At 36.3% G+C, this 72,089-nt stretch overlaps 1 protein-coding gene across 2 annotated transcripts; it reads left to right on the top strand.

The window, feature by feature from the left end:
• The first annotated feature begins 33,113 nt into the window (after positions 1-33,113).
• On the top strand, positions 33,114-69,413 carry RASSF9 (Ras association domain family member 9). Of its 2 annotated transcripts, none has more exons than XM_054442445.2 (2): positions 33,114-33,501; positions 64,124-69,413. In XM_054442445.2, the coding sequence occupies exons 1-2, from the start codon at positions 33,455-33,457 to the stop codon at positions 65,382-65,384; spliced, it is 1,308 nt and encodes a 435-aa protein (XP_054298420.1). In that variant the 5' UTR covers positions 33,114-33,454; the 3' UTR covers positions 65,385-69,413. The 2 variants fall into 2 exon arrangements, with proteins under 2 accessions (XP_054298420.1, XP_063502601.1); XM_063646531.1 differs by lacking the exon at positions 33,114-33,501 and adding an exon at positions 54,662-54,763 and having other exon boundaries at positions 64,124-69,300.
• The last annotated feature ends 2,676 nt before the right edge of the window (positions 69,414-72,089 follow it).

Here is a 72,089-nt window from a genome sequence, read left to right as displayed (position 1 = left end):
CTTTTTAAATTTACAGTGCTTTCCCAGTGAATCTGATAAGTCTTACGGTTTTGAAACCTATCTATTTCCTAATAACCTCCAAGTTTGTATCTCTGACTACTGGAAATTGTATATGCAATCACCTCATTAGCCCCTCTACTTGGAGTTTCATTAGGCAGACTTATTGTCTAAAGTAAAACTTTTGATTCCTCCAAACATCTTTCTAAAAATCTTCTGCCCCTCTAGAGTTTTTCATTTCAATTATTAGAACCATGATATACTGAGTTGCACAGATCTAAAAACTAGAATCCATTTGCATTGTTTCTCTCTCCCCTCCACTTCCAAGCTAGCAAAACCCCCTGGGGTGCAGGCCTGTTCCAAAATATATTTCAAATCTAACTACTTTTCCTTATGTCATTATTGCCACCTAAGTCCAAGCCATCACCACCTTTCTCCTGAGCTGCCATAATAACCATTTGAGTAGTCTCCCTACAACCTTGATCCCTTTCAGCTTTCAAAAACTCCAGAAAAGTTTTTAAAAATGTAAATCTACTCCTGTCATTCTCTGCTTAAAACACTCTAAAGGTTTCCTCTTGTAATGCCTGATGATGGCCTATGCTACCTGAGTGGGTTTTGTCTTCCTCTCTATCATCATGTTCTACCATTCTCCCCTTCTGTTCCTAAGTTTCAAGCACATTGGTCTTCTGGCTTTTCTGCAACATGCTAAGGTTTTTTGTTAAAGATCTGCAATGAACACTGTGATTACTGTTCATCAAATATTCATTCCCTTACTCCTCCCAGAGTGGATGAAATATACTTCCTCACTCTTTGACTTTAACTTAGGAAATGAGACTTGCTTTGGCCAGTGGGATGTTAGTAGACATAAGAAAAAGACAGACTTGATTTGTGCTTGAAACATAGGGCTTTCCCTTTTTCTCTTCTGTCATTGCCATGAGAAACTCTTTTCTTTTCTCAGATGATCCCCAAATGAGGAGAGACATATGGAGCAGAGCTGCCCCAGCTGACTTGTACACCTGCAATGTAAGGGAGAGATTCCTGAGCTTAAAGCAGGGTTACCCTAGCTGATTCAGAGACGTGAACAGAGTTAAATAATTTGCTTTAAAGTAATTGACTTTTGGAGTCACTTGTTATGCAGCAATTTTGTGGCAATAGCTGACTGATACAACCATTTATTTTAAAACCTATTTCACCACTATCCCCATTCAATCTCTGCAAGTCTTTATTTGTTCATTTATTTTTGTCTTTTGTTAATAAAAGCATGGATATTCTTGTCTTGTTTCCCTAAATTATCAGAACATAAATAATTCTCCTCATAGTAATCATTCAGTAAATATTGACAATATGCACTAATGAATTAATTGAATTCCAAGAATCCCTCCCCAATGGTTTTAGAATAAGCTACCACTCCCTCACCTCTCACAAGGACATTTTTATTCTCCAATCTGTGAATAATAAAATCCAGGAAACCTCTTTTGGAGAAATTCCTAGCAAAATGAAATAGTAAGAAAAAATGCCTCCTTTCAAAGATTCTTGAATATTGATTTAATTCCAGTTGGAATTTTGTAAGTTGTCCTTGAGGAAAACTGGGTGTATGGTGTTACAGAAGGCCCCAAATTTGGTGAGCCGATTTGTGCAGAAAGGATAAGTACCAGCAAGCTGTCAGACACAGAAGACTATAGTCAACATTAGAGCATTCTGAGTCTAGAAGAAACAGCCACTGTAACCACTACTACAGACCTAGGAGTAATCTAAAGAATACTTTTGAAATTCATTATTGAAAACCTACTATATGCCAGGTTAATTTTATTTCATGTAACACAGCATACCATGAAGCAGAGTTCACAGGTTAAAAAAAATAAGAGATACAGAGTTTAACTAAGCACAATGGGACTTACTAAGTAGAATATGGGTAGGACTGCAATGCTTTCATTCCAAAGCAACAGCTAATCTTTGTAATGTTAATACCAGACCCAAGTAATAAGTCAAAGAAAATCTTGTATTAACATGCTGTATAAAATATTATGCCAAACAAAGTGTAGGCTAATACTTTTAACTTAAAGGTAAATTTAGTGAAAAAATTAGGTGTGATTTTAATTCCAGTTCATCAGTTTAACCATGTTTTTCTACCTTTTCAGACTTAGGTGTATTACACATATTAAACAAAAACACAGACCCTTGATCTCAGAATCCTTCTTCCAAACACAGAGATCATGAAGAACCTAAATGGGCTCTGGATGCAATGAGTTGTCATGACTGAGTAGAAGATAGAAAGTATGCATAGAAGAATCAGAGAAAAAGTGAGATTTTAGCCTGAGAGGAGTCAAAGCTTGGTGCCCGGGAAGGAGAATATTTCCCACTTTGTACTCTAGGTGGAGACACTAGTATGTACAGAATGGAAATATCAGGCAAAAACTCACAGTACTAGACCATATTTTAATGTCATCATAATTCATTGACCCAGAAAACATTAAAACTGAAAAGAGCTGTATGGAGCTAGTCTCATACTTTCATTTTTCTGAGAAAGAAACAAAAGTCCAGATATTCTAGATGGGTTACAAATTTCCTTCACCTTCCAACTCTTAATCACATAGGCCCTAACAGCTCTGAGTCTGACCTCGCTTCTTTTCTCAGGGGAAGGATTGATTCTCCAACATCCGTCAAGCTACTCTGAGAAATAATTTCTTCTCTGTGAGTTTCTGTATAGCATCCCCAGAAGTTGGAACACACCAAAGGGATTAGTCACTATGAAATCGGCTTTCTTTTTGGACAGCCTATTTTTTGTCTTTATTCAGCAGAATGTCTTGCTTTTGGTACAATCAACTCTGTTGCTATCGTCGAGTAAACACAAATCCTTTAGCTCCTAGATCATGGAACCTCTACTTGGATAAACTTTTGTTTTACTATGTAACATGATCACCTTTTTTCTAAGTCTCTCTAGCCCTGAAGTTGAATGGAGATGGTCATATGTCAGATAACCATACTCAAATACCTACAAGGACCAGGCAGGTAACATATCCTATTTAGGTTCTGTTTAAGGGGATCATCTCCGTGCTCCTGAGCTTCAGATGATTTTTCTCCACAAGAAAGTACAAACTGGGGTGGAGGGGTAGGGCTGAGGCCAAGGTGGCCCACTAGAAACAGCGGCATTGGGAGACTCCCATCTAAAAGAACCGTAATAAGTGTGAGAATCCTTTACCGGCAACCAAGGTATCCAGGTTCTCTCATCAGAACTGACTAGGAGGCTGGCATGATCCACAGAGAGGAAGAACAGTGTGGTGCAGTGGCCCACCTGAGAGCCACATGGGCAGGGGACCCCTACCCCCAGCCAAGGGAGGTGGTGAGTGAGCGTGCTACCCAGCTGGGGAAACTGTGCTATTTCCATGGTACTGTGCAACCCATGGATTGGAAGATCCCACTCATGAACCCACACCACTGGGGCCTAGTGTCCCAACTTGAGCTGCGCAGATTCTCAACAGCCTCTCAGCTGGAATCTGCTTAAGTCTACCAAGCTGCCAGCACCACAGCTGCGGCTGACTGCTGTCTAAGCCATTTGAGCTCCTTGGGGAAACGGCAGCAGCCAGCACTGGGACTCACAACTGCCTAACATGCTAAGCTCCCTGGGTAGAGGAAGGGCAGCATTCATCTCTATAGCTCCAGACTGCATTTTCCCCCTGCTGGAGCCCGGGAGGCTGGACCACTTGGTCCCAAGATGTGTCTCCCACAGCCTGACACTCCGACTGTGGCAGATGGCAGCCAGACTGCCTTTTCAGGCCTGACCCTGACTCATCCTTCCTCATTGGGTGGGGCTTCCCTGCAGGAACTCCAATAACTCCAGCCAGAGGCTCAGGAACAGAACCTGGATTTCCCTGGGCCTGAGCCCCTAGTGGGAGGGGTGGCTGCAGTCTCTATGGACCAGCAGACTTAGCCTTTCCTCCTGGTAGTTCTGAAGAATCTGCACAGCCCAAACAAGTGGGTTTTCCCCCAGCGAAGCACACCCCTTCCACCAAGGGACAAAGTGGTTTACTAAATTGGTAGTGTTCCCCATGCCCCCAAACTGGGTGAGACCCTCCAACAGGGGTTGTCAGACACCCTATACAAGACCAACCCTACTGGCATCAACTTGATGCCTCTCAAGTTCAGAGATCCCAGAAGAAGGAGCAGGCACCCATCTTTGCTCTTCTCCCAACTCCTTCAGTGACATCTCTGGCATGGGGATGAACCAGATGAGTAGGGCCTGAAGTAAACCCCCAGCAAACTGCAGCAGCCCTACAGAAGAGGGACCTGACCATTGAAAGAAAAGCAAACAGAAAGTAAGAACAACAGCATCAACTACAACAAAAAAAGCCCCCACAAAAACCCCATCCAAGTGTCAGCAGCTTCAAAAATTGAAACTAGACAAACTCATAAAGATGAGAAAGAATCAACTAAAAAATGCTGAAAACCCAAAAAGCCAGAGTGCCTCTTCTGTTTCAAATGATCGTGATGTCTCACCAGCAAGGGTGCAAAACTGGACAAAAGATGAGATGGACAAATTGACCAAAGTAGGCTTCATAAGATGGGTAATAAAAAACTACACTAAGCTAAAGGAACATGTTCTAACCCAAGGCAAAGAAGCTAAGAACGTTGATAAAAAGTTAGAGAAAATGCTAACTAGAATAACTAGTTGAGAAAGGAACATAAATGACCTGATGGAGCTGAAAAACACAGCACGAGAACTTCCTGAAGCATACACAAGTATCAATAGCCAAATGGACCCAGCAGAAGAAAGGATATCAGAGTTTGAAGACCACCTTGCTGGAATAAGGCATGCAGACAAAACTAGAGAAAGAAGAATGAAAAGGAATGAACAAAGCCTCCAAGAAATATGGGATTTCATAAAAAGACTGAACCTGTAATTGATTGGAGTACCTGAAGGAGGCAGGGAGCATGGAAACAAGCAGGAAAACACACTTGAGGTTAATACCCAGGAGAACTTCCCCGATCTACCAAGACAGACCAACATGCAAATTCAAGAAATACAGGAAACACCACTAAGATATTTCATGAGAAGATCAACCCCAACTCACTTAATCATCAGATTCTCCAAGGTTGAAATGAAGGAAAAAATGTTAAGAGTAGGCAGAGAGAATGCAGGTCACCTATAAAGGGAAGCCTATCAGACTAACAGTGGATGTCTTGGTAGAAACTCTACAAGCCAGAAGAGATTGGGGGCCAATATTCAATGTTCTCAAAGAAAGAATTTTCAACCAAAATTTCATATTCAGACAAACTAAGCTTCATAGACAAAGGAGAAATAAAATCCTTTTCAGACAAGCAAATGCTGAGAGATTTCACTACCACCAGGCTTGCTTCGCAAGAGCTCCTGAGAGCAGCCTAAATGTGGAAAGGAAAAACCAGTACCAGCCACAGCAAAAACACACCAAAATATACAGTCCAATGGCACTGTGAAGAAACTGCATCAACTAGCGTGCAAAATAACCAAATAGCATCATGATGACAGGATGAATTCACACATAACAATACTAACCATAAATGTAAATGGGCTAAATGCCCCAATTAAAAGACACAGACTGGCAAATTGGATAAAGGGTCAAGACCCATTGGTGTGCTGTATTCAGGAGACCCACCTCACGTGCAAAGACACACAAAGGTTCAAAATAAAGGGATGGAAGAAAATTCACCAAGCAAATGAAAAAAAAAAAAAAGCAGTGGTTGTAAGGTTGCAATCCTAGTCTCTGACAAAACAGACTTTAAACCAACAAAGATCAAAAAAGACAAAGAAGGGGATTACATAATGGTAAAGGGAACAATTCAACGAGGAGAGCTAACTATTCTAAATACATATGCACCCAATACTAGAGCATCCAGATTCATAAAACAAGGTCTTAGAGACCCACAAAGAGACTTAGACTCCCACACATTAATAGTGGGAGACTTTAACACCCAACTTTCAATATTAGATCAACAAGACAGAAAATTATCAAGGATATCTAGGACTTGAACTCAGCGCTGGATCAAGTGGATCTAATAGACATTTACAGAACTCTCCACTCCAAATCAAAAGAACAGACATTCTCCTCAGTGCCACCGTGGCCCTTATTCTAAAATCAACCACATAATTGGAAGTAAAACATTCCTCAGCAAATGCAAATGAACTGAAATCATAACAAACAGTCTCTCAGATCACAGTGCAATCAAATTAGAAATCAGGAATAAGAACCTCACTCAAAACCACACAATTACATGGAAATTGAACAACCTGCTCCTGAACGACTCCTGAGTAAATAATGAAATTCAGGCAGAAACCAAGTTTTTTGAAACCAATCAGAACAAAGAGACAATGTATCAGAATCTCTGGGACATAGCTAAAGCACTGTTAAGAGTGAAATTTATAGCAGTAAATGCCTACATCAGAAAGATCTCAAAACGACACCCTAACATGACAATTAAAAGAGCTAGAGAGACAAGAGCAAACTATTCTAAAAGCTAGCAGAAAAGAAGAAATAATCAAGATCAGAGCAGAATTGAAGGCGATAGACACATGAAGAACCCTCCAAAATATCAATGATTCCAGGAGCCAGTTTTTTGAGAAAATTAACAAAATAGATAGATGGTTAGCTAGACTAATGAAGAAGAAAAGACAGAAGAATCAAACAGACACATTAAAAAATGATAAATAGGATATCACCACTGACCCCACAGAAATACAAACTACCATCAGAGAATACTATAAACATCTCTATGCAAATAAACTGGAAAATCTAAAAGAAGTGGATAAATTCCTGGATGCATACACCCTCTCAAGACTAAAACAGAAAGTCAAATCTCTGAATAGACCAATAACAAGTTCTGAAATTGAGGTAATAATTAGTAGCCTACCAAACAAAAAAAGCCCAGGACTAGTCAGATTCACAGCCAAATTCTACCAGAAGTACAAAGAGGAGCTGTTACCATTCCTTTTGAAACTATTCCAAACAATTGAAAAGGAGAGACTCTTCCCTAACTAATTTTTTGAAGCTGGCAGCATCCTGAATCCACAACTAGGAAGAGACACAGCAAAAAAAAAATAATAAAATTTCAGGCCAATATCCCTGATGAACACTGATGCAAAAATCCTCAATAAAATACTGGCAAACTGAATCCAGCAGCACATCAAAAAACTTACCCCCACAATCAAGTTGGCTTCATCCCTGGGATGCAAGGCTAGTTCAACATATGCAAATCAATAAACATAATCCATCACATAAACAGAAACAAAGACGAAAATCTCACAATTATTTCAATAGATTCAGAAAAGGCCTTTGATAAAATTCAACATACCTTCATGTTAAAAACTCTCAATAAACTGGACATTGATGGAACATATCTCAAAATAATAAGAGCTATTTATGACAAACCCACACCCAATATCATATTAAATGGGAAAAAGCTGAAAGCATTCCCTTTGAAAACTGGTACATGACAAGAATGCCCTCTCACTACTCTATTTATCATAGTTTTGGAAGTTCTGGCCAGGACAATCAGGCAAGAGAAAGAAATAAAATGTATTCAAATAGGAAGAGGAAGTGAAACTGTCTCTGATTGCAGACGACATGATTTCATATTTAGAAAACCCCATCATCTCAGCCCCAAAACTCCTTAAACTGATAAGCAACATCAGCAGAGTCTCAGAGTACAAAAATCAATGTGCAAAAATCACAAGCATTCCTATACACCAACAGTAGACAATCAGAGAGCCAAATCATGAATGAACTCCCATTCACAATCACTACAGAGAATAAAATACCTATGAACACAGCTAAAAAGGGATGTGAAGAACCTCTTCAAGGAGAACTATAAACCACTGCTCAAGGAAATCAGAGAGGACACAAACTAATGGAAAAACATTCCATCCTCATGGATAGGAAGACTCAATATTGTGAAAATGGCCATACTGCCCAAAGTAATTTATAGATTCAATGATATTCTCATCAAATTACCATTGACATTCTTCACAGAATTAGGAAAAAAACTACTTTAAATTTTATATGGAATCAAAGAAGACGCCGTATAACCAAGACAATCCAAAGCAAAAAGAACAAAGCTGGAGGCATCATACCACCAGACTTCACAGTATACCACAAGGCTACGGTAACCAAAACATCATGATACTTGTACCAAAACAGACATATAGAAAAATCGAACAGAACAGAGACCTCAGAAACAACACCACACATCTACAACCATCTGACCTTTGACATACCTGACAAAAAGACCAGTGGAACAGAACAGAGACCTCAGAAAAAATACCACACATCTACAACCATCTGATCTTTGACAAATCTGACAAAAACAAGTGATGAGGAAAGGATCTCCTATTCAATAAATGGTGCTGGGAAAACTGGCTAGCCATATGCAAAAAAGTGAAACTAAACTCCTTCCTTATATCTTGTACAAAATTTAACTCAAGACGAATTAAAAACTGAAATGTAAAACCCCAAATCATAAAAATTCTAGAAGAAAACCTAGGCAATACCTTTCAGGACACAGGCATGGGCAAGACTTCATGATGAAAATGCCTAAAGCAATGGCAAGATCTAATTAAACTAAAAAGCTTTTGCACAGCAAAAGAAACTATCATCAGAGTGAACAGGCAACCTACAGAGTGGGGAAAAGTTTTGCAATCTACCCATCTGACAAAGGTCTAATATCTAGAATTTACAAAGAACTTAAACAAATTTACCCAGGAAGAAAAAAAGCAAACAACCCCGTCAAAAAGTGGGCAAAGTATATAAACAGGCACTTCTCGAAAGACAACATTTACACAGCCGAGAAACGTATGAAAAAAAGCTCAACATCACTTATCATCATCAGAGAAATGCAAATCAAAACTACAATGACAAACCATTTCATGCCAGTCAGAATGGCAATTATTAAAAAATCAAGAAACAGGCCAGGTGCAGTGGCTCACGCCTGTAAATCCCAGCATTTTGGGAGGCCGAGGCAGGCGGATCACCAGGTCAGGAGATCAAGAGCATCCTGGCTAACACAGTGAAACCCCGTCTCTATTAAAAACACAAAAAATTAGCCAGGGATGGTGGCGGGCACTTGTAGTCCCAGCTACTCGGGAGGGGAGGCTGAGGCAGGAGAATGGCGTGAACCTGGGAAGTGGAGCTTGCAGTGAGCAGAGATTAGCCACTGCACTCCAGCCTGGGTGACAGAGCGAGACTCCATCTCAAAAAAAAAAAAAAAAAAAATCAAGAAACAATAGATGCTGATGAGGCTGTGGAGAAATAGGAACGCTTTACACTGTTGGTAGGAATGTAATTTAGTTCAACCATTGTGGAAGACAGTATGGCAATTCCTCAAGGATCTAGAACCAGAAATACCATTTGACTCAGTAATTCCATTACTTGGTATATACCCAAAGGAATATAAATAATTCTACTATAAAGACACATGCATATGTATGTTTATTGCAGCACTATTTACAATAGCAAAGACATGGAACCAACCCAAATACCCATCAGTGATATAGACTGGATAAAGAAAATGTGGTATATATACACCATGGAATACTATGCAACCATGAAAAGGAATGAGATCATGCCCTTTATGGGGACATGGTTGAAGCTGGAAGCCATCATCCTCAGCAAACTAACACAGGAACAGAAAACCAAGTATCACATGTTCTCACTCATAAGTGGGAGTTGAACATTGAGAACACATGGACACAGAAGGGGAACAACACACAGCAGTGCTTGTTGAGGGAGGGAACTTAGAGGATGGGTTGATAGGTGCAGCAAACCATCGTGGCACACATACCTATGTAACAAACCTTCACGTTCTGCACATGTATCTGTTTTTTAAGAAGAAATAAAGAAAAACAAAATTTTTGTTTTGTTTTGTTTTTTTGAGACAGTCTAACTCTGTCTCCCAGGCTGGAGTGCAGTGGCGTAATCTCAGCTCACTGCAACCTCCGCCTCCCGGGTTGAAGGGATTCTCCTGCCTCAGCCTCCCGAGCAGCTGGGACTACAGGCGCGTGCCATCACGCCCGGCTAATTATGTTTATTTTTATTTTTAGTAGAAATGGGTTTTTACAGTGTTAGCCAGGATAGTCTTGATCTCCTGACCTTGTGATCCACCTGCCTCGGCCTCCCAAAGTTCTGGGATTACAGGCGTGAGCCACTGCGCCCGGGCCACAGTTTTTTGTTTTTTGTTTTTTTTCCAGACAGATTCTCGCTGTCACCCAGGCTGCGACCTCTGCCTCCCAGGTTCAAGCAATTCTCCTGCTTCAGTCTCCCAAGTAGCTGGGACTATAGATGCGTCCCAGCACATCCGGCTAATTTTTCATATTTTTAGTAGACACGGGGTTTCACCGTGCTAGTCATGATGGTCGTGATCCACCCACCTCTGCCTCCCAAGGTGCTGGGATTACAGGCGTGAGCCACCGTGCCCAGCCCACAAAGTTTGTTTTTTATAAAAGCAAATAGAAACCAAGAAAGGCAAATCTTCCAATTTTCAGAATTTTGCACAAAATTGTATTTTATGAGAATCTTACAATCTTTAAATGCTAATCTTTAGTTCAATTTATTTACAACACTATGCAGACAAACTGGAATGTGTAGCTACTGGCCATGTGCAGTGGCTCACTCCTGTAATCCCAGCACTTTGGGAGGCCAAGGCAGGCAGATCACAAAGTCAGGAGTTTGAGACCAGCCTAGCCAATATGGTGAAACCCCATCCCTACTAAAAAAATAAATAAATAAATAACTGGGCTTGGTGGCGGGTGCCTGTAGTCCCAGCTACTCGGAAGGCTGAGGCAGGAGAATCACTGGAACCCAGGAGGTGGAGGTTGCAGTGAGCCACAGCACTTCAGCCTGGGCGATAGAGTGAGACTCTGTCTCAAAAAAAAAAAAAAAGTGATGTGTAGCTACTGACTTCGGCCTCAAGGTTCACCATTTTGCTAGTTTCTCATTTAAATCCTATTTCTGTAACTTTCAACCTCTGGCTTTAGATTTTAATTCTCTGGACCTCTCTCATCACCTGTAAAATAAAAATAATAATAGTTCTCTAAAGTAAAGTAATATGGATCATATTTATTCTTATATAGTATGCATATATTACAAAATGTGTTATGTAGCAGTCATTCAATAAAAGTTAGGTTACACATCCAACAGTAAACTAAACTCGCCCCTCTCATTTACTCATTTTTCCTCTTTTACTTTACATTTACATACTTTAATCTCTTTAAATCATTCCAAGATACGTTCACGAAATCTTAAATCAGATTCCATCTCAGAGATTCTATATGAACCTTATTTCTTTTCCTTCTCTCCAAAGCTGAGCATCTTTTTGTCTCTTTGCTTTCCAATATTGAGGTCTTTTAGTGTTAGTTTCATATGTATCATTTGTCCCTCTTTGGGTTATTTCTTAACTGAGGTAAAATTTGCATCCAGTGGAAGGCATAAGTCCTAAGTATAAATGTTGATGAATTTTGACAATTGTATACATTTGTGTAATTCAAAACCCCCCCAAAATTGGGAAAATATTCACACCTGAATATTTTCTCATGCACATTCCCAGAGAATCCTCTGACATCACAGGTAAGCACTTAAATTTGCCTATTTTTAACATTCATATAAATTGAATCAATTTTTGTATACTTTTTAAGCGAGTGTCTACTGATGTTCAATATAATGCTTTCAAGGTTGCTTTATGGTACTACACATATCAGTAGTGCATACCACTTTATTGCTGAGTATTATTCCATTGTATGAATATACCGTAACTTTATTCCTTCTCCTGTGCAATTAACATTTGTGTTGTTTCTAGTTTGGAGCTATTATGAAAAAAGCTCTTATGAAACTTCCCTCACATATAAATATTTTCCTGGACATATATTTTTATTGTTCTTATATAAATACTTAGAATGAAAGTGCTGAGTTTTAGAGTAAGTGTATGCTTAAGTTAGTAAGAAACTACCCAACAGTTCATTATGGTGGGTGTACCATTTTAAAGTCCTTGCTAACATTTGGTGTTACCATTCCTTTACATTTTAGCCATTATAGTTGTTGTAATGTGTTATCTCTTGGTTTTCAATTTCATTTTTTATGACAATGTTGAATTCTTTGTCTCATGCATAGTGGCTATTCTTTGTTGTTGTTGTTGTTGTTGTTGAGACAGGGTCTCACTCTGTAACCCAGGATGGAGTGCAGTGATGAGATCTTGGCTCACTGCAGCCTTGACCTGCTGGCCTCAAGCATGTTTCTCCCTCAGCCTCCAGAGTGGCTGGGACTACAGGGGTGTGCCATCACACCTGGCTAATTTTTGTATTTTTTGCAGAGATGGGGTTTCTCTGTGTTGTCCAGGCTGGTCTTGAACTCCTCAATTCAAGCAATCCACCTGCCTCAGACTCCCAAAGTTCTGAGATTGATGGTGGTGGTGGCCCATCTGGAGCAGCTGCTGTGGGAACATGAGCTGCAGCAAGGAAGGTGCAGTTAGAGCTGTGCACTCCATGGAGCTGGCAGGAGCAGAAAACAGGTGGGAGCACTGCTCCCTACCTAGTTGGGTGGGCAGGAGCCTTGTGCTCCAGGATGCAGCAACAGCCACCCATACATGGATGGCATGTTGATGGCAGGAGACAGACAGGTTCCTGGGTGGAAAGTGGCAGGTCCCCAGTGAAATCCCACTTTCAATCCAGGGATACTCTGAATCCTGGGCCTGGGCTGCCAGTTCTGAGTAGAGTTTACTGCCGAGAGTGAGAACTTACAGTGCTTTCTCTGGGCCCACCCATGGCTGCCCATGAACCAATTAGCACACACTTCCTCCCTTCTGAGCCCATAAAAACCCCAGACTCAACCGGACATTGGGACTACCACCCACATGAAGGAGCTGCCCACTCCCGGTCTCCTCTCCACTGAAGGCTGCACTCATCAGGAATACCTACATGTGGAAAGGAGCTACCCACTATGAGTCTCCTCTCTGCTGAGAGCTGGGCACTTGTTGGGATGCCCTGCCTGTGGAAAGGAGCTATTTTTGTAGCTATTAGTGTAGGAGCACTAATCAGAAAGAACAAAAATGGTCAATTGATTCCATCAAACTTAAATACTGGCTTTTTGAAAGACATTCTTATGAAGATAGATAAGCTGCAAACTGGGAGAAAATATTTGCTGTGCATATATCTGAAAAGAGAAGCCTCATAACAATAAAAAGACAGCCCAGTTAAATAATGGGCAATGATCTGAACAAACACTTTCCAAAGAAAAATATGAGTAGCCATGCCTGGGTGCAGTGTCTCACACCTGTAATGCTGTCACAGGATCCTTAGGGTGCCACTTTTCCAGCTTGAAACCTCTGTGGCCAGTGGCACCTTTGCTCTCTTGGTCTCCTGAGGGCTGTTCCTTTGCTCAATGACGCTCCTCTTCACCTTGCTCACCCTCCAGTTGCCCACATACGTCATTCTTTCTGGATGCAGAACAAGTACTCAGGACCCATCGAATGGCAGAACTGAAAGAGCTGTCACACAAACAGGACTGAAACACCCCCCTGCTCATAACTTTGTGAGTGACAAGAAGGAGAGAAGAGAAAAAGAGAAAAGCTCCAGTTGTCTTAGTTTATTTCCACACTGCTGATAAAGACATACCTGAGACTGGGAAGAAAAAGAGGTTTAATGGACTTACAGTTGCACATCGCTGGGGAGGCCTCACAATCATGGTGGAAGGAAAGGAGGAGCTAGTCACATCTTACATGGATGGCAGTGGGCAAAGACAGAGAGCTTGTGCAGGGAAACTCCCGTTTTTAAAACCATCACATCACATCAGACTTATTCACTCAGAAGAACAGCACAGAAATGACCTGCCCGCATGATTCAATCATCTTCCACTGGGTCCCTCCCACAACACATCAAAATTATAGGAGCTACAAGATAAGATTTGGGTGGGGACACAGAGCCCAACCATATTAGCGGCCCTTAGGGCAACCCAGACCTAGGAGCTCCCCAAGCCAGAGCTGTGACACCCTCTTTGGGGCTCTGCAGTTCCTGGCATCCCCAAGCTTCCCAGTGCCACTGTGTTCCCTGGTCCCTGCAGTGGAAGTCAATTGCAGTGCACCTGCTTCAGCTGCAGCCTCACAGGGAGCTGGTGCCTGTGTGGTGTCTGGAGCTGCCCACCCCATTGAATCCAACATGCCCGACTGTGCGCAGTGGCCAGACTCTGTGCTTGCTCACAAAACCCTTGCCACTCCACACCTGGCTCGCCCTTGGCAGGCATGGGATGTGGGCTGGTAGCATGAGCCAAGCACAGGCTGCCAGGCCGTGCGGGCAGAACAAGCTCAGTGGGCCCAAGAAAAACTCAGGCAAAAGTGCCACCGGCCACAGAAGTTTCAAGCTGGAAAAGCAACACCCTAATGATCCTGTGACAGTATTACAGGTGTGAACCACTGCACCCAGCCATGGCTACTTTTTTATTTTTCTTTAGAAAGTGTTTGTTCCGATCATTACCCATTGTTTAACTGGACTGCCTTTTTATTGTTGAGTTATGAGGTTTTTCTTTTCAGATATATGCACCGCAAATATTTTCTTCCAATTTGCAGCTTACCTATTTTCATAAGAATGTCTTTCAAAGAGCCAGTGTTTAAGTTTGATGGAATCAATTGACCACTTTTATTCTTTCTGATTAGTGCTCCTAATAGCCTAAGAAATGGTTGCATACCTCAATGTCACAAAAATGTTTATGTTTGCTTCTAGAAAGTTTACAATTCTAGCTTTTATAATTTAAATCCATGAAATGATCTCAAATTAATCTTTGTGCATGCTGTTGATGTCAGGTTTTCATTTTTATATTTCATTCCTCCACATTATTTGTTAAATAGATATTGTTTTCCCATTGAGATTTGCTGCCTCCTTTGAAAAACCATTGATCAGATCGTATAAGTTTTGATCTTATATCAAATGGTCTCTTTATGTGACTTTATGTAAATAATACAGTATTTTGATTACTGTAGCTTTGTAGTAACTTTAAAATCAACAAACTTAAGTTCCTCAGCTTTGTTTTCTGCAAAATCATGCTGGTTTCTGTTTATTCTTTACATTTCTACATACATTTTCAAATCAGGTTTTTTGTTTGTATTTTAAAAGCCTGATTTTGATTGGGACTGCATTAAATCAAATTGATTAATTTGAGATAATTGATATGTTCAATGTATTTAGTCTTCTCATCCATTAATATGGTATGTTCTCCATTACTTCAGGTCTTTTTAAACTTAACTTCTGCTGGGCATGGTGAGGCACATCAGTAGTTCCAGCTACTTTGAAAGCTGAGGCGAGAAGATCCCTTGAGCCCAGGAATTCCAGGATGCAGTGAGTAAGTTTTATTTCTAATTGTTAATTGTTAGCATACAGACAGCAAAATGATATTTATAAATTGTCATTCTACCCTGCAATGTTGTTAAATTCATTGATCAGATCTATTAGCTATTTCTTTGTAGATTCCCTTGGATTGTCTACCTAAACAACCATACTGTATGCAGATAAAGACACTTCTTTTTTCTTTCTTTCTAACCAGTAAGTCATTTAGTTATTTTTTGTTGTTTCTTGCTGAATTAGCAAACACTTCCAGTACAAAGGTGTTGATCAAGTGGTGAGAGCAGAAATTCTTGTCTGATTTCTGATTTTATGTGGAAGCAGTTAGTATTTTACAATTAAGCATTATCCTAACTGTACTTTTTCTTTGTATTTCTAGTTTGCTGATAGGTTTTTATTTTTTAATCATAGATGGGTGCTTAATTTTGTCAAATGTTTTTGCCACATGTATTAAGATTATCATATGAATTTTGTCCTTTCTTTTTGTTATTTTGATTATTGTTTTGGCTAATTTTTAAAATGTTAAATCAACATTATATTGTTGGGATAACAGCATAATGTCATGTCTTATTCTATTTATATAATGTAGAATGTATTTTGTACTTTGTTAAGAATTTTTACTTGTCTTTTCATAAGAGATTGTGTTCTATGCTATTTGTTTCTTGAAATATATACAACTAATTTTCATATCATAATTAATCTGGCCTCATAAAATTATATGGGAAGTGATCTCTTTTATAGCTGAAACATTTGTGTAAAACTGGTATCATTGCTTTACCATTAGTTAGAGTCTACCAGTGAAAACATCTTGGCCTGGTGGGAAAGTTTAGACTTGTAAATTTTTTTTTCCAAACAAATCTAGGCCTATTCATGTGTTCTGCTTCTTTTATCTAATCTGTCTTTCATCAAAAACTAATCATGGAGGATGACAGAAGTTTTCCTCTGCTTATTTATAAGCCCTTTAATGTGTGCCTACAAGATGTCATGGCACACCACAACTTACTTAAGACTTGGACAATCAATGGCTTAAGAAAATACAAGTGATAAAATTCACACATCCCAATAATTATCTTTCAACGTGATCACTCTAGGAAGCTCTCTACTAATTCTGACAATATATTCACAATACCAGCTTGAGATGCTGCCTCAGATAAGTATCTTTGGTTTCAAATGCATTAATATGACCTGGGTCAATAATCCTTGTTTTAGAAACTTGTATCCCTTATTGGTTTTCCTATATTATCTAAGTCATCAAACTTATTGACATGTCTTTACTCATAATGTTTAGTTATTATATCATATTTTTTGTAGGATCTACAGTAACATTCTCGTAATCATTTCTGACATTGCATTTTTCTCTGTATTTTCTTGATGAATTTTGCTAGAGATGTATCAATTTTCTTCATCTTTTTAAAAAACTAGCTTTTGGCTTTTGTTGACTTTCTCTATCATTTACTCAACTTTATTAATTTATATTCTTGACATTATTTATTTTCTTCTGTAGTTGATTCTTAAACAATGTGGGTTTGAACATACGGGTCCACTTATGTACAAATATTCTTCTGCCTCTGTCATCTCGAGACAGAAGGACTAACCATTCCCTTTCCTCCTCCTCCTCAGCCTACTCAACATAAAGATGATGAGGATGAAGATGTTTATGATGATCACTTATACTTAATAAAGAGTAACTATATTTTTTATTCTGTGTGATTGTCAACTTTCTCTATCTTACTTTATTGTAAGAATACAGTATACTATATATATATATATACATAGCATACAAAATATGGATTAATGGACTATTTATGTTATTGGTAATACATACTTTGTCATAACTTTAACTGAGTAGGTGAAAGATCTGTACACTGGAAATTACAAAAAATTGATGAAAGAAATTAAACAAGGCACAAATAAATTGAAAGATATCTTGTGTTTCCAGATTTAAATAGTTAATATTGTTAAAATGTCCATAGGGATTCCTTTTTATCCTCTTCACTTCTCATCGCTTGCTGTGCTGGCCCACACCTTCTGTCTGTGTGTCTCATCAAAAGCCATATGTTAATCTCAACAGATGCAGAAAAAGCTTTTGAAAAAATAAAAAATTCCTTCACGTAAAAACTCTCAACACGTTAGGCACAAAGGAACATGCCTCGAAATAATATGAGCTATCTATGACAAACTCACAGCCAACGTCATACTGAATGGGCAAAAGCTGGAAGCGTTCCCCTTAAGAATTAGAATAAGACAAGGATGCCCACTCTTACCACTCCTATTCAACTGGAAGTCCTAGGCAGAGCAATCAGGCAAGAGAAAGAAATAAAAGGCATCCATATAGGAAAAGAAGAAGTTAAATAGTCTCCCTTCACTGTTGTTATAATTATATATCTGGGGAACCCTAAAGATTCTGCCAAAATAATCCTAGAGCTGATAAAACAATTTTAGTAAAGTTTCAGCTTACAAAATCAATGTACAAAAATCAGTAGCATTTCTAAATACCAATAATGTTCAAACTGAGAACCAAATCAAAACACAATTCCATAGCCACACAAAAGCTAAAATACCCAGGAATATATCAAACCTAGGAGGTGAAAGATCTCTCCAAGGAGAGCTGCAAAACACTATTGAAAAAAGTCAGAGATGATACAAACAAATGGAAAAAAATTCCATGCTCACGGATTGGAAGAATTAGTGTTGTAAAATGGCCAAACTACCCAAAGCAACCAACAGATTCAACTCTATTCCTATGAAATTACCAACATCACTTTTCACAGAATTAGGGAAAACTATTCTAAAATTCATATGGAACCAAAAAAGAGCCTGAATAGCCAAGGCAATCCTAAGCATAAAGAACAAAGCTGGAGGCGTCACATTACCCAACTTCAAACTATACTACAAGGCAAAACAGTATAGTACTGGTATGAAGGCAGACACACACATGAATGGAACGTGATAGAGAACCCAGAAATAAAGCCACACACCTACAGCCATCTGATCTTCAACAAAGTTGACAAAAAAATAAGCAATACAGTAAGTACTCCACAGTCAATAAATGGCACTGCAATAGCTGGTTATCCATACGCAGAAGAATGAAACTGGACTCTTGCTTATCACCATATACAAAAATTAGCTCAAGATGGATTAAAGACTTAAATGTAAGATCTAAAACTATAAAAATCCTAGGAGAAAACATAAGAAATATGCTTCTAGACATCACATTGGTCTGGCAAAAAAATTATAACTAAGTCCTCAAAAGCAACTGCAACAAAAATGAAAACTGACAAAAGATATCTAATTAAACTAAACAGCTTCCACATAGCAAAACAAACTATGGACAGAGTAAATAGATAAGCTACATAATGGGAGAAAATATTCACGAACTATGCATCCAACAAAGGTCTAGTATCCAGAACCTTATTATAAGGAACTTAAACAAATCAACAAGTAAAATACAAATAACCCAATTTTAAAAAATGGGCAAAAAGCATGAACAGACATTTCTCAAAATAATACATATAAGCAGCCAACAAACATGAAAAAATATTCCACATCATTAATCCTCAGAGAAATGCAAATCAAAACCACAATGACATAAGTAACACCAGTCAGAATGGCTTTTATTAAAAAGTTAAAATATAACAGATGATGGTGTGGTTACAGAGAAAAGTGAATGCTTATATATTGTTGATGGAAATGTAAATGAGCTCAGACACTGTGGAAAGCAGTTCGGAGATTTCTCAAGGAATCAAAAATAGAACTACTACCTTTCAACCTAAGCAAGTCCATTACTGATTATATACCCAGAGGAAAATCAATTATTCTACCAAAATGACATGTCCAGTCATATGTTTATCATATTGTTACTCACGATAGCAAAGACATGGAATCAGCTCAGGTGCCCATCAATGGTGGACTGGATAAAGAAAATGTGGTACATGTATATACCATGGAATGCTACACAGCCATAAAAATAAACAAAATTGTTTCCGTTGCAGCAACATGGATATAGCTAACGGTCATTATCCTAAGCAAATTATTGAATAAGCAGAAAACCAAATACCATGTGCTCTCACTTATAAGAAAAAGCTAAACATTGGGTACACACAGACATAAAGATGACAACAATAGACACTGGGAACTACCGGGGCCTAAGGGGAGAGAGAGGGGCAAGGGTTGAAAAACTATTTATTGTATACTATACTTACAACCTGGGTGATGGGATCAAATGTGCCTAACCCACAACTTCATGCAATATTTCCAGGTAACAAACATGCGCATATATCTTCTGAATCTAAAATAAATGTTGAAATTAAAAATAAGTGGATTGCAGGCTCAAAATTAAATCCACACATTTATTACAGCCAATTGATTTTCAACAAAGATGCTAAGTATAACAATAGGAAAAAGGCAGGTTTTTCAATAAATGGTAATGGAAAAACTGATATGCACATGCAGAAGAATGAAATTAGATTCTTATATCACACTGTACAAAAAAACAGCTCAAAATGAACAAAAAGCTTAAATATAACACTTCAAACTGTAAAACTGCTAGAAGAAAACATAAGGGAAAAACTTCATCATATTGGTCTGGGCAATGATTTCTTTAATAGGATGCCAAAAAAGAAAGAAAACCAGACAACAAAAGTAGAAATAGACAAATGGGATTACATCAAACTAAAAAGATGCTTCACAGCAAAGAAAACAATCAATATCATTGTATTAGTCCATTCTGATACTACTGTAAAGAGTTGCCTGAGAGGGTAATTTATAAAGGAAAGAGTCTTAATTGACTCAGTGTTCTGCAGGGCTGGAGAGGTCTCAGGAAACATATAATCATGACAAAGGGGAAAGTAAACATGTCCTTCACATGGCGGCAGGAAGGAGAATTGCAGAGCAAAGTGAGGAAAGTGCAGAAATCCTTATAAAACCATGAGAACTCACTCGCTATCATGAGAACAGCATGGGGAAACATCCCTATGATCTAATCACCTCTCCATGGGGTCCCTCTCCCAACATGTGTGGGTTACAATTGGGATTACAATTTAAGATAGGATTTTGGTGTGGACACAGAGCCAGACCATATCAATAGTGAATATGCAATTGATAGAATGGGAGACAATATCTGCAAACTATGCATCTGTAAAGGTGCTAATATCCAAAATATATAAGTAACTCAACTCAATACCAAGTAAATAAGTAAGCCAATTAAAAAATAGGCAAAAGGGCCAGGCGCGCTGGCTCACACCTGTAACCCCAGCACTTTGGAAGGTGGAAGTCGGAAGTGGGCAGATCACCTGAAGTCGGGAGTTTGAGACCAGCCTGACCAACACGGAAAAACCCTGTCTCTACCAAAAGGAAAAAAAAAAAAATTAGCCAGGCATGGTGGTGCATGCCTGTATAGTCCCAGTTACTAGGGAGGCTGAGAGATGAGAATCGCTTGAATCCAGGAGGTGGAGGTTGCGGTGAACCAAGGTCACACCATTGCACTCCTGCAGGGGCAACAAGAGCAAAACTCTGTCCAAAAAAAAATATGCAAAGGACTTGAATAGTTGTTTCTCCCAATAAGACAAAATGCCCAACAAGTTTAAGTGTGTGTGTGTGTCTGTATGTAATGCTCTACAACAAGGGAAATGCAAATTAAAAACACAATGAGATGTTGCCTCGCACCTGTTGGAATGACTATTATAAAAAAAAGATAAGAAGTGTTGACTAGGATGTGGGGAAAAAAGAAGTCCTCACACAGTTAGTGGGAATGTAATTATGGAAAACTGTATGGAGATCTCTCAAAAAATAAAAAAATAAAACTGCCATCTGATCCATCAATTTAACTACTGGGCATATATCCAAAGGAAAAGAAATCTGTATTTCAAAGAGATATCTGCACCTCTATGTTTATTGCAACGTTATTCACAATAGCTAAAATGGAGAATCTACCAAAATGTCTATCAATGGATGAATGAATAAAGAAAATGTGATAAATATACACAATAAAATAGTATTTAGCTATAAAAATAAGGGAATTATATGGTTTTTGACAGCATGAATAAACCTGAAGGATGTTACATTAAGTGAAATAAGCCAGGCACAAAAGGAAAAATACTGCATAATCTGAAAGACTTGAACTCAGGTAAGCAGAAAGTAGAACAATGGTTACCAGGGACTGGAATGGTTTTGAAGGTGGGTGTTTGGAAATGTTGATAACAGGACACAAAGTTTCAACTAGACAGGAGATATATGTTTAAGAGATCTATTGTACAACATATTGGCTATAGTTAACAATATATTGTATTCTTGAAAATACTGAATGGATGTAAAGGGTCCTTATGACAAAAATAACTATGTAAGGTGATACATATATTAATTAACCAAGTTAGTCATTCCACAACGTATGTATACTCCAAAAAATATTTTGTAAATAGTAAGAACATACAATTTTATCTTTTGATTTAAAAAATAAAAGTAAAATATAGGAATTTAAAAAAATATACTAAGATCTTTACTACAGTGTTTGCTTTCACACCTTCAGGCCAAGGCATTCTTTCATTGCACACAAGTGATTATAATCAGGAATTGTTTTGTGAGAACGAAGTCAGCAGAAAGGCTGGTAAATAATAAGAATGTTTTCTGGCACCTGGTTGTGGTAATACAATACTTTATCTCCACATTAATAATAGCTGGTATTTATGGAGTCATTGTTTTCTTACAGCATCTCTATGGGATTCAATTATATCCTGCTTTACAAATACAGACACGGAGGCCCAGAGTTTGAATAAGCAGTTTGTGGTGGGAGTGTGCTTCAAACACATGTAGTCTAGCTCAAGAGTCCACGTTCTCAACCATTCTGCTATAAACATATGCAGGGTCCACAATATGTAAGTACCTGATATATAGATTCTTGGGATGGCAATACTTGTATTGAGATTGCTTGGATGCAGCACTTCTTTCTCTCTCCTTTACTCTGCTTCCAGTGTGTGGCCAATGTCATTTTAACTAAGGCATTATTTATTTAGATGTGATAATGGAGTCAATCATGTTTCAGTGAAGTTTTGTCAGGTGGCTTTGAATAACTGTTCTTAATTTATTATTGTTAATGTACAGGGAGATTGCAATCTGGAACACAGTGGATGGCGTCTGCATTCAGAAATGTCATATTTAATTTTAGATTTTTAAGAATATAATTTATTACCATTCATTTAATATGACAAGATTTCACTTTTAAAAAGTCAGATTTTTAGGGTTTCTCTCTCAAAAAAAAATCAGAAACTGCAGAAATAATGGACCCATGTTCCACATAGGGGCAATCTGCTAGAGCTATCTAGGTAACTATATTCATTAGCATAACATGTTTAACACCCTTTGGAAATTTTGTTAGAGGCCATTGATATGTAGTTTCACTTGAAAGAAAAATATTCGCTGACATCACTTTGTAAAATTGTCTATAGATCTACCTTATTCTTTTAAACATTTGTGTCAAAAGGTCCATAATTGGAGTGTGTTTTTGTATTTAAACATTCACTTATTAAAGTACATTCAATATATTTCTTTATGCAAGAGGCAGCCTATTGTAATTGCCAAAAGCACTGCTTTATATCTCTTCTCTGCCTCTTAGTAGCTTTGTAACCCCAAGCAAGTTATTTCACATCTCTCTTCCGAGTTTCCCTTATCATAAGACGGATTTGAACATGAGCCTATCTCATAGACTTTTGTAAGTGTTAAGGCAAGTGCCTGACACATAATAGATAGTTGTTAGACAATTCATTTTTTACTATTGCATGCAATGATGCCAAAATATACCTTTTGGGGCATTTACAATGTTGAACTCCTTTAGGTTAGATTTTTAGAATTAGAACCATTAAGTAAAAAAGAAAGAAATGTGCACTTTAAAGTTTTACAAATGTAATTTTGGAAAATTATTCCCCAAGCAGGGAGTTTCAGTTAAATACACATCAATAGTGTGTGCCTGGTAGATACTGGGGAGGATTATTCTTTTAAAATTTGGCCAATCTAATGTTTAAAAAGTGGCTTGCTTTTGTTGTTTTATGCTACCTTTCTCTGATACCTACTAAGTCTAATTGTAACAGTTATTTAACTCTGTGTAACAATTTACTCCAAAACTTAGCATCTTGGAACATTTATTAACTAAAGCAGTTTGTAAGAGTCAAGAATCTGGGAGCAGCTTTGCTAGATGCTAAGGCCTCAAGGTGTCTCACGAGACTGGAGGTAAACTTTAGACCAGGGCTGCAATCTCTGAAGGGACTGGAGTATCTAAATTGACTCCTATGGCTATTGGCAGGGGGCTTCAATTCCTCACCATGTGCACCTCTCCATATGGCTGGTCACAAAATGGCTTCCCTCAGAGCAAGACAGAAGCTAGTCTTTTAAAACCTAATACTGAAAATGATACATCATTACTTCTGCCAATATTTGTTAGAAGCTAACCCACTTTTATTCATTACAAGTATTTTAATAAGACCTTCTACACTTGGCCAGGCATGGTGGCTCACACGTGTAATCCCAGCACTTTAGGAGGCTGACAAGGGTGGGTCATTTGAGGTCAGGATTCAAGACCAGTCTGGCCAACATGGTTGAAACCCTGTCTCTACTACAAATACAAAAATTAGCCTGGTGGTAGTGGTGCACGCCTGTAATCCCAGCTACTCGGGAAGCTGAGGCAGGAGAATTGCTTGATCCTGGGAAGTGGAGGTTTCAGTGAGCTGAGATGGACAAATGTGAACAGCTTACCTCCAGTTCTAGCTTTTTAGCTGCCCTGCTTTCTATTGCTCTCAAAGGTTTCAATCTCAAAAACTAGATGAACAAAGTCGCATCTGCGACCACTGCCCTAACAAGCTCAGACTCCTGTAAGTGCAGTGCAAGTGCAGAAGAAGTAACCTTAAGGTCATGTAGTCAAACATTACTTCCTGATGTACTCTCAGAAACTCGCACACTTAGCTAAAATTTGAAGATCCATAGTGGTTGTCTTTTGAGTGGTTTCCAGAAAATATCTTGCTCATAAGCCTGCAGGTTTTTCTGTTGAACTCTAGTGAGAAAGCTGTAACCTGAGAAATTTCTTGTGTCACAGGATTGTTGGGGTGTTGCTTTTCTGGCCAGAAACCTCTGTGAGCAGTGGTATCTTTGCCGAGTTTTCCTTAGGTCCACTGGGCTTGTTCTGCCCACTCAGCCTGGCAGGCTGTGTTCGGCTCATGCTACTTGCCTGGATTCCATTCCTGCCAAGGGCGAGCCAGATGTGGAGTGGTGAGGGGTGTGAGAGCAAGCGAGCATGGGGTCCGACCACTGCACAAAGTCAGGCACGCTGGCTGCTGCAGTGGATGGGCAGCTCCAGGTGCTGGCATGGGCACCAGCTCACTGAGGGGCTGTGGCTGGACCAGGTACGCTGTAAGCAGCTTCCATGGCTGACACTGGGGAATGTCGTGGTGCCGAGAAGCTTGGAGACTCCAGGACCTGCAGGGCCCCAAAGAGGGAGTAACAGCCCTGGCTCAGGGAGCTTCCCAGGTCTGGGGTCCCCGAAGGGCCACAGTTCTTCTCTCCCCTTCACCTGCAATGTGGTGAGCAAGGAGAGTGTTTCAGCCCTGTTACAGCTCTTTCAACCCTGCCATTTGGCAGGTCCTGAGTTCTTGTCCTGTCTCCAGGAAGAATGAGGTATGCGGACAAGTAGAGGGTGAGCAAGGTGAAGAGGAGCTTTACTGAGTGTCAGAATAGCTCACAGGAGACCCTGGAGTGGATAACTCCTCTCTGCAGGCAGGTTGTCCCATCCAGTGTTCAACTGTCAGCTGAGAGGAGGCATTGGAGTAGGTAGCTCCTCTCTGCAGGCAAGTCATCCCATTGTCTCCCCGAATCTGCCTGAGTCTGGGATTTCTATGGGCCTCAGAGGGGAGGAAGTACCTGCTGATTGGACCATGGGCAGCCATGGGCGGGCACAGGACAAAACACCACAAGTTCCCTCTCTGGTCCAGGAGACTGGCGCCTGGCCCCCAGGCTTTAGGCTTTCCCTAGCCTGAAGGTGGGGCTTCACAAGGGACCCATCCCTTTCTTCCTTGGAGCCTGTCTGCCTTCTACTGCTTTCTATGGTGCCCAGGCTGTTCATGAAGAAGGTCCAGGCAGGCCAGTGCCGAGCTTCCCTCAGTCTCCACTTGGCCTCCCTCTTGTGCTTATCAGACCCCAAAGTCCAGAGGGGGCGGAGACAGCAGAGGTCTGGCATGTCAGTGCTTCCCCAAGTGTGCACACACCCGACTGGGCTGTGACAGCACCGGGGCTCAGCCCCAATCTTGCTCCGAGATCAGAGCGGTGCCGAGAGTGGGGAGAGTCCAGGCAGTTGGAGCTGACACCTTCAAGCCTGCTGAGGCATGAAAGGGGGTATTTCTGGATCCCCAAGACTTAGAGATGCCCAGGTCCTCAGTCACGGCTGAGATGACTGCATCTGGGCCCGGGAGGGCGGGGCTCCCGCCTCTTTCCGGCCCCCAGGAGCACAGGGAGGCCCAGGTCTGCAGCTGTGACTTGGGTGGCTTCAGCTGTGCCCAGGAGGGCAGGCAGGAGGCCTGCTCCTAGCCTCCAAGAGCACAGGGAGGCCTGGGTCCGCAGCCATGGCTTGGACAGCTGCAGTTGCACCCGGGGAGCTCCTGCCCTGCCACCTCGGTAGGGCGGGGTTCCCACTTGTCCCTGGCTCCCGCTGGCTCTGTGGAGCATGCAACCCCAGCTGTGCCTCCCCATTGCAGCCTGAGCCTTGGCAGCGGCTGCTTCAGATGGTCTGCCACTGCTATTACTTACATTTGGATTTGGATCACTTTTAGCATCACTGGTATCTTTTCAGTTCAATAGGAAACCTTAATTCATTGAAAAATTTTGTAACATTGCTGCTCAAAGGGCAAGTGTGGATTCAGAACCCTGCACTTCCCAGGAGGCTCCTAGGTGCAGGTGTAAATCATCCATCTCTTCTTCCAGAACACAAAAGCATAGTAAGAGGAGGCAGTTTTTACTCAAAGGGCAAATGGTACCATGGTGTCCTTCTCCAAGGAAAGTCAGTCCAAGTTCATCTGCTTCATATTATTGGTGTATTGGTCTGCTGTCATGAGCAAATGACACAGACTGGGTGGCTTCAACAACATAAATTCATATTCTCACAGTTCTAGAGGCTAAAAGTCCATAATCAAAGTGTCCGAAAATAGTTTCTGGTGACGGTTCTCCTCCCGGCTTGTAGATGGCCACCTTCTCTGGCTGCATCCTCACATGACTTTTTATCTGTTTATGAGTAATGACAGACAGAACTCTGTTGTCTCTTCCTCCTTTTGTAAGAACACCAACCCTATCAGTTTAGAGACCCACCCGTATGCCCTCATTTAACTTTAATTATTTCCATAAAGTCTCTCTCTTCAAATACAGTCACTTTGGGTTTAGGGCTTCAATATAAGAATTTTGTGGAGGACACAATTCAATCAGTAACAATTAGTGTTAGTGCTCTGATACATATGAGCCTATGATGTTCTCCATATCATAAGGAAATAAAATTTGTACAGTGGTGAATTCACATTACATTCACAAAATCTTTAATAAGTCTTAAAAAGGAAAGAGTCACAAATCTACGTAATAAAAGTAAAGTATCATTTAAGGAAAATTTCCAAAGGCAATTAAGTGATTATATTATAATCATAAATTATTATTTTTGTTAACAACAATAGGTTGGCCTTGATTTGGTTTTGATTAATTATGCAATCATCACATAGCTCTCAACCTCACTTTTCTTATCTATAAATTTGAGATTCTATTTTCTTTCCTGCTCAGCATACTGTGATCAAATAAGACACCAAATATAAAAATGTCTTATGTAAAGCACTACAACATAATATTATATCATTTACCGTAGAAGGTGAATGTATATTTGGTGGTGTTTATACACTTATATGCACATATTTTATGTTATGTGCATATTTTGTGTTTCATAGCCTTCAAAACTTTCTTTGAAGTAGAGCAGTTTCCACCAGTAGCCAGCCTTATATGGATTTATCTTATTGGATACATTACATACATACTCATTAACACATTAGATACATTAGATACATACTCATTAATAACAGTCATAGCTCCTAAGTGAGGAAATTTGGCCTTTTATTTAGGACACAGGTATCTGGCCAAAACTGAGCCAGTCAGCTACTCAAATATTAAGTTTATTTTATTAAATTATATTTTTAATGGAATCACCTATTGAAGCTGGATGACTAATTATACCATCTGACTATATGTAATTACTACAAAGCTTAGTAGTGCCATTCTGAACTTTTATGGAGAATCAAAGAGCATTGACACCATAGAAACCTAGATTTGAAATGGAATCCCTGCTTCTGAGATATACCTAATCCATTCAAGATAGTTATATCTTTTATGCTTAAAACCTCTTAGGGAGGTTAATTTACAACCCATGACACCTACCATCCATTAAAAGGTTTTGTGAGAAAAGCCTCATCCATTCCAATTTTTAGAGACAGTTTCCTATTACCATGAGCAAATTTAAAACAGGAAAGAACTCCTGAAGATAGGTACTTATAGATAATAATAATAATTATAGTCGCTCTGGTATTCAATTTAAGAATTTATTTTTACTGACTTTTGGGGGCTTTCCTTTTTGTTGTAAATGGCTCTGTTTTGCACAATACCCTTTTGCCACAACCTGTTGTCCAAAGATTCCCACTCAAATTATGGTCCTACCCTCTGGCGAGCTCTAATTATTTCTGAGTTCTTCTCTCTCTTTTCCATACAAAAGAAGTTCTATCTTATTATTATTTGCTTGATTGAGAATGGGGTTTTAAGTAAATCAGATAAACTGACTGATTATAACAAGCTATCCAGTATGTTATTTCCTCACAAATTGCTGTGTAAGTGGCAATAAATTGTCTCACAGTCAAGTATCTGTGTAATCAGAAGAATTTCAGCTCTGCTGTTCTTTTTATGAAGGCCCTGGGGACAACTGGCTCTTATAACAGATGCCTATTGTAATTATATCAGTAAGCCAATTTAATAATTAAAATGTGAAAAGTAAATTTCTAGCAATAAGAAGAGAGCTCATCTTTACAAGAGTTTTTTAGAAGAAAAATTCTCTTAGACTTTAATAAGAAAATAAGGTTACATTATTATTATTTTCTCCATTTATCAGATCAGAAAACGGAGTCTCGGAAGGTTAAATAATTTACCCAAGGTCTATACTAGGAAGTGACAGAGTTGTGACATGGATCCTTGTCTGTGCAGCTCCAAAACTTAACACTCTTAACTCTGCCGCTCTTTTAGTGAAGTCGTGTATACTAAAGCTAAAAGTCAGAAAAGCTCATGTAATAGAGAGCCTTGAATGATAACCTACAGAGTTTGTGCTGAATTCTAAGAGTCTTTAAAGGATTTAAGATGAAAATGAGAGTGATATTTTTAAAACTTTAGTTTTATAATGTATTGCAGGAGGAAGAAAATCAAGACATTGATGTAAACGGTCAGGGAGCTGTGCAAAGACTTTGCTCTCCATTCTTTGCATGCATTAGATCAGCCCAAATAATTGTGAAATTTGGTTGTCAGAAAGGAAATTAATACCTCTTCATATGGGTCAAGTGCAGTGGTTCACACCTGTAATCCCAGCACATTGCGAGGCTGAGGCAGGTGGATCGCTTGATCCCAGGAGTTCGAGACCAGCTTGGTCAACATGTCAAAACCCCATCTCTACAAAAAAATACAGAAAATAGCTGTGTGTGGTGGTGCATGTCTATAGTTCCAGTTACTCAGGAGGCTGAGGTGGAAGAATCACCTGAGTCCTTTAGGTCAAGGCTACAGTGAGCCAAGACTGGTGTCACTGCACTCCAGCTTGGGTGACAGAGTGACACTGTCTCAAAACAAACAAATAAGACTTCATATGGAAACAGGCTGGGTCTCTATCAGACTACATGTTTTAGCAACATTTAGCTTTTGATATCAAGTCAACCAAAGATTAAATAATTTTCATTTAATTGCGGAGAATATACATTCTTTTATCAAGTATAATGTATCATTTTCAATGTTGATTTTTCATATGTTAATCTATTTGTAAGGGAATACGTCTTTTCTATCTATTTTGGCTGAGCTTCATATCATAAATGAATGAAAGGACATTCTATTTTGTACCATCAAAACCTTTTTGCACATTTTATGTTTTAAGAAAAGTAGAAATTATATAAATAAGTAGCCATCTTTCTTCTATAAAGACTTCTTATTTATTCAGAAAAAGGACTAATGTATTCTCATAGTTTTTCAGGGTGTAATTTTCAGGAAGCCAAAACATGAATTTCATACAAATATGTAGTGAGCAAGTGACAAAAATGGACTTAACTCATTAGTGAAGGATCCAGCAGAATTATAAAGCTGGTCCAAAAGAGAGTGAGAAAGACTGTTATGGATAGACTGAATTAAAGACAGAATGCTGAAAGAAAATTAAATAGATGTAAAGTTGGTTGATGTTCTAGGCAATAAAACTACAACTTTTGTGTTATCTTTTCTACTAGATAAAATAATTTGTATTGCTTCTGAACAACAAAATTTACTCTTTTTTAAAAAAACAATTTAACATCTGATCTCACGGAGTCTCAGCCTAATAAAAAATAGTAAATAAAAAAATGCATTCTTCCAGAGAATCTTTGAAAGGGTCTATTAGACAATGGTCCATTATATCTTTGAAATAACATGCAGTCATCCATTTGTTTTATTTTCAAGTGCGAGATAATTTATCCTAACCATCTCTACCCTATAATAAAAATAGTACTTAGGTTAACACTATATGTCAGCAATTGGTATGCATTATTTCACTTAGTTCTCAGAATTAATATCAATTAGCATAAGACTTTTTCTGAAACTTATTATTTTCTTCCAAAAAGTTTTTATGAGAAAAACTTGAATGAGAGTTTGAATATTTTGAAGGTTATTGCTCTACATAGCCAAATTCATTTCTCAAAAAAGACATGCCAATTTTTAATATTTATGCAGAGTAGTATACAATGATCATCATATTAACACTATTGAGCATCATCATTTTAAAAAGTAGTCAATTTGGTAGATGTAAAACAAAGTCTTGTTTCAATTTAACTATACAATACCTAGTTACTAATGAAGGTTACTTAAAAAAAGTATTAGTACATATATGGTGTATATATTTATGGGGTACATGAGATATTTTGATACAAGCATACAGTGTGTAATAATCACCTCAGGGTACATGAAGTTTTCAGTTCTTCAAGCATTCATTATTTGTGTTTCAAACATTTTAAATTGTACCCCTTCTGTTATTCATTATTCTAAAATATACAACAAATTATTGCTGATTGTAGTCAATTTTTTAAAACATGGTTTTAACTGGACATGGTGGAACATGCCTGTAGTACTAGCTACTTAGATGGGAGAGACAAAAGGATTTCCTGAGTTCAGGAGTTTGAGGCTGTAGTGTGTAACAATTGTGCCTGTGAATAGCCACTGCACTCTAGCCTGGGCCACACAGGAAGATCCTAACTCAAAAAAATAAAAAAATTAAAAATTAAAAAAAACAATGGTTTTGTTACTTTCTTTTAAGATTGCTTTTGCTTATTTTTCTATTAAGGGATTAGTATTCATGTTTTTTTAATTCCGTTCCACTTCTACTATCTGAGAGACATTAACCCTTTGTGCTTTCTCTTTCAGCTTTATTAAGGTATAATTGTCAAATAAAAATGGTATGTATTTAATGTGTACAAACCCTTTTATGTGTAATTCTTATATATCAAAGAGCTTGTCACGAAAAATATTAATAGGGCATTTTGTGTGAGGATTAATGACACCTAAATGAAACTCATTTGTGATAACCTGAAACTCGACGTAAGATTATGCTAGTAAAGACATAGTATTGTTTCCTCATTCCCCATTAAAACTCTTTTATTGAAAAATATAATACACATATGTATATAAATAATGTTAATAAGTGTGGAGAACCGAAACTAAAGAAAACATAGGGATATTTGTAAATGTGAAATCATTTGCAAATTGACTGCAACAACAATTATATTAATAAGTAAACAGTATAGCCTTAAGGGATTACATTTTGAACAACTTAAAATAACTAGGTAAACTTCCATAATAGTTTAAATCATTTCTTGTGAGTTGCTAGTAAAACAAAATCAAGAACAGAAACAGAAATACACCCAAGATTATGTAACTTATGTTGCATGTGAAGTGCATATATACACAGCATGTGATACATATATATATACACACACATATATATACTTATGTTAACAAAGATGAAGATGTTTATACAGATGTTTATACATGTATATATGTGTACATATATACATATATATACACAGAACATGTCATTACTATTTTTGGTGTCTTGATTTTCTCTGGAATCACTGACCATATCAAATTAAGATGGGTATGTATTTTTTAATTATCCTAACTCCCAGGGATATAAAAAGGTAACTAAACTTTAACATTGGCTATTGTAATGTTTTTCACTTCATAATGATTTGGGTGCATATATGGATATAATATATGATTTATTATATAAAATTATAAAGAAAATATTATAAATAATAAAATAGTATATGACACGTGTATATGTACATACAGAAACATGAAATATAGATGAATAGAGAAAGATTATGATAATAAATAATGAAAAACATGATTTATCTGAGCACTGCATAAATCAGTGTGTATCAGAATCATGGAAGCCCTTGAGATCATTTTTTCGTTTGGTGTTGTTGGGGGTAGGGGATAAACTCCCAAAGTAAGTATGAGCCATTCATATTCTTTGCCAAGGCTCAGAAGGAACTCACAAGTTTGTTGGCTTTCTTTTCCCTCCCTCCCTCATCATCTGCCTGGGAAGCCCATGATTAGAAGCCTGGCGGGGTGGAGGGTGTGGGGTGGTTTTAGGAGAGGCAAAATCACAGTAAAACACGTCCATGAGAAAGCTCTCCTGGCCCTTCCCCTAAACAGTGCTTTCCCATGAGTGCCAGGTACCCGGTGGGAGCTGCGCTGGGCCTCCCACAGGCACCTGAACTCTCCCAGCTCCATTCCCCTGCCCTGCTTCTGGATTCGAGCTCTCCTGGGACCAGATGAAGCCCTCCCTCCCTCAGACTTCCACTTCACATTTCGAGTTCCAGTAGATCCCCTAGGTGTGTCTTCTTTACTCATTGAGGGGCAGGAGCAGTTTGCTTTTCCTCTGAAATTCCCAGGGCTCTAAAGGCCCAATGAATGTCAAAGATGGGGCAGGGGTCAACATAAACGCCTTGGGAGTCAAACACTAAACTCCAGCTTGTTCCTAGACCAAACTGTGATGCATCAGCCCTGGAGCCCTGTGGTTCTTCAGGTCCTTCAACTTTTGCAAGATGAACTTGAGAGTGTGGAGGAGGGACCTGGAAGAAGCTCTTAAGACCGTGAACTCAGGGACTTAACAATCCTAAGGGGTCTGTGAGTCCACCTTGATCCGGTTTCCAGCTTCGCTCTCCCTAATATATTTTAAAGTCCTGACACCCTGGCAGGGGATCTGGGGGTCGAATGAGTTGGCAAAGAGAGTTCTCAGCTCTCCCTTATGCTTGCCATGATCAGGTGACTTTTCACAGACTGGAGCTGACCAGGAGTTGGGGGATATTTACTTTTAATCCTTTTATGTGCGTTCAGTACACCTTGTGTGGTTGGGTGTGGAAAGCGGGGGAGGGGGGGTTTCCAGATCGAGTGAAATTCCCATTCCATTGGTATTACCATGCTTGTGGGGTTGGCAGTTCTTTAAGTCTGCAAATAACTACAGAACACAATACAGTCCTCCTCCCTTCCTCTCTCTCTCTTTCTTTTTTTTTCTTTTCCTGCTTCCAAACGCCTTCTTCGAGGCTGAAGCTGGGCAGGTCTCCAAAGGTGCAGCAGCCACAACAATCCCGCAGTTCAAAGTTAAGCAGCAGTTGCACAACTTCCAGCAACTTTCTCAGCCGGCTGCTAATGAGCTGAAAGCCAGGAACATCTGAGGAGAAGAGAAAGCTTCCAGCCCTCCTCCCTTCACCCTGGAAATCCACATACCCCCACCCCCACCCTCAGATCGCTTTAAGATAATTTGTTTATTCGTTTGCCCGACAGACCATGGCTCCCTTTGGAAGAAACTTGCTAAAGACTCGGCATAAAAACAGGTAAAGTCAAGCGTGTGAGTGTATGTGTGTGTGTGTGTGTGTGTGTGTGTGTGTCTGGTGTGTGTAGTCTGGACCCTACCTGTGAAAGTATGTGTTTTGTGGTTGTTAGATTCTGAAAAAAAAGGCTTTGTGGGGACAAAGTCCTAGCCTAAGGAGTTAGGCTAGTATGAATACCTAGATGGTAAGGATATTCTCCCAGTATTGATGATGGGAGTGACCAGCTCAAGGATCGCAGAGAATAAAGAGTGATTACATTTGACTCCTTTCTCCCCTTTTGACCAGTCCTGGTTCCACAACCAGCAACATAAACAGTTTCTCTTTTCGTTGCCCTGGGCATTTGAGGGTAGTAGAATAAAAAGTGTCATTTTGTTTCAAACAGAACTTTAGAATATTGTAAAAATAATTAAAACTTTGATAAAGATGTAACTAGTATTTATAGCCACTAAGTAGGGTGAAAAATAAAACTGCTGATACAATTCAGAAACAATGCTTCTGCTCCCCTGAGAGTGAGGCATTCCTGAAACCTGGAATGTTCCCAAAGTGGAAACACTCTGGAGAGAAACTTTGTTTGAACTGATTCTTCAAAAAATCTTTGAGAATTTTAGGTAGTTTTAAGCGCTAAAGAAGGATTCAAGCAGCTATCCTCCCTAATCCTTATTATTACTATTTTACTTTGATTTGATTTGATATTTCAAGCTTGAAATGCCCATAGTATAAATAAGTTACTTAAAACATACATACACACACATATTTTTCTAGGGACAGTATGTCTGTCTTAGTCTTATTAAATATTTTATTTACACATCAAATGTTACTTTTTCATGCCAAAAATTTGAGAATAAATTTAGACATGGGCTATATTTTTTTAAAATATATTTATTTTGGCGTAGGGGCTTGTCCACCACTTTTCTCTCAATCATGCCTGTTTGTACTTGTCATAATTTGCTCAGTGCAGATTTAAAAGGATACAATTACATGGTAGGAAATGATATAATTATTTTAAAGTGTCTACATGACAATATAGAGTAGTACAACTTTAAAGTAAATCTCCATACTTTATTTTGTGCACACATGTCTACTTTGAAAATCCTGTTTTTAACTCATTCCAAATGTATTCATGATTTAGTTGACAGAATTTCCTTTAGAAAGTAAATGGCCTTAATAAATACTGTAAAAGTTTCTAAGTAAGCTTTATTTTCTAATAACTTGACAATATTTCACAAATATGGTATTTATGGTAATTACAGATAATGAAACTGTATACTAAAATAAAGTGGTTTGAGTATTTAAAATTTGTGTTTTGATGGTGACAAGGTATTTTAAAATATTCTAGAATATTCCAGAAAAGCCTCCCCCAAGCCAAAAATAAAAATATTCTGTTTTTTAAATGATATTTTTGTAGTGTTATTTTTGTAGTATTATTTTGGCATTTGTTTAAATGTCATCAAAATATATAAAAATACTCTGGAAAACTTTCTGGTTTCATAAATCAAGTTGTGTTTCTGGCATACTATCCCTGTAGTCAGGGCTTTCTGTTTGTTTGTTTGAGGTTTTTTGGTTTTGCTTTAGCAATTTGAGATTTCTGTCATTGGTATGCCAAATACAGGGCAATAAAACTTTGCATGCACCCCGAGTTTCCCTCAGGGAAGTGCATTCTTCAATTTCATTACATCAGTTCTGCCACTCTACTATCTACTCTACCTATAAAACTAGCTTTCTTTCGAGGAGGTGAGTATACAAATATTTTTTAAATGTTTTCTATGCAAAATTATGAAAAGGTGAAAACAAAGATAAAAAATAGAGAGTTTAATAGTGTTTCAAGTTTCTCAGAAAATGGAATGGCTCCTGAAGATGATGCTTTGTTATAAACGCAAGTGTTTTGGAAAAGGTGGCAATAGTAAGGATATGCGTAAGCTTCTCTGATGAAAGTATTTCCCTCTACAGATTTGTATTTTTCAATCCTTAAGAAAGATTTAAACCACAGCAGTGGTCTAGGACACAAAAATATGGGTGTTTCAAATTAAGCAGTGTAAAGATCATAGAGTGTATTGAAATAGAATTAATATTTGTTTTGGTATTTAGTAATGCTATATACAGGGTCTTTTGTTTTGTTTTTTCACCTTAGCAGAGGTGAGACCACAAGTGAAAATTACTTACAAGGTTAAGTTTACTCATTTTGTTTACAGTTTCCATAATGATTTGAATAACCACATTCTAAAGCACAGAAATAAAATATCTTTTCTTAAATGATGGGTGATTTATCCTTTCGTGGAAAATGTGATTTATGATAAGACAGTTATCTGTTCAGAGTCACTATATTCTTCAAATACAGACATATAAAATTTCTTGTACAATGTAAAGTAAGAAATATATATAACAAATATATTTACATGCCTTATGATATATAACAGGCAACAATAACAAAAAACTACTTGAGCATAATTGCATCTTTATCAGCAGGAAAATATATGAACTGTTAGAAGGAACATTGGGGATTAAAGATCATAACATTTTGAGAAAGTCTGCTTACAGAATTTTTCTGCGTGCTATTCTCTCTGCCTCTCTTTTCATTTTTGGTCACTCTTGGAGTGATATTTAATCACCCAAAATTGAACCTCATGAGATAGTACTGTAAATGTTCTTATAATAAATGGATAGTTGAGAGTTTTAGAGACAGACAGGATGCAATTAAAACTTCAAAGTATGAGGCAATACAAAATTTTAGAAAATACAAACCGTAAAGCTTGGAGAAGGTGGGGCCATATCTGTCTAGACACCATTGTGTTTTCATGTCCAGGACAGTGCCTGCCATGTGGTAGACCTACAATACAATTGTTTATTCAGTTTTGTAAACTGAATTATAATTTGTACTCAAATCATAAATATACTAATTATTTTATTCTCTATTCATCATGTGACACCAGCTGGTATTATATAAAAGTGAACACTTTTTAAAGGGTTAGTTGGTATTTAATATAATTCAAAACCTAAAGAGATGGACACAAAATTACATCAGTTTTGAAACCAAGCTAATTTGATCCTACTAGATAATATTTTTTCTACATTTAAAGATTATTTAGTTCAACAATTTAGGAAATAGTATTCAGGAAATTTGAGATAATAGATGCCTAAATAAAAAGCCTAAAAAGTTTGTATGCCCAAATATAATCAGGCTTTTCATTTCAAACTTTCATATAAAGACATGGAACCAACCTAAATTCTTTCTGTTTACAATGAGAGTTAATCTTTAAAATTTTTCTAATTGTAGTAATGTTTAATTGGAAGACTTCAGTTTTAAGAGAATCTGTTGCTTTTAGGAGATGAATTATTTATTTTGATTCCAGAAAAACAGAATATTCTGTGACTGAATTCCAAAGATTCTTGATGCATATCTTCTTCATCAGACTTTTTGTTCAACATGAAGAATACAAATGTTTGAAAGTCTAGATATTTTTTCAGTAAGCTGTTCAAGTTCTGAAAGTGTTTTCTAAAAGTTGCTAGGAAACCAGTGTTCCTCACATAAAAGCTAAAGTAGTAAATAATGAAACACCAATCCATTCGAGATTCATGTGGACATTCAACAATTGGATTTAGATTATGAACCTATTTACCATTCATAGATTCCATTTGTGAATGTGATTGTCTTTATATTAGATTATGTTTTCAAGGTAAGGATTGTTTTAATGTTAATGTGTCTAAATAACAATCAGAAATTTTGTAAAAGTTCAGATAACTAGAATGTTATTATAAAGCTTTTTTTGGAACACTTGGTTGTAAGGTATGATTTCTTAGTGTGTTAGTTAATAAGATTTGGAGACAGAGAATTGGTTGGTCCCTTCACCAAACCTTGCTAGAAGCATAACATTGCCATAATGAAATAATGTCCAATATATTTTTCAAAATAGGAAATCAGAATAGTTTGTATAGGTGATTTGTAAGATAAAAAATAATGAATATAAAAATATTGAATCCAGTTTAAAGGGCACTTAAAATTATTTTGAAGTGCTATTTAGTTTTCTCTTCATTTTCCCTTAAGTCATCTCAAGGGTTCCCTTCGGCTTTCACAAAATGTACTGATATATGAATATCCACCACAGGCTATAGCAGACATACTTGTAATATCAACCTAAAATTAAAGGACTCCAAAAAATTTGCTTGTCCTGAATTTATTAGCATAAAATAATATAGCTTTATTGTTCTATAATTGATACATAAAATTTGGATTCCAGGTTGCTTTTGAATCCATTAGGACATATTTAGACAACAGTTCTTAAGGCCAAGTACATCATATTGTCACTAGAAGTAAATCATTCAATGATTGCTTCATCAGAGGAAAGAATTAAATTTTGTGGTTAGGGTAAAAGTTGCTGACAAGAAGGATGTCTTCTCTCTGTAATTAGAAGTATGGTGATTTGTGAATTCTGCAGAGTGGGAAATTATTATGCACTATTTTGTTTATCCTTCCAATCAAGATTTAAAACGTACCCAAAATTGTACGGAGAAGTGCCAGATATTTGAGTATGTAAATCTTCATAATTCTCAGGAGTTCCTGAAAGTGATTTCCCCTGATTATACCTGGTAACTTAAGTAGTTATTAGTTGGCAGAGGATAGCTCATTAGGAACAATGACTGGAATGCTTTATCCCTAACAAAAATATCCTGAGAGCTGTGCCAAGGGTGAAATTGAGCTCTAGGTTAAACCTGAATTATTTCTCAAGAAAATCTAAGCCAGCTTTGTACTACATAAAATGTATTATCTACAGTATCAGTGCCTGACACATGTCAAGGCGAGAAGTACTTAAATTAATTTTTTGGAGAAAAGTTTTAAAAAGTTTGAAGCTGTCTAACAATTTAATTTAGATAATGTGTTTGTTGGCTGTATAACTCAAGAAGTTTTGATGTTATGTTATTGGCATGTGGTTCCAGGAGATCTAATGATAACTCTAAATAATTCACAAATGTGTGGCTCTATTCTTTTGATAGTAGTTCTGAAAATGAAATAAGGTTGAAGTAGGGGTATGTGTTTACCTCTTGCAGGTGTATATGAATACCAGTCCTTGACAAGGAATCTCTTTGCCTCTTACATATCAGCTTTCTAAAATGAAACCTCATGATATCTGCACCATGTATATGTCAGAGGAAAAATTTCAGCTTACTTCTGCATTCTAATGACTTTGATGTATGGTTGCTTAATTAATTTCTTGACATCCAAACACAACATTGGCAAAACACAACATTGATTTCTTAAGTGCTAATTCTTTACTATTTTTAATAGATTGTGATTCCATTCTTGTGGAGTCTGTTGTAGTACTACACCTTCTAGAGAAAGTTTGTGTATTTGTTGGATAAAATTGAAAGCAATTACTAATGTAAATGATCATACAAGTACAAAGTATTTATGCAAGTGGAGTAGAGCCTTGGGAAGATGTTTAGCACTGGCAGTAATAAACAAGATATTTCAAGTATAAGAATGAGCAATGAAAATTAAACCTGCTGACAAACAAGGAAAATTATACTCAGAGGTTTGTATCTTCAGACTAGAATGCACCCTGCTTTTATAAAGTTATTTAAGCGTTCTGTTAAAAAAAAATCATTGAGTATAGGTTCAATCAGAGCAGGGACCTTACTTGTATTTTTCCTTCATAGATAGCCAGAGAGTAAGTGCTCAAAAAATATTTGTTGATTGAATAAAGAAATTCAACATATACTCTTAAAATACAGCTGATCAGTAGTGCATTTATGTTAAGTGGATACATGGGTAACTTAAAGAATGAATCCATAAATGCAAGGTTGACCTCTCATCTTCCTTGCTCCTAGGCACAGCTCCTGGCTTTCAAGTGGTAAAGGGCCATATCTAATAAATAGATGATATGCAACTTTACCAGACTTTTGGTAGAAAAACAAATCAAGAATCATGGTCATTTGTTCTTCTCTATGGACGCTCTTACCTCCCCTCATCCCCCTAGAACACAGCCAGGTATGCATATGAGTGAAGCTGGGTGGGTGAGACTGAATGGGTTCCACAGACCTCACTGTTGAATGTGGAGCATATCTCCTACTCATTTGAGATAGTTTAGCAACACAGTTATAGGAATGTTCTGAGTGGCTACCTTTTAATTTTGTTTCTTTAGGATGGGTAAACTGTGTTTAGTACTGTACCAGACATGCAAAGACAAAACCCCATTCCTAAGAGATTAAACTCCTAATTGAGAAAACAGCATTATAGTAAAATAGTTCATGCAAGAACTTTTTTAAGATCACTCTTCCATGGAAAACTATCTTTGACGGGTAGACAAAATCATAATCTTTGCAATATAATTAAGAAAATTGGAGTACAATCTCTCGGAGTTGATGAAGGCTATTCCTCTGTAGAGTAGGTGCTCAATAAATGTTGATTAACTCTATGTAGAAATATTTAAGAGAGGAGTAAATGGAGGTAAAGGAAAATAAAATGAGCATCATCATAATTAGCTAGCATTTATTAAACTCCCACAGGCGACAGGCTTGAACAAGAGAAGGGAATGCAATAAGATTTAGAAAAATATGTAGGAGGGGGCTGAATCACACAGGGCTAAGACTGACTCACATATGATAATCAAAAGAGAAGAATCCAAGAAAGGGGCAGTAATATGGTCAGTTTGGCAACCCATAATCTTAGTTGAGTTGGTGGAAAACAATATTTTACAATTACAATAGAAGTATTTAAAATAATTTTGTGTATTTATATAACATTGTCAGGCTGAAAGTCAATGGCAGTTGACTTCTGTTTATTCTAATAATCACATTAAATTGGTCAGTGTATCAGATCTTGAAATTGAGTAACTCTATCATTTTATGAGTCTTTTAAATTTTACTTCCATTGATGCAGATAGTGGTCCAACTTCAGCAAATTTTCAGGCTCATTAATTATGGTGTATGATTGGTAGAAACTTTGTGTGACAGGCCTATTGATATGCCCTCTGGTGCATGTTTATTGTTCTCAACCAATGGTTGGGACATTTTGTAGCCACCTCATATACCTTTAAGTAACTAAAGTTACTCTTAATGCTCCTTATTTACTCTGATCTTTTTCAATCCCACTGGATTCTCTGAAATTATGGTTAAGTGTGGTAATTTAGCATTCAATAGACTAGCGTTTGTTTTAGGAAAACACAGTCTTCCATAGTAAAGCCTAAAAGCATATTTATTTCAGCTCAGCACATAAGACCTTGTGTTTTTCTGGAAGATAAGAGAGATTCTACTGATAAACCATGGATCTTTCTATGGGGTAGACATGTAATAACTATCTTCTCATATGGAGAAGAATTATACATGATTAGTAAAAACACTTAAAAGGCCATAGTAGAATTTTGAGGTTTCATCTTTGTTAATAGTGCAGGAAACTACGCACATTACAGAGGTAGACCACAAAGTATTCAACTTTGTTCCTTGACTGCCTGTTCTTCCAGCAGTGAAAGTCAAGGAATTTCTTCCTAGAACTATAATTAATAGCCATGAGACATAGACTAAGTTACTGTTTTAACAATGTTAAGCAATTTTTGTGGTTCTACTTTTAATTAGGAGAGCTTGCTGTAATCACAATTTAGAAGATTAAGTAAAATGGTTGACTGTGGAATGTATTGTTTTACAGAATATGCTCATAATATTTTATTTTTCATTTTTGTGGGCACATAGTAAGTGTATATATATATTTATGTGATACATGAGATATTTTGATACAAGCATACAATGCATAATAATCACATCAGGGTAAATGAGGTATCTACCACCTCAAATATTTATCCTTGTGTTACAATCTGATTACAATCTTTTAGTTATTTTAATATGTACAATTAAATTATTATTGCCTACAACCACACTGTTGTGCTATTAGATACTAGAAAACCTATTTTATCATCTCAGAAAAAAATATACATGATGTTCTAAGTAGATCACAAATCTCACTCTTTCAGACTTGTGATCTACTTAAATACACACACACATACACACATATATATTTATATCGAGTTATATTGTGACATATTAATGATAAATCAGGTATGGATTATGTTTTTAAGGAGCTTGCTGATTAACAAGACACACAAGCCATACGTAAACAATTGAAATACAAAACAAGCATTTTAAAGTGTCATCATAAAATCCATATGTTGAATAATAAATATTTATTTACCTTGTAGTATGTGCCATATATTTTTCTAGATGCTAAGGATAAAATAGTGAGAAAGATAATCAAGGTTTTTCCTCTGATCAAATGTATAATGCAGTGGTAGATGGACAGACAATGCAAAAACAATATGTGAATTAGACATTTGAGATAGTAATTACCGTTATCATGAAAAACTAGATTCATGTAGTGGAGAGCGGTCTGGGAAGAGTTGGCTTTTTAGTTAAGGCTGTAATGAACCAAAGAAATCAGGCATGTCAGGCTTGTGGTAGAAGACTGTTTTAGCCAGGTTGAACAGAAGGTATAAAGTCACTGAGACAGAATATGGTTTGGAGCTGTGGAAAACATTAAGGAAGAGCAGTTTTTAAGGGGCTTACGAGTAGAGAATGTAGTTGAGGACCTAGATGGAGTGTGATTATTTAGATATTTGTAGATCATAAGGGATGTTGATTGTACTTTAAATGCAAGGGAAATCCATTGAAGGGTGTTAACCAGGGGAATTATAGAATCTTATTTACATTTTTCGAAAGGTCAACTTGGCTAGTATGTAGAGAGGTAATTATAGTAGGACAAAGAGTGAAAGCAGGGAATCTAGTTGCAGTGACTTTACAGTAGTATAGACAAAATATGATGACTAGTGTAATGATAGTAGAGAAGGAATGTAGGTGACAAAATTGATACAGTTTAGAAAGAGAACTTAAATTTGTACTGAGTGAGGGAAGATGAAAAATGAGGGATGATTCTGAGGGTTTTAACAGGGATGATTCTGAAGATATTTGTCAAAGAGCAGATGTTGGGAAGAATGTGTGGAAAATTAATGATTCTTCTCTAGCCTTGCTAAGTTTCAGATGCCAGTTAAATACATAAAGTAGAGGTATTCAGTAAGATATTGGGGCCTGAAGCTCAAGACCGAGATATAGATAGAGTGGTATGTTAGGTGACAAGGAGAAGCAACCTCTGTGGGTTTTACAAAACATCGTCTATACTGGAATCTAAACGAGAGGGAAGATTAGCATATAAAAAGTTGGGAAAAAGAATATTGTAGGTAAAGGAGAAACAGGAAGAAATGTAAAATATTTGGCATAATAGTATCAGTGAGTTTGTGAATGGCCAAACAGATTATTTTACTTTTTAAATTTAATTTAATTTTTCTTTATATTGTGGTGGGAACCATTGAAGGGCTGTGAGCAAGAAAATGATATAATCATTATGTCACATAAATATTAAACTTGAAGAAATATATTTAAAAATATTGGAGGGAATTGGCCGGGCACGGTGGCTCATGCCTGTAATCCCGGCACTTTGGGAGGCCGAGGCAGGCAGATCACGAGTTCAGGAGATCAAGACCATCCTGACTAACACAGTGAAACCCTGACTCTACTAAAAATACAAAAAATTAGCCGGGCGAGGTGGTGGGTGCCTGTAATCCCAGCTACTCGGGAGGCTGAGGCAGGAGAATGGCGTGAACCCTGGAGGTGGAGCTTGCAGTGAGCCCAGATCGTGCCACTGCACTCCAGCCTGGGCGACAGAGTGAGACTCTGTCTCAACAACAAGAACAAAAAAAAGATATTGGAAGGAATGGAGAAAGAATACAAGTGGGCCAGGTGTGGAGTTAAAGGACTTTCTTAAATAGAAAGAGAAGAATGATTCAAGAGTCACCATGGAGGCGGAATTTATAGGAATTCAAAATTCAATGCATGGGGCCAGTATCAGGATGGGAAAAAAGAACCATTGGTGACTAGATTTTGGTTCTGAGTAACTGGAGATACATGTGTGTCATCATAAAGAACAGAAAATATGGCAGAGATAGGCTTGGGGAGGGAAGAACATCAGGGTGAAGAGTGAAGAAAATTAAGGTGTGATTTGAATGTTTCTAAATATTCCACCAGTAAACACCTGGTGTTTGGACACACTGCACCTGAGATGGGACTGTGAAAGCAGCCTTTCATCCAACCCACTCTCGTCCCTCCTGACATCCATATGGGACTGATTAATACAGAATAGCACAATGCACCTGGAGTGGGGCTTTCAAGGCAAAACACAAACTGGTTTCCCAGTCAGGGCTGTCAGGCTGACTAATCTTATATTAATCACAGTCAGGCCACATAAGGCAGTCACCCTTTTAATGATCCTTTAATCATTAACTTTGGTTGAAATTGCTTTCAAACATAGCCACTATTTCCACTAGACTGTAAGGGAGGGTGTGTGTGTGTGTGTAAAGATCACATTATTTTTACCTTTTTATCTCCTAGAGAATGGTACAGAGAAAACTTGTGTAGATATTGAAGTTCAATAAATGTTTTATTATTTAAATAAATACAGTGTAGATTTTTGGGGCAGCCAAATTATCTAGGACATGAGTTGTCAAACTTTTTGTGTAAAAAACATAATAAATATTTTATATTTTCCCAGTCATAGTAACTCCCTCTCAACTACTCTGTCCTTGTAGTATGAAAACAGCTATACACAATACATAATGAAATTGATGTGGCTGTGTTTCAATAAAACTTTTATTTACAAAAACAGGTGGTGGGGCAGTTATAACCACGAGGCCCTTAGTTTTAAGACACTTGATGTAGATTATTGACTGAGAAATTCCCTTTATATATCTCCCTACAACTCCCTCTTCTCATCTCTACCCCACTCCCAAGTTTAATACCTACTGTATTAGGCATTTAGACTTAAAAAGTGAGACAGCCCAGGACTTGACTGGCAAACTAGCAGAAAAGGATGCATTATCCAAAGTACAAAGTGCTGCTACTAAGTGTACATTAGATTTTGTAGAAGTATCAACATGGTGAAACCCTGTCTCTACTAAACATACAAAAATTAATCAGGCATAGTGGCACGTGCCTGTAATCCTAGCTACCAGGGAGGCTGAGGCAGGAGACTCACTTGAACCTGGGAGGTAGAGGTTGCAGTGAGCCGAGATTGCACCACTGTACTCCAGCCTGGTCGACGGAGTGAGACTTCCTCTCATAAATAAATAAATAAATAAATGAGCACACATTTCCATTTGGGTTTGTGGGAGTGGGATTATTCAGACAAGGTTAGAGAACTTTCCTGAAAGCAACACTTAACACCTAAAGCAGAGTAAGAGTTAGATGGAGCAAGGATCAAAGAGTGTTTCAGGACAAGGCAACAGGTTATGGAAAAGCTTGAAGTCAAAATAAAAGCGTAGCAGATGCAGTCCATTCCAGGCTAGCAATCAATAATGTAATATGTGTAACAGCGGGTTGTTCTCATACTAGATCTGTCAGAGATCAGCAAGAAGTAAGGAATGGCTAACTCAATATGTATATTAATTAATGCTTGGCTATGAGTTAGAGGAGTCAGATTATGGAAGGAATCCTAGGAGAAGACAAGAGATAGAGAGTGGGATAAAGAGAGACAGAGACAGGTTTAAAATCCAGGACTTAGAAATAATTCAAAGACTTCAATAAAAAATTAAAAACATAGATTTGCAGTTTAAAAATGACAGTCTGGCAAGATTATGGGGCACAAATGTGAAGGAGAAAGATTTTATAATAACAGAATATATGATATCTTATTGAGTACTATATAGTAAAACAGAGTTGTCTGAATTGTGGTAGTGGTGATGCATATGAGGGCAGATATTTGGGATATTTAAGAGAAAGGATAAAACAAACAGTGATTGGTTGTTAAAGTAAGAGGAGAGAGGCAAAGGAAAGAGTTTAGGAAAACTCAGTTTTCAAGCTGGGTAGACAGGTGGGGAACACTATTAATAATTGCATTCAGTAGGATGGGAACTCAGGCAATGGAATAGTTTGATATTTTAGAGAAGAGTATGGTGAATTAGTTTTCATGAGTCAAATCTGAGGTGCCTGTAAGTTATGAAAATGAAAATATCAAGATGCAAAAAAAAGAAGTTGGGAATATAAGTCTAGAGCTCAACGTCGTAATTGTTAGATTTGAGAACCGTCATCATACAATTGGTTTACAGACTGCAACTATTATTGCAGTCACCCACAAGAATGTGTATAGTGAGACAAGAAATGAGTCAGAGCTGAAAACCTAGGGGATGCCAACTGTATCAGTTATCACTTACTGCATAATAAAACACTCCCCAAATTAGTGGCTGAAAGAACAATTTATTATTTTCCATAATTCTGTGGGTCAGCAAGACTGGTTCTTCTGCTGGCTTCACCTGGGCTCTCTCATGAGCAGCTGATTGGCTGAGGGCTCAGTTCAGGTAGAGCAACTTGATTTCGATGGTTTGCCTCTTTTCTCTCCATACAATCTTTGAACTCAGGCTTTTTCATCAAACAGCAGTCTCAGGACTGCATTCCAAAAAGAAGTAAGCAGAAGCTGCAAGGCTTCTTGAAGCCTGAACTCCAGAACATGCAAACATGGTTTTTGCCACATTCCATTGGTCATAGCAAGTTCCAAGGTCTATTCAAGGGGTGAAGAAATAGAGAGCTTCTTTTAATGGGAAGAACTGTCAAGTATTTGTGGCCATGCTAATCTTAACTTGCATGACATCCACATCTGTTGACTATGTGGAAGAAGCAAGGTCCATGTGGGATCTGGGAAGAAGCAGCTGGAAAAGTAAAGGAAGATCCATGTGAGAATGGCATCGTAACAGTCAAGGAGAGGAGAGCTGCAAGAATGGGAGGAGGAGGTGGCAATGCATTATGTTACAAAGAGGATATGTCAGATCAGTTCTGCAAGTGGCTATTGGGTGTGGCAGTTAACAGATTTCTGATAACCCTAAGAAGAAATGTGTCTACTGAGGATGAGTGGAGGCAGTAGACTTTTTTTTTTTTTTTTTTTTTTGAGAGGGAGTTTCGCTCTGTCGCCCAGGCTGGAGTGCAGTGGCGTGATCTCATCTCAGCTCACTGCAAGCTCCGCCTCCCGGGTTCACCCCATTCTTCTGCCTCAGCCTCCGGAGTAGCTGGGACTACAGGTGCCCACCACCACGCCCGGCTATTTTTTGTGTTTTTAGTGGAGACGGGGTTTCACCGTGTTAGCCAGGATGGTCTCGATCTCCTGACCTCGTGATCTGCCCGCCTCGGCCTCCCAAAGTGCTGGGATTACAGGCGTGAGCCACCGCGCCCGGCCGGCGGTAGACATTTTGTGGTGGGCTGAGGAGTTTCTGGAAAGTGATGTACTAGAGAGAATAACGATGGATTGCTATTTGGTGTGCAAAGGAAAGATGGTGGAGGGGAATATGTGGTCAAGCGAAGGTTCTTTTAATGTGACAAGATAGTAGAAAGAAACAGAGAAAAACGTAGAAGATAAAAAGAGTTTACGAAGGGGTAAATTATAAAGCAAAGTCCTAGAAGAGGTGGTGACAGTAAAATTCAAAGCATATTAAAGAGTTTAAAACCTAGGGAAGAAAAATAAAGCCACAATACTTTTGATATAGACGATTAGTATTTTTCTCTTATCAATAATGTTCCCAAGAATAATATCTCTCCTTTTCCTTAACAAAATAGAATGGCAGGCCCTAATATACTCTCGTTTCTACAAGTTAATAATTTTCTTTTTCTCTTCAAGAAGTTTATGTGTGATTAATGTAAATAGTTGATTATTCAGATGAAGCTTCCAATTGGAAGTTATTTTATTGCAGTTCATTACAGGGTATATTCAGAAAATGAAAGTCAGGGATAACGGGGCTCACCTCATGTTTTCAGCTACCCAACTGGATAACTGAAATTCCTGCATACGACTTATGCCCTTAAAGTTTACCAGCTTATCTCGGAATACATTTAGAGGGGAAGAGCAGGTGGTTGCAGGTAAATATAAGCTCAAAATCATTATCATTAGGAAATATCTTCCACTAAGAAGGCAAAGCCAATATGGATTCGGCTGTCAAAAGAAAATCTCTTACTAATAGCTGAAATAATAGTTATCAGTAAACAAAACATTAAGGCTAGGTGACTTTCCTTTTAATAAGCACTTATTTTTTTGTTGCGAAATACTCCTTTACAAAATACCAATCAGTAAGGGCACTTTAGCCACCTCCCAGGTGCAGGTAATACTGGGAAGTGAACACTCGAATTTCCAACAAGATTAGATATTTTCTCACCATTTCATCTGGTAAATACCACATGTTAAATATTTACATTTGGATTATAATCAATTTCCGGAATCTGAACTATGAGCTTAGTTTACTTAACCCCAAGTAGTTTCCAATACACATTCTTTACACATTCTCTTCCCTTTTCCCTGTTCATGGGAATTATGTTCTATATCTACCCGGCCACTATGGAATATCTAGGGTTTTTCTTATCCCACATGACTGCTTTATAATATTACTTCTTAGAAAATTAAAGTAGCATTAGTAGAGCACAGAACTAATAAATACAAATAAACACACACACACACTCATATACACACAAACATATATATCAAATTTTAATTTTCAAGATAATTTTTTCTTTTGTTTTTATTAAGTGGTGACTGTCCTAGGGTTTCATAGAGTCATTAATTTTCTGAAAGACTCCAATTTTCAAACTATTTTTAAAAAATGTTAATGGTTTGCGTTTGGAGGAAACTATTTTCATAGCACCATATTTCATGCTTTATCTATCAAAACAGTGATTCAAATTTCCTTAGCAACCTAAGAAAAGAGCTGTATTATTTATGAGTTCTGTGTTTATCTCTCCCTAGGATTGCAGCTCTATGATCCAAAAACAAATGTTACTTCAGAAGACATTTGCCACATACTGGGTAAAATTAATCAGTTAGTTGTGGGCCAGAGCTTCCTATTTCATGTGTAGCATATTTGCTTTACCTAAAATGCCTTCATTTTTTTCTGAGGTGATTATTTTTTAAGTGTAGAAAATAGCCAAACAAACTTAGAATTTATTGGTCAATGTAGCTTTTTTTTTCTTTTATTATTTATTTATTTATTATTTATTTATTTTTTTTGTTGTTGCCAGGCTGGAGTGCAGTGGCAGATCTTGGCTCACTGCAACCTCTACCTCCCGGGTTCAAGCGATTCTCCTGTCTCAGCCTCCCGAGTAGCTGGGACTACAGGCCCATGCCACCATGCCTGACTAATTTTTGTATTTTTAGTAGAGACAGGGTCTCACCATGTTAGCCAGGATGGTCTGGATCTCTTGACCTCGTGAACTGCCCACCTCGGCCTCCCAAAGTGCTGGGATTACAGGCATGAGCCACCGCACCTGGCCTCAATGTAGCTTTTAAAGGCTGAACAAGTGGGGGAACATATCATGGTTTGAAACTTACTAGAAATAAATTGAACAATTCTCTAAAACTTAAAGAAAACATTCAAAGGTCTCCTAGATTGACATTCAATGAGTACTCCTGAAAAAAATTTTTAATGTTTTATGTAAGAGATCCCATCAGTATTTTAATATAATTATATGCAGTCATACATTATTTACATGAGGGAAATATTATTTAATTTCTTGTTAGCAAATACAGGTGGCTTCTGAGGAAAAAAGATGACATTTTTCATTTTATATGATAAAAAATAGTTGAATTTGTGCATTATAGATGCTTCATGTAAACCTTAAATATTGTGAAATGTTGTGCCAAGGTCAAATACATTTAGAAAATTCTATATACTGAAATCATTTTCCTTTTCTTGGGGCTTTATGATGTAACATCATCATATTAAATGCCCTCAGAATTCCTAAAGTAAAGAAATCTATTTCACTGTGTTTATCCAGGGGTTGGTAAACTTTCAGTAAAGGACTAACAGTAAATATTTTAAGGTTTGTGAAACATAAGATCACTCTCTGTCAGATGCTCAACTTCATCATTGCAGCATGAAAACAGCCATATACAATATGTAAACAAATGAGCATGGCTGGTTTTCAATAAAACTTTATGGAAACTGAAATTTGAATCATATATTTTTCATGTCTAAGCTGGTTGTTTTCCTTTAGATTTTTAAAATCATGTAAAAATGTAAAACACATTCTTAACCCATGAACCATACAAAAACTGGTGGTGGCCTGCATGTGATCAAAGGGCTATAGTTTGCCAACACCGTGGTAGCCAAATAATTTCCAAATCTATTTGAACATCAAAACATTGACTTATCACCTATTTATTGAATAATGAACAAGTCTAAAGAAAACTAGAAAAATAACTGAACCAGTTATCCTTTTCAATTTTCCATTTCCAAAACTAGCAGAGACATTTTAGCTTTGTATGTTTAAATATCTAGACAAGGTACTAATTATTTACAAATATGAATTTGGCGTTCTGCTGGTCTTCATATAACCACATTATTGTTGTCTTCTCTCTTTTGGTTTTTCTAAAGCAGACCGGGAACTAGTCATTATAAATGCTAACTATCTATCAGTCATTGGCTTAGGAACTCCACATATATTGTGTAATTTAATATTTATCACAAACTTGTGATTTGGGTGTGTTATGTAGATGAGAAAATTGAAGCTTAGATGTGCATAATGATCTGTCTGTACTTATTCAGTCATCCATAAAATGGGCATAATTTTAGTATATCCTCATTGTTTTGGATTAAATAGGTTTGAACATGTAAAGCACTTAGAGCATAGCACATAGTAAGTGTTCATTAAATATTGGTATTTTTTATTAGAAAATAATTAAATACTAATTATCTCCAGGTGCAGGAATGAATAGGTCATTTTAAATTTTCTTATTTAAAATGCATATTTTGCTAATTTTTATGATAAACATTGTAGTATAATCAAGAATGATTAAAGCAGCTAGGCACTGTGGCTCGTGCCTGTAATCCCAGCATCTTGGGAGGCTGAGGCATGAGGATCACTTAAGTATGGGACCAGCTTGAGCAACATAGTGAGACCCTGTCTCTAAAAAAAGAAAAAAAATGCTTAAAGCAGTAAAAATTGCCTAGTATGTGAAAAAGCCAGTAATCAGACATGCATGCATTTGATTCCTTCCAAGTTACTCATTATATTTTTTTGGAGGTTTACAATACCATGAAGAAACTTTGCTTAATCCAGTTTTTAAAAATATTTTTAGAACTCTGAATTGAACTTGCAATTCAATATTTTATTCCGGTGTTCACCACAGAAATTACAAAATAATTTTACAGTTCCTTTTTTTTTTGACGGAGTCTCGCTCTGTCGCCCAGGCTGGAGTACAGTGGCGCGATCTCAGCTCACTGCAAGCTCCACCTCCCGGGTTCATGCCATTCTCCTGCCTCTGCCTCCAGAGTAGCTGGGACTACAGGCGCCCGCCACCACGCCCGGCTAATTTTTGTATTTAGACGAGGTTTCACCATGTTGGCCAGGATGGTCTCGATTTCTTGACCTCGTGATCCGCCCGCCTCGGCATCCCGAAGTGCTGGGATTACAGACGTGAGCCACCACGTCCGGCCAGTTTTATAGTTCCTTTTTAAACTGCTTTAAAAAATTAGGAGTCTGTGTATAATGAGCCACCGGATTGCAAGAAAATCAATTATTGAATATTGCATTGTAGATAAGTTTCTATATTGATAATACATTGACGTAGTTGATAAATATATATTGTCTTATGTTTTTATGCCAAAAAAGCATATTTTCTCAATAGGTTCAAATCGAACTCAAATATTATATTTTGTTTTCAGAAAAAAACTTACTAAAACATATTGATTATTATATTAGATTTACTAGACAGTTAATCAGTGGTCTGACTCAATTCTAATTCATTTATCTAAACTTGTTTTACTCCACTTATTAGCTAAGGGTAGCATTGAACAAACACTTCATCTCTTGTGCCTCAGTTTTCTAATCTGTAACATGGGTTTGATAATACAACCTATTTGATATGGTTGTAATGAAAAGTGAATTTATATGCATAAAGCATTTACAACACTTGCTGACATTTACTAAGCATACAATAAATATGAGTTATTATTATCCAATGTATCTTTTACCTATCCTCAACTGTTTTTTAGTTATCTTACTATTTTTTAAGTAGCTGTTCCTCAGCTACCATGCCCACATTAATCATGTTAAGGCACAGTTTGAATAGGTCTCCTTTACAGACAAGATCTAAATTACCACCTTCACCCCACATTAAATCTCTTGAAGCTGTTTCTACAAAGGGTTATGGAAGTTGTGAATGAATTAAAGGTATTGAGGACAACTTCCATGTCTTTTTTATTATTTATTAAAGACTACTTAACTTTATTGTTGTTTTTCTTCTCTGAAATTGTATAGTACATTTGTACAAATCATATCTTATGATTTCTAGTAATGCTTAGTGTGGTCTTGAATTTTAAAAATTTATTTCTCTAAACATGTATTTTTTTCTTTCCAGTTATATGACAATTTTCTGAATATAAAGATCATTTTATCTTCCATTTCTTTTATACCCTTAACACTGAATCATATTTGTTAAAACTGAAGTTCCATTAACAAATACATGTTGAAACAAATTATAATAACGTATATACCATAATTTAAATGAACAATGTATTTGGAGGTAAAGTAACCTAGAATAAATGCAATTTGCTTATATAAAAATTTTTATTAAAAATTGTACATTTAACCATTTATTCTTACCCAATTTTCTCTCTAAATTTCTGCTTGGGTTTGGATCACTTCTTTTCTCTAATTACAAAGACAACTAGTCATATTATACAAAAGATATATTTTTCTCTTACATAGTCATAAAAAAGCTAAATTAATTTATTAGGTAAACCAACTGTAGTTGCACTCTAATAACTGATTCTTGGGAAAAGATAGTATTGAATTTAAAAGTATGATCTTTTAGTGTGAAAATAGCTGTGACATTGTATTTGACCCTTTAACATCTAAATGGATTATTCTTGGCATCTTAAAACATTTTAAACTTCATAATTGGTATACAGCTGGGTTTGCAAACTCAAATACAAATTTACAATTTCTGGAACAGGGATTAATTTAGTAAATTGTTCTTCATAAATAAACATATCTTTATTATCTAATGTATTATATGCTTTTATTCAAAGTAGTGTGAATTTCTACACATTCTATACATTTGAGCCTGAGATAAATATACTGAAATATAATATCTTGTCTTCTTATTGTTTTATAACTCCCATTCCTAACTCTATTTCCAAACTTGGCATCTTTGAGTTATTCTATCTCCAAGTTTTGTTTGCTGGCATGTTTTTAATATGAATGCCATATACAGTGAGCTGCTGAGGTTTTCAGTAGGCTAGACCTCATTCTCTATAAGACTCAGTAACTTATTTGCATAAGATGTTCTGTCTAGAAAGGATTTTCATAACTGGCTTAGTCATTTATATTTTTCATAAAAAGTTTAATTTTTATGGAAAAGTTATTAAAATCTGTGCTTCCTGCTGTGTCAGATTCTCTGACGAGAAATCAATTTTTTTCTCTGTATTATTATTCCATACTGCATATGTCAGAATATCAAACACATATAGGTGAATAATATTTTGTACTAATTCTGGTTTTGTTTCATGCTATGACTTTAAATTTTGTAATGATATTAGGGTAAAATCAGCTTCTGTCTACTGAGGATTATATTATTATAAATGTACTGATACTTAACTGAAATTTTGAAGGGAATTATGTGTACTATGTTTTAAGAAAATATTAGAAAGATAATCCCCATTTCTCTATGGAAAGAAAATTTTGGCTGAAAACATTTATTTACCTTCTACAGCATGAAAAAAATCAGGCTATGACACTATCTTAGCTTAGCCAAATACTGATAAAATGTAGAATATTAGTAACCATTGCTTTTTTTTTTTTTTTTTAACTTTTAAGTTCAGGAGTACCAGTGCAGGTTTGTTACATAGGTAAATGTGTGTCATGGAGGTTTGTTATACAGATTATCCCCTCACCCAGGTATTAAGCCTAGTACCCATTAGTTATTTTGCCTGAACCTCTCCCTCCTCCTACCCTCTACCCTCTGAAAGGCCCCAGTGTGTGTTGTTGCCCTCTGTATGTCCATGTGTTCTCATCATTTAGCTCCCACTTATAAGTGAGAACATGTGAGTACTTGGTTTTCTGTTTCTATGTTAGTTTTCCCAGGATAATGGACTCCATTTCTATTCATATCCTTGTAAGGAAATGATCTCATTCTTTTATAGCTGCATAGTATTCCATGGTGTATATGAACCACATTTTCTTTATCCAGTCTACCGTTGATGGGCATTTAGGTTGATTCCATGTCTTTGCTATTGTGAATAGTGCTGCAATGAACATATGCGTGTGTACATGCATTTTTATATCTAGCCTCTATAAGGAACTTAAACAAATTTACAAGAAAAAAAAACAAAAAATCCCATAAAAAAGTGGGCCAATGACATGAACAGGTACTTTTCAAATGGAGATATACATGCGACCAACCATCATATGAAAAAAAGGTCGACATCACTGATCATTAGAGAAATATGAATCGAAACAACAATGAGATACCATCTCACTCCAGTCAGAATGGCTATTATTAAAAACAAAAATCAAAAATAACATGCTGGCAAGGTTGTGGAGAGAAAGGAATGCTTATACACTGTTGGTAGGAGTGTAAATTAGTTCAGTCATTGTGGAAGGCAATGTGGCAATTCCTCAAAGACCTAAATTCAAAAATACCATTAGACTCAGCAATCCCATTACTGGGTATATACCCAAAGGAGTAACCATTGCTTTATATTCAGCAATCAGAAAGCACAAATAACCATATTTTTGTTTAGAATAATGCATGCCACCAATTCACATGAATAATGGTGACTTTGTGACCATATTAGATTCCAGAATGTCTTCTGGACAACAAAAGCAAAATATTATATTCAGTTTAATTTTATTGCTAAGCTATTTTTTAAAGGCTGTCCCTGACTTATTTAGACCTATCTTTTTTTTGCCTATAACTCCCCTAAACCAGAGGTTTTTGTTTTTTTTTTTCTCTCTCTCTCATTTCCTGCAGTTGTGTGTGGGGTTTCCCTTTCACCTTGTAAAGACTGCAAATAATTTTTTGACCACCTCTTTCCCTAACGTTTGAGTGCCTAGAAATCTTCCTTCCTAATTCTGATCTTTGTTTGTCGCTTCTGTCCAGGACAGAAATAACTTCAAGGAAGGCAAATAAGAGAATTGCAATAACCCATTGTGCTGACTCACAGCCCTACCACAACCATCAGTTCATGGGTCTCCACCATTCCAAGTATGTCATGTCATCCACATACCTTCTTTTTATCCCATAGCTCATTTCCCATATATAGTGGCCATATATTCAAATACAATTTCTTAATCAAGAAGAAAAATGTACAAGGCTTTGAATGGAAGCCTTTCCATGAACTAAAATTAATCTTACTCTTTAGAACCAGCTCTGGAGTTAACAAAGGGAGGCCCAGTTGAGTAGAATTAATTATAGCAAGCATAAAGGTTGATGATGGGATGAAAAGGAGCAAAAAAAAAGTCCTATTCATATTTCGTTAAATAGAATGCCACCTTTCGTCATATGTTTTAGACTACTTGAGATTGGTAGGTCTCCCTGGCTTGTTATGTTTGCTTTAATAAATTTTACTCTTAGATTCCCTAGAAGTGGTAAGAAAAAGGGGTAAAAGGGGAGCTATGATGAAAGTATGTTTTATTTTAAATCTGGAACAGGGCTGGTCAACAGTGCCACTATTGACATTTCAGGCCAGGTAATAATTTGATATGAGAGGCTGCCTTGTGCATTGTAGGATATTTATCTTCCTGGCTTCTACCCACTGGATACATACTGTTTTGTTTTAAATCTGGAACAGGGTGTGTCAACAGTGCCACCTGATGTGAAAACCAAAAATGTCTCTACACATTGTCACATATCTCCTGGGGGCAAATCACCTTTGGTAGGGAACCACTGAGATAAATTTCACTTTAAAGAATAAACAATGGTAATAAGAAGGAAACAAAGACTAGTCTTTGGGAAGCTGGCCAAGACTCAGATATGCCCCCAAAGCTTCACAGGCCTCATCCTTCAATCTGATGGAAGTTTCCATCAAAATCTCTAGGCATAGGTGCCACCAATAGCATGAAACTGCAAAAGTCCAGACTCTGATTTTCAAGCACGAAGTCTTGTTCTGCAGAGACTCAAGCAATAAAAGCATTTCCCTTGGAATCACTCCTTTACACAGTAGCTAGACTGTGTTAGTATTATACTTTCCAGGCTGGCCTAGGAAATTAAGAGTTGTTCATATGTTCTATGGAAAAATACATTCAGAGTTCCGAATATTTTCCATAAATATTTACGGATTGCATCCTCGTGTTCATATAATGGGTTTTAGAAGCATATCTTATAATGTAATTATTCTTAATTAATAATTTAATATTTTATTTATTCTTATTATTTTGAAAGTGTTTGGTATTTATCCTGCTAAGTTTGATATATAAAATTTCAGCCAAAGTTTAGTGTCTACTATACACTAGGAAGAAATTTTGCTCTTTGATTGACTTTCCAGACCCCAACTTTAGTTAGTGCCTTTTATCTTTGGATCACTGAATAAAGATTGCCAAATTTTATCCATTTATCTTCATTTTTCTCTACCTCCACACTAAATTCCTTTTCTGTAAATACAAATTTTGTTGAATCTCCAATTTGATGTTACAATATCATAGACAATATTTTATCTTAAAACTTTAAGATTTAAACTTAATTTATTTCTTGATGCTTTGTGCTTAGTCAATTAAAGTATTTTGAAAGAATATTTGATTGTATGAACATTGCCTTTTTATTACAAGTCAACTCATTTTAATTCTGTGTAATTTTTTGTGTTATTAATGCTAATTATCAATGGAGAACTATTTTAAGCTCTTGCTTCATAATAGAGTCAATGTAAAAAGTTTCATATTCAATTTTTCACTAATATTTCAGAGTGAATATGGAAAAATACCCGAGCCTAACACATGTTGTTGAAAGTTTCATGTAGTGTATAAATCCTCTTGAATTTATGATGAAGATATTCTAAAAAGGCAAAACCTGAATAATGAAACTGGTGTAGACGAATAACCAGGTATATATCTATCTTTTCAGTGAAATGTGCCTCATTAGCACAAATTTAATCAAAATCAGAAAACTATAAATCAGGGGAAGATTAAAAACATTCTTGGCTCATCTTTGATCCAAAGTGTATACTAATGATTTTTAAAATGCCTCTTATTTGGTTAAGAGTTATTTGATTTTGGTAGAGTTCATGCCAATAAAAAAACAGACTGGTTGAAACAGGTGAAAAAACATTGTGCATAGGTTAGAAAATATTTATAAAATAATATTGCTAACTACTATAGTAAGTTCAATAAGGTTACTGAATAAGAATGCTAAAAACACTACACCATTCTCTGTATTAAATAATAATAGTGGTAATTTTATTGTCATTCCTAATAACCTGTATTTATACAGTATATTTTCCACAATTTTCCAGCTCTCTTACTCTTATTTTTATTTGCAGACATATGCCAGACATCTATATTGCAGTATTATAGTGAAGAATATATAGAATTAGAAAAAAATATTTAGCTAAATTTTTAAAATCTGATAGTAAAAACTAAGATAAAATCATAAATTTAAATTTTCAAGTCCAATCGTTCCTGCTATATATTTTTCAAAATATTTACAAATGAATCTCATCAATATTTCAGGGGCTATTAAATTAAAATGTACATTATAGCATTATGATGTTTCTCTTGTGTATGTATTAATACTTTCTCTTGTGTATGTATTAATAATTTTCAAACATACTATGTGATTATAAACTATCTTTAAAATAAACAGAAGTATGCTAAGCAACAAAACAAATATTTCTGTGAAAACCTTAGGATATCTTTAATATTATCAAATTTAATAAGATATCAAAAACACCTATACAACTAAGAATAGTTATGTGCATAAGAAATTTCATAAATGTATACTACATATAGTTGTAGCATAATATATGCATATAATAGAGTAACAAAATCTTTTGAACGATGTTTTGAATTGCTTTTCATTCAATTTCCAATAACTAAAAAGATAATTGTGTGAAGTGGTTATGAAATGGTGGGAGTCATAGTTTAGATATGACTAAAATAGCATTTTCTCTTTTGTTAGGAACCATTCTTGAAATGGACAAACTAGTTCAAGTCAAGTCCAAACACAGCTATAATCTTATTCAATTTTGAACATATATTTCATTGTACAACTTAAGTTTTATTGATTGTGATGTGTTTTAATCCAAACCAAAATGTGACATATCCTAATTAACACTGAGTAAGATGGTACTCTGAATTTTTATTTATTCATTGTTTTTCCTGCTTAAAGTGGACATCTGGTGAATTACCTTATTATATGTAATGGTGTAGATAACTGATTCAAATCTTTCTGACCATATAATTTATTAAAGAAAGTTCATGGATAATAAGCTATGAGGATGCTAAGTACTGTAATTTGAAGCCATGACCCGATTGAATTCTGGCTTATGAAATTTTATATCTACTTGCAAATTGTGAAGATAACAGTTATCAAGTTAACCTAAAATTCGAAACTGAAACTGGCATGAATTAAGTGTGAGTGTGATAGTTACTTTATTCTGTTAAATTTACACTTTTTTGAGTAAATGCTTTTCCTCTATAATGTAACACAGGAGTAATAAATTTGGAATCCCATAATCCAGGAAATCTCTATTTTATAACCAGTTAATTTAAACTAACCTACACTTGCAAACAATTATGGTATTCCTACAGAGGTGCCCACCAGGATATCCACCTGTTGGTTACTCCCTTCCAGAGTATCTAGTGAGGATCACTCCTGGAACCAACATCAATATCAATTTTATCATCTGCCTTCAGTCTCAGTCCCTATTCCTCTAGTATTCCAGAGTCAGATACAGGGGATTCTCTCAATGCTTGCCTTTATACTGAATGTTCAAGAAGAAGATAATAGAATTAAAGGAAGGCAAAATTATACCTTACCTAAAAGCATTCAACCCAGGAGTTTGATTAACTATAGTAGGTAAAACATTAATTTTATGAGGAAAAGTGCATTGAGTTCCAAGTGTTAATTTAAAAATAACTATTGACATGTAATCAGTTCATATAAGTTGGAAAATATTTGTAAGTGGGTAGTCTTAATGGCTATTGTAATCTACTTTTAGGGATGTTACAGGTTAAAGTATAAAGCCAGAGCTGGAAGGAACACTCCTACTTCCTCGCTTTGTGACCTTAGGCAAGTGACTTTCCCTCTCCTTGCCTCAGTTCTGTCATCTGTAAAATTGGGATAATATTAGTAATGCCCTATACATGGGTTCTTAACTTCAGGGCAGTTGCAAGCCAAGAAACCTCTAAAATAGAAATATCTTCATTGGATTGAAAATAGTAAATATCAATAAACATATTTCCAATGAACAGGAAAAAATATTCGAGGTATTAAAAAGTATTGAGTGAGCAAGAGCAGAGTATGGTGAGCTGAAAAGGAAAAAAAAGGAATAATAACAATTAAATTGGCAGTGGCATTGTTCATCAATGAAACTAAAACAGTGAGATAAGAATAGAAAATGGACATGAATCTTGGGATATGAGATTTTATAAATTAAAAACAGAATAAAGCAATGTTTATCTGCTCAGCCCCAACAAACACACACACAAAAAGCAAAGTAAAACAGAACAAATAACAATTTTACATATGCAATATATGTGTATATTTTACACAATCCCCTGTTGCATTAGAATTGGAGGTTATGTGTCTCAACTACTAGATTTGAATCCATTAGGTAAGAACTGTTTGTTACATGGTATTACATAACAAACCAAGCTATCTAGTCTAAATTTGTATGTTTAACCTTTAGTTGTGTTTACATTTGTAGATATCATTATTTCTACTAAATAGTAAATTTTCAAAGATTGAGATAGGAACATTTTATTTAGGCCCAGTTCGAGTGTTAAAATATTTATTTATATCAGACGACTAGATTTTCATGGTGCTGTGATCAAATGAAAGCATTTATGTCTATAAAGTAATGATTATTTAAGAGTTCTAAACTGGTTTAATTTTGATGGATATTTATTCCATATCCTTTCTATATTTTTTAATTTTTTTAACTTTGTGAAATGATGCTGAGGGTAATAAGTCTGTATCAGTCTAGCAACTGGGTGCTACTAATGTAATAAGGAATTTAGCACTAGAACCACCAATAAACAAACAAAACGTTCCATTCTCAACCCTGGCACTGTTTCCCACAATAAGAGAGAAACATTTTCTTATAAATCACACATGTCTTTGTATCATACACATTTCCCATGACAGTGCCAGCCACAGAAGAGGTGCTTAACAAACATTTGTGGAATAAATGAATAGAAACTGAGCCGCAGCCACATTATAAAATAAATATTGTTTATTTTAAATAAATCCTAAGTCTGCTATAAAGTAGACTCTCGGCCTGGTGAAGCATATAATAGTTATGAATGATTTATTGCCTGAATTCAGTAACAGATGGTTATTACTTTTAAATGTGCTCAGGAGAAGTTTTAAAAATTGTTCTGTTTGAATGATAGTAAAATTTCCCTGAAATATTGAGAAATAGCTGACTGCAGAAAACAGAAGGACATTCGGGGCAGATTTAAAAAAGAAAGAAAGAAAATGATAGTTTTGGTGCCAGTCAGATTGTGAGGTTATTAATAAGGCATTACTTTTTTAGTATGTAACAGAACCAATGTGCATGATGATCATTAGTGTTCTTTCCATGTGAGCTGAAAACTGGCAGATCTCTAGAGGAGGCCACAATATACAAGAATTTGATCCTTCCAAAGCAGGAAGGATTCCAATTGGAATAGGGGTCATGGCAGTATTGGGGAATTGTCACATATATCATCATCATCATCATCATCATCATCATCAACCATTAAAAATGAATATATGCTCAGTTTCTGAGTCTTCTTCAGAGCTCTAGTGTAGCGATGAAGAATTTCTTCATCTGCTACAGGAAATAGGGACTACTCTAAGGAGACAACAACAGAGGTTTTTGATTACATGAGAGTTTTCTCAGCTAAGGGAGATACCCAGGTCAGCCAGAAATCTTTTATTACTGCATCAGCTATAGAACAAGATTTGACTAAAATTAAAAAGGCACAGAAGAGAACAATTTCTGCACACATTTCTTTATGGCTGCCTAGTGGAAAAAGTTCTTCCTTGATCAATTGAGTGCTCTAATGGGGCACTGTGGTTCATTCCATTGGTATCAAAGACTAATTTAAGTTCTTGCTAAAAAAGTGGTTCATTTTATTTCCAAATTAATCCACATATCTAAATTATCAAACTTATAAATTTGTTTTTATAGTGTAGTGGTTAGAACTGCGGACTCTGGAGCCAGTTTTCTTGCTTATGTTTGAACCTTCATTGCACCACTCACTCTGTGACCTGAGGCAAGCTACCAACACCTCTTGTGCCTCTCTTTCTTTATCTGTAAAATGGGGATAATATTTTTACCGTCCTTACAGAATGGTGACAATTAAATTACTTAGTACATGCAAGAAATTTGAACAGTGCCTGGAACATTTTAGATACTTTATGATTGATAGTTACTATCTTTAATGCTACTTATTTTGAACAGAATTTCTTTTAGAATTTAATCTTAAATACCAAAAAATAACATAAAACAAATTTGTCCTTAGTTTTAATGTAATAACTATTAGCATTATAAGGTTGATAATTATGACCACTATTTAATTTTATTTTTACTATTATTTATTTTAAAATAAAGTTTTGTAATTTAACATGCAATAAGTACATAGAATATTGTTTACTGCTTTTCAAATATCCTAGTTGAAGTAAATTAACTCTACGTGGTACCAAAAATGTTATACTAATTTTGGATATTGCATTTACATAATTAAAACATATTAAGATACGCATTTATTTAGAGCTGACTTGTGCTATATAGTCATAACACAGATACTAGTTAGTATCACTTACTTAAAGAACTTACTTGTTTTTGTTTAGAGAGTATTTGTGTCTTATTTCTCTACTAATCAAAATATGAAAGTAAGTTTGGTATTCTAATTTCTAACTTACTCTTTTGCGACATGCAATTATTAAATGATGAATTATAAACATTGTCAAATATCATACTTACTTCAAAATATAATACTTAATATTGAGTCATTAAGTGCAAAATATTTTATAAGAGAATTATCACAACTTGGTGTGATTTTTTGAGTAATAAACTATAACATTTTACTTCCTCCATGTGAATACTTATATTTTCCTGGAAATTTTTTGTTAGGAGTTGGACCTAATATTTAGTGTTACTTGGCATCCCTGATTTATCTTTCACCTTTAGTAATAACTTTTTTACTTCAGGTGAGTCAATAACCAAAGTATAAGAGTTAGTTAATTTAAAATAAACAACATAGAATTAATCACTATTGCTACCAAAATATAAACACTATAAATTCTAAATGTTAAATTATTATAAGAGCCAGGGAAATTTTCTTTGGTAAGTGGTTCCTGGAGTCATATCCTTTGAGTGCACTATATAAATAAAGTGATAAATGATTTCTACTTAACTTTCACAAGAAGCCAATTACTACTCAAAACTGTTATACCATCATAAATCACATTGTGGCATAATTAATTTCATGTCATTTGTTTCTTAGCATTCTTTTAAAGAGGCATTATGAAAGACACAGTCAACTTGATGTATAGTCATGATGGAAAGTATGATCTTAAAAATTTTCCAATAGGTATGATCTAGATATCATGGAATTTTTGCTTCTTTTACTACCTGTGTCATTTTTTCTCCAGAGAACTGAAGTGTTTTTTTCCCCTTGACCTTCTGTAGTACAGAGGAAAGTACTATCAAGCCCATATATACATGTATATTCACATAAATACATGTGTGTGCCTCTGTGTGCTGGGTAGGGGGGATCTATACCCCAACTCTGATTCCTTTATGATATCTGTACTGTTAAAACTCTAGTCTGGGAAATCATCATCTCTTTTCTAGACTGATGCAATAGGCTTCTTGCTTCTATTTTTTTCTATTTTCCAGTCCATTTCACAAACAGAAGACAGACATATGTAAAGCATAAATTAGTTTTACCTCTGCTTAAAACTTTACAGTTGCTTTAGCTTAGGAAAGTGTTAGCTAACACTTTCTTTAGCTTCTGCCTTCTCTAAAGTAGGAGATGGAGAAAGGAGATGTTGCTTTTCTCCATCCCCTCCGTTGCCTATTATTTAATCTCTCCTTCCCACCAGCAGCAATCTCCAACTCTGCTATCCTCAGGTTTCAACTACATTCACGTTATTGCTGTCCCTAGATCCTTATACTTCTGCTCGTTGTTCCTGGAATTCTTTCCTGAGAACTTTGATTGCCTCTTTTCGATAATTGATATCCCTATTCAAATGTCACCTACTTGGGGAAAACTGTCCTAAGCATTTTAAGTAAAATAGACTGCCCTTCTTCCAGGTCGTTTTCTATTCCTTCACCCCGTTTAATTTTCTTCACAGCATTTACTGTGATTTGATATTACATTAGTTACATATTCATGTCAGTATTCTTGTCTTCTTTGTTTATTACTATATCCTTAGTATCTTCAGATGTGTCTGACATACAGTTGGCATGAAATAAACAGTTGTTAATGAAAAAGAATGACGATTTTTCCATTTTGTATTATTTTTAACTCTATGATTTCACTATTGCTACCTATGCTTTAATTAAAATAGCCTCAGTTTTCTTGAATGGAAGTTTGCTCTTCCTAGAGCACACTAGGAAATAAAAAGATAATTTAGATTCTTTCCATGGTTTTTATATTTTTCTTGCATTACATCTTCTGACTTTTTTTTTTTTTTTTTTTTTTTTTTGAGATGGAGTCTCACACTGTTGCCCAGGCTGGAGTGCAGTGGCACAATCTCCACTCCCTGCAACCATCGCCTCCTGGATTAAAGCACTTCTCCTGCCTCAGCCTCCTGAGTAACTGGAATTACAGGTGTCCATCACCACACCTGGCTAATTTTTGTATTTTTAGTAGAGACGGGGTTTATCCATGTTGGCCAGGCTGGTCTCAAACTCCTGATCTCAGGTGATCCACCCGCCTAGGCCTGCGAAAGTGTTGGGATTACAGGCGTGAGCCACCACACCCGGCCAATCTTCTGACTCTTATTCTTAACTTAAAAATGCTTCTCTCAGCCAGGCGCGGTGGCTCACGCGTGTAATCCCAGCACTTTGGGAGGCCGAGACGGGTGGATCACAAGGTCAGGAGATCGAGACCATCCTGGCTAACACAGTGAAACCCCGTCTCTACTAAAAATACAAAAAAAATTATCCGGGTATGGCGGCGGGTACCTGTAGTCCCAGCTACTGGGGAGGCTGAGGCAGGAGAATGGCGTGAACCCGGGAAGCGGACCTTGCAGTGAGCTGAGATCGCACCACTGCACTCCAGCCTGGGGGACAGAAAAAAAAAAATGCTGCTCTCATTAAGGGTAAAAATCTAGAAAGCGTATTAATGTTAAACCATCTTTCTGAGTTTACACAGGCGATGACAGAAATATAATGTGCTTTTGTTTTTCTTTCAGATCTCCCACTAAAGACATGGATTCAGAAGAGAAGGAAATTGTGGTTTGGGTTTGTCAAGAAGAGAAGATTGTCTGTGGGCTGACTAAACGCACCACCTCTGCTGATGTCATCCAGGCTTTGCTTGAGGAACATGAGGCTATGTTTGGAGAGAAACGATTTCTTCTGGGGAAGCCCAGTGATTACTGCATCATAGAGAAGTGGAGAGGCTCCGAAAGGGTTCTTCCTCCACTAACTAGAATCCTGAAGCTTTGGAAAGCGTGGGGAGATGAGCAGCCCAATATGCAATTTGTTTTGGTTAAAGCAGATGCTTTTCTTCCAGTTCCTTTGTGGCGGACAGCTGAAGCCAAATTAGTGCAAAACACAGAAAAATTGTGGGAGCTCAGCCCAGCAAACTACATGAAGACATTACCACCAGATAAACAAAAAAGAATAGTCAGAAAAACTTTCCGGAAACTGGCTAAAATTAAGCAGGACACAGTTTCTCATGATCGAGATAATATGGAGACATTAGTTCATCTGATCATTTCCCAGGACCATACTATTAATCAGCAAGTCAAGAGAATGAAAGAGCTGGATCTGGAAATTGAAAAGTGTGAAGCTAAGTTCCATCTTGATAGAGTAGAAAATGATGGAGAAAACTATGTTCAGGATGCATATTTAATGTCCAGTTTCAGTGAAGTTGAGCAAAATCTAGACTTGCAGTATGAGGGAAACCAGACTCTGGAGGACCTGAGCGAAAGTGATGGAATCGAACAGCTGGAAGAACGACTAAAATATTACCGAATGCTCATTGATAAGCTCTCTGCTGAAATAGAAAAGGAAGTAAAAAGCGTTTGCATTGATATAAATGAAGATGCGGAAGGAGAAGCTGCAAGTGAACTGGAAAGCTCTAATTTAGAGAGTGTTAAGTGTGATTTGGAGAAAAGCATGAAAGCTGGTTTGAAAATTCACTCTCATTTGAGTGGCATCCAGAAAGAGATTAAATACAGTGACTCATTGCTTCAGACGAAAGCAAAAGAATATGAACTCCTGGCCAAGGAATTCAATTCACTTCACATTAGCAACAAAGATGGGTGCCAGTTAAAGGAAAACAGAGCGAAGGAATCTGAGGTTCCCAGTAGCAATGGGGAGATTCCTCCCTTTACTCAAGGAGTATTTAGCAATTACACAAATGACACAGACTCAGACACTGGTATCAGTTCTAACCACAGTCAGGACTCCGAAACAACCGTAGGAGATGTGGTGCTGTTGTCAACATAGTTCCAATGGCTCCTTTCTGACCTGCTTTCATGTTTTAATGTTTGTTTAATTTAATAGGAAACCTCATTTTAAATATAACACTCTAAAAAAATGTAAATCATATTATAGTATTCAATAGTTAATAAAAACTAGAGAAATATGTTGTTTCTGATGTGAAATTTCCAAAGTGACTTTAATTATTGCAAGTTCAAGCAATGAACTATTTATCACGAATGCAGCAAAAATAGCTTGTCAGTGTAGAACACAGAAATAATTTGATGGGAATCATATGATAATCTTCCTTAGCGTCTGGGGAAAATGATTTACATAAACTTTAAAAGCAATCCTCAATATTAGACAGTCCAAATATTCAAACATGAAGAAGTAGAATTAAAAAGTGCTGTAATATATATTTTTCCAACACTGTATCATTGGAATTTTTAAATCTTTAAAGTATATGGGAGCTACTGTGTTGTAACTGCATTAATTCAAAGTTTGGTTCTTTTAATTGATCCTTGATAATACAACGTATCATGTATATCACTTCCTGAACCCTTCTACCTGTTGAGGCCTATGTTACAGGCTGCTGTTGGGACATGTATAAATACTGGCAGGGAATCAGACATGTATAGGGTATAGATGAGGCAGGGCCAAGTGCTGCGTACAAACAGCAATTTTTATAAAGAAGCCTAAATTTACTAAGAGCTATGTATGGGTGTTTGCTATCTGGCAATTCAGATCTCCTGACCAAACCCGTGTTCATTCACTGAGTGAGGTATAGTGTGGGTTACAGAGAAAATCAGTCATAGTGTTATTTGTTTATGTCCTATCTACAAAAGTTGCAGTGATGGACTTTGGAACCATTCTGTGGATAAAATAGAATCTGCTATAATTATTAGCGTTTTGTCTCTGAACCTTCAGAGAGGAAACCACACAGACAAAAGACTTATTCTGCTCTGCTATAATTCAGATTGTTTTATTTCTTCATCTAAAGTGCTTAAAAAACTTAGTTCCTAAAAAAGTACTAGCAAAATCCCAAACACACTAGTAAGAATCCAAGAAATTGAAGGGATTATTTAGGTCTTATCTTGACTGACAATCATTATTATGGCCTACTATGCTTGTGTTTTAATTAGAAATGTGCTTTCTTCTCTCTCCCTTCTTTGCTTACTTTCTTCTTATTTGCCTTCCTGTCTGCCTTACTTCCTCTCTTTTCCTGCCTTCATCTCTCCTTCTCTTGTCTTCTTTTTTTCCTTTTCTTCCTTCCTGCCAATGAACACATGATGCAATCATAATGAAATAATTATTTTTTATTGTACTGTTAACTGAAGACTGCTGCAGTATATTTTTTATTTAGCTGATATCTTTCCTGTGTGTCATTGCACATGTAAGTAGAAATATCATTTTACTTAGTTTTAATATGTGGACATTGGTTAAGGGTCCCAATCTTTCTCATTTCTTCTCTTTTATTCTTATGCATACTTTAGTGCAGGTTTTAACTCAGTTTTCTTATTGCTTTACTTTCAAAATTTGAAAAGTATTTAATTTTTTAAAGCGACTTTATTGTTAACTCATTTTTAAAAAACCTATTGTTCCTTATATTTTCTTAACATATTTGTTTGTTCCTGCCTTCTCCTGTCTTTTAACTCATCTTTGGGAAGACATTTAGAATTTTCTGATTGTTTCAGTTTCGTCAGCATTTATACTATCATTTCTTGTACCAAAATAGATATTTTCAGGTCTTATTTCAAGTTGGCTGGTAAGAAAAATAGAAATTTCCATTCCATGGAAAAATACAGTGATAAAGAGTAATAATTCTAACATCGGTTACATTTTTTTAAAAAAGATAAAATTGAATAGTCATCTGTGAAAGGAAAGTTCACCTGCCTAAGAGTCCATAAAATTATTCAACAACATAAGCCACTGACATATTCATTGTTCACTAATGGGGATCAAATTCAGAAGATCATCATAAATGATAAACCAATTGTAATATTTTCCTACAGTGGAAGTCATCTCTTTGAATTAGTCTTATCTTTAGTGAGAAAATAATGAAAGAACATGCTTATCTATTTGACTAATTATCTGAATTCAAAAGAGGTTCTGATAAGAAGTAGGCCTGGAGAGATAATTTCATCTTGGAAACTTTGAATTAACTTCTGCTTGTATACAGTTAAGCACAGTAATGCATTTAAGGCTCAATTCTTCTACATTTTACAGTAAATAATGTTTGCAAGTCTCAGAAAGCAGTACCGTTGCTTTTTAAATTCATTTCAGAATTTCCATTTGCTCATTAGTTATACAAATGTATTTGTGCTTTTGATCCTTACAATCATTAAGTTTTAATCCTTCATCAGCTACCATGGTGAACCTCTTAATTTACAGTTATGTGTTAATATATTAACACAAATAGAAGTACTGAAATACAATGCCCTCATGTCTGGATACTGAACTATTTGTTATTAAATTAAGTGAGAATTGGAATTATAAGTATAGAACTTGATAGAAAGTGTAAGGTTATTATCTATAGAAATGTTAAAGTATAAATTCTTGAGTAATCTGACAGGTTAACTATGAAATTGCTATATGCAGCTAGAAGAAACAAACCAAAGCTGACTATTCTTAATTTCTGTAACAAGACCTAGATTCATCCTTGTTCATCCTTCCACTTGGAATTCTCCTTTTTCTCCTTCTGCAGTGCTCTGAAATCTTACCCTTTCCACAGTCTTTTTAACGTGATAGCTCTTCTATGATATATGTTTGTTCCATTCAATTAGTTGGAATCTCATCTCTGAACCCAGAAATATTTTAGAGGTACTTCTCATAAGAAGCATTTTTATTCTGGCTTAGGCTATATATATTTATGCACTTACCTAATTCTCCTCCTTCAATGAATTCTTTTTTTTTTTTTTTTTTTTTTCTTGAGACGGAGTCTCACTCTGTCGCCCAGGCTGGAGTGCAGTGGCGTGATCTTGGCTCACTGCAAGCTCCGCCTCCCGGGTTCACGCCATTCTCCTGCCTCAGCCTCCCGAGTAGCTGGGACTACAGGCGCCCGCCACCACGCCAGGCTAATTTTTTTGTATTTTTTTAGTAGAGACGGGGTTTCACCATGTTAGCCAGGATAGTCTCGATCTCCTGACCTTGTGATGCACCCGTCTCGGCCTCCCAAAGTGTTGGGATTACAGGCGTGAGCCACCGCGCCCGGCCAGTGAATTCTTATTATATTACTTTATCATCTGTCTTGTTAGCCTTACTCTTTCCTATTAACTTCTTTGCCCCCTGCTCCCTTTTTGAATTGAGTGGCTAAATTTTAGAGGTTTGTAGCTTTTGTGTGTGTGTGTGTGTGTGTGTGTGTTTTATAGATGGTAAATGATGCTTGTACATTTTGTACATGAATGAATACATATTTCAGCAGACTTAAAACATTAACAGTAATTGACCTTATACATTTTGGGAAAGAAAAATTAAATCTTCATGCTACTATGATTTTTTTAAATGTGGCATCAATTTTTATTTTTAATTAATAGTATTACTGACTTAATAAAGCCCAAATGTTGTCTCTTTTAGCTGATTTAATGGTTATATTATAGAATTTTTTATTTCATTGTGTGCTTATGAGAAAAAACATATTTTAGAGTTGGGTTTTAAATGGTAGACACAGAAAGTAACTTTAAAATATCCTAAACAAAATATCTATTTCATTTTTCTTCTTAAGTAAAATAACAACACCTCATTAGTGTGTAGAAGCTATTCTAATCCATTAAAATTTTATTTTTATATTTATTTAAATATCTACTATACATGACAAAATATATTTCTGTGGCTGCCTTTTATAATTATTTTCCAAGTAGACAAAACGTTCTATTTAAAACATATTTTTCTAGTGACAAAGAAATACATTTTATCCTGATATATAGTTTTTAAATATTAGGCTATTTCTTTTCATACTGCCTGATTGGTTTAATAAACATGATGTGACAAATGTTAAGTATATATCATTTTATCATGTTGTAACTGATCCAAAATAATAAAAGAAATAATTATACCTTTCATGTGATATTGTTTTGGGTGGTCTTTTATTTGGCTATATTAAAAATAAATCTTCTTTCAGACTGAATTATATAATTGCTATCCTTTTTTATTCTTTTTTTTTTTTGAGACAGAGTCTAGCTTTGTCACCCAGGCTGGAGTGCAGTGGTGCGATCTCGGCTCACTGCAACCTCCGCCTCCTGGGTTGGGTTCAAGCAATTGTCGAGTCTCAGCCTCCCGAGTAGCTGAGGCTACAGGCACCCACTACCACGCTTGGCTAATTTCTTTTGTATTTTTGTAGAGACGGGGTTTCACCATGTTGCCCAAGATGGTCTCGAACTCCTGAGCTCAGGCAATTTGCCCCCTCAGCCTTCTAAACTGCTAGGATTACAGGCATGAGCCACCGCACCCGACCATGAATTATATAATTGCTAATCTAATGCACAATTTATTTTAAGATTAGTTATTTCATGAAAATCTAAATATATAGCAAGTAAGATTGAACAAAACTATTTATTAGGTTTTATACATATTTGTTCCAATTTATTGTGGAAGAATATGCAGACTCTCATGTTTTTCTTACATAACTCCTTACTCATTCTGAGATGTGGTTATTCTGGAGATGGCCCTATATTGTTCATATAGAGATTCCTTACTCTGTTTGATAGCAGCAGGGAAACTCATTGTATCAATTATAATAATTTATTTAACTAAACCCCTCCTTATGGGCATTTAGACGTTTTCTGAAAATTTACTATTATAAACAACATCATTCTATCAATGCATTTCTGTAAGACTAGATTGCCAGATGTAGGAATATTGGCTTAAAGGGTAGCAAAGGCATTTTCAAATTTAATAAACGTTGACAATTGATCTTTATAAAAATTAATCTTTTACTACCCATGTTGTTAATGTACTCTTCCCACCCACAGAGTATGCTATTTGTCTTTTAATTTGTTTATCTTAAAGCAAAAAATTAAGTTATATAGTTGAATGTATGGATAAGTAACTCATGAAGTGTTTTTTGGTCATTTTTAAACAGGCCTTCACACTGCATGATAAATAATTTTTTAAATAATTTTTGAAATAATTTCTCTGATGCTTCTTTAGAGTGCATTCGTGCTTTAGTTGTAAACTTTCAACCATCTGAAATTAAGTTAGTTACATGCTTAAAAGTAGGGAGATAATTGACTCATGTTTAGGTAATTATAAGTTATTCCACATTATTTGCCAAATAACCTTGTGCCACTGTTTTTAAATACCCCCTTTATTGTGAACCAAATTCTGGTACATATTTTGAATCTATTTTTGGACTTCTTCTGCCATTCCATTGATTTGGCCGTGTATTCACGTTCAAGATCTACATGATTTGAATTATTGTGACTTTATAATCCTTTTAAGATTTGGTATATTTTAATTATTTATATATTCCTATTACTCGTGTTTGTTTTAAAAATTTTTCCTGTTCTTTATAAATTTTGCAATATTTATAGTCATCTTGCACAGCTACAAAAATAGTCTGTTGGTATTTTAAATTGAGAGCATGCTAAATTTATATATACATTTAGGGAAAACTGACTGCTTTAATATTGAGACTTATTGTCTGAGAGCCTTATGTGTTTCCTTTTGTTCAAGTCTTTAATTGTGTCCCTCAGCAGGATTTAAAACTTTATTCTCTTCTTGCACAAGCAATATAAGATTATTTCTGAATTTCATACCTTTTGTGTTACTGTCATAAATTAGGTTTGTCTTTCCTCATTAAATTTTTCAACTGATAATTATCTTCATCCAAGTTAAAATTTGGAAATTCCCTACTGATTGCTTGTTTTAAGCCCTCACTTCAGAACTATATTTTATCCACTGAATTCAATAATTTCACTGAATATAGTGGATTAATAGTATATTAATTCTTTATAGTGCCTTCATGCTTTAGTTTTAAACTTTCAACCACATATTCAAATGATTCTTGCTCTCATGCATGTAGACTTTCTTTCTTACATTATTTTGTATACCAGCAAAGTGAATTGAAAAAGTTAGGAAATTCTCTGAAATTTCTAAAAAACAACTATCCTTACCCTAGAAAAACAAATTAACTGACTAACAAAATTAAGATCAAAACACATTTGAATACAAAGAAGTCTAAGATTTTTACTAATTTGCATAGGATAGAATACCTAAATTTAACTAGTAATATTTGTAATGGCCATGACATAAATAAAAATAGAATGTCTATTAATATTGTATCATTGGTCCACTTAGGAACTTTATGAGGCTACGAAATGAATGTTTGCATAAGAAAAATGCTTAACCTGCAGAGTTTCTCAGCTGTGGCATTATCGGCATTTTGGCAGAAGAGTTTTTTGTCTGCTAGACTCTCCCATTAACTGAAAAACATTTAGCACACCAGGTTGCCTCCTACAAAATGGCAATGGTACCGCTATATACTGGGACAAGCAAAATTGTCTTCCTCTAACCCCTCCTCTCACCCCTAATGTTTCCAAGCATTCCCTAGAGGCTAGTATTGTCCTTGATTGCAAATAATGAAGTCATATGGAAGTTCAATCATTGTTATAATAAAATACCACTTATCTTTTAAAAATAAAATTAAAAGAAGAATCAATGACATGAGCTTGTTATATTAAGTGCAAATGCACAGAACAATCTGCTTAAAACAAAGGAAGGATGGCCTTAGTAGAT

The sequence above is a fragment of the Pongo pygmaeus genome, chromosome 10 (assembly GCF_028885625.2).
Source record: "Pongo pygmaeus isolate AG05252 chromosome 10, NHGRI_mPonPyg2-v2.0_pri, whole genome shotgun sequence".
NCBI classification, from domain to species: domain Eukaryota; kingdom Metazoa; phylum Chordata; class Mammalia; order Primates; family Hominidae; genus Pongo; species Pongo pygmaeus.
Note: the sequence above shows the minus strand (reverse complement) of the source record. Positions and strands in the feature narration are given on the sequence as shown.

What these genes read in the sequence shown, in the direction of transcription:
- RASSF9 (XM_054442445.2), top strand. Translation starts at nt 33,455, where the DNA reads ATGGCTCCCTTTGGAAGAAACTTGCTAAAGACTCGGCATAAAAACAG. An exon ending in AAGACTCGGCATAAAAACAG is followed by an intron (nt 33,502 to 64,123) that starts GTAAAGTCAAGC and finishes TTTTTCTTTCAG; the next exon opens with ATCTCCCACTAAAGACATGG.